The sequence below is a fragment of the Opisthocomus hoazin genome, chromosome 5 (assembly GCF_030867145.1).
Source record: "Opisthocomus hoazin isolate bOpiHoa1 chromosome 5, bOpiHoa1.hap1, whole genome shotgun sequence".
Classification (NCBI taxonomy): domain Eukaryota; kingdom Metazoa; phylum Chordata; class Aves; order Opisthocomiformes; family Opisthocomidae; genus Opisthocomus; species Opisthocomus hoazin.
The window spans coordinates 87,123,659-87,175,665 of record NC_134418.1 but is presented as its reverse complement, the minus strand read 5'-3'; the positions used below and the strand labels follow the sequence as shown (position 1 = coordinate 87,175,665).

The 52,007-nt window shown below is 44.0% G+C and overlaps 2 protein-coding genes across 2 annotated transcripts; both read right to left on the bottom strand.

The window, feature by feature from the left end:
* Positions 1–1,313: 1,313 nt before the first annotated feature.
* Positions 1,314–10,200, bottom strand: EPGN (epithelial mitogen). Its single transcript, XM_009937232.2, has 5 exons — positions 9,957–10,200; positions 9,365–9,454; positions 4,159–4,279; positions 3,255–3,407; positions 1,314–2,957 (listed from the first exon to the last, which is right to left on the bottom strand). The coding sequence occupies exons 1-5, from the start codon at positions 9,991–9,993 to the stop codon at positions 2,903–2,905; spliced, it is 456 nt and encodes a 151-aa protein (XP_009935534.2). The 5' UTR covers positions 9,994–10,200; the 3' UTR covers positions 1,314–2,902.
* Positions 10,201–12,206: 2,006 nt separating this feature from the next.
* MTHFD2L (methylenetetrahydrofolate dehydrogenase (NADP+ dependent) 2 like) lies at positions 12,207–48,299 on the bottom strand. Its single transcript, XM_075422061.1, has 8 exons — positions 48,151–48,299; positions 40,965–41,149; positions 39,530–39,652; positions 34,210–34,362; positions 33,306–33,413; positions 27,558–27,650; positions 21,782–21,907; positions 12,207–13,560 (listed from the first exon to the last, which is right to left on the bottom strand). The coding sequence occupies exons 1-8, from the start codon at positions 48,297–48,299 to the stop codon at positions 13,448–13,450; spliced, it is 1,050 nt and encodes a 349-aa protein (XP_075278176.1). The 3' UTR covers positions 12,207–13,447.
* Positions 48,300–52,007: the final 3,708 nt, after the last annotated feature.

The window sequence follows — 52,007 nt, the reverse complement described above, 5'->3', positions numbered from 1 at the left end:
AGGAACCCATTTCTGGAAGCCTCGATACCACTTGGAAAAAGAAAGCTAAAACAAAGACCTCCTTTTCCTTCCTTCTTCCCATCTTCATCTTTCCATTTTATTCTCACTCTGCCCTTACACAAAGGCTAATTTTCCATGGCACAGACTCATCTGGCATTTCACTCTCCAGCTTCACTTCCACTAGCAGACAAGACTCAGCCAGCTTTCACTGGCAGCCCTTCCAAAGCTGCCTGGGACCAGAAAGCAAACTACAAAAACTATTTCATTATTTAGTCTCCTGCTAAACAGTGGCCTTGAAATAAACCTTCCTTTCCAGTTATGTTTAACCAAACATTAAAAAAAGCATGTCAGTGTGTGTTTCTATGTGTAAATCTCACTGCAGTGTGCAAATACTTTGGAAGCAGCACTTGCATACCCTGCAAGGCAGCACCTGCTTGGCCACTGGTATGTAAAGGCTGTCAAAAAAGTCAGTAAGAGGACATGCAAATGGTTAAACAGACACAGCAAAATCCATCACAAACAAAATCCACCTCTCCCCGACAGCTTTCTTTGCACAAGTGAAAGTCTAGTTGTTCAAACTCCTGCCCTCAGAACTCCTTTAACAACTGCACGTACACCCCAAGCAAGCTGTGTTACTGCGCGTGTCTGCTCCAGGACACGGCCTCTGCGATGCAGCAGGGCTGGTCCTCCACAAGCGAAGGCGATGCTCGTGACGTGCACGCCGGGAGACAGCTCGCTGCAGAGAAGGAGGTGCACCCACATGACAACAGCTTTGAGGCTTTTCATTCTTTGGCCTATCTAGCTCTGAACTTTCCTCCGAGGTGGATCAGTAACATCTCTCACCTGCGTTTTCCCGAGGACACGCATGTTTGTATTGGTACTGTCGGTCAGTCTGTCCAGCGTGTGCGAGGGGCGAAGGGTGTTTTTTGTGTGGCTGTGTGCGGATGTGCAGATTGTAATTCACATCTAAGGGCACTCGCGCTACTGCATGTGACGCAGAAAACACGAGGGCAACTACTGAAGGCTGACTTCAAAAATCGTGAAGAGCAGAAGTGTCTCTCAGCAGATACTAAGAGGAGGCCAGAAGAACTGAAAGGAGCAACAGATACAGGGGTCTGAAGATTCGACTTGAGAAAACAGAAAGGCTGAGAGCTGGAAAATCAGCCCAGTGCCTCTTACAAAATGCTCAGGTCAATGCGCAGAGGAAAGGACTGGTGTCTGTCTCCACGTAGCTCCTCGCCAGCAATCCTTTCCGTGTATGCACGTGTCGCTTGCTCCAGTCTGTCGCACGGGGACTCCAACCAAACAGTGTGTGACGTGTTGCTTTATTTATTGGTATCAAATGCAGAGCCAGGATGACTCAGCTACTGACCAAGATCCCCCCGTGCGAGAAGCCCACTGAACTTCAGACCACTCAAAGGCCAAATGTACATTTACCCTCTCAAAACCCAGTCTTTCACACACATTTCACCATTCTCACTGATGTCTCACAAATACACAGGGTTTTTTCAACAAATGACACGTTGTGAAAATTAACTCACACAACAAAGAAATTGAGCTTCCCAGCAGGGCACCAAGATTTAGCAGCCTGTACCATCCCACAGAATTGCAAAGTACCTAAATGCCTCTTTCTCATAGATGACCAAGCATAGCCGATGCATCTACAACGTCCAACAGCTGAAATGAAAATCTTAGAGCCATCTCCAGTCTCATCAGCACCGGCAAACACTCCAGCTGTCCGTGAGAAGTCACAGTTAGTGCCATCGTCTCCAGAACAAACTTTCTTCCCTTTTCCCTGAACAAAACCTTTTTTGCCTTTGTGATTCTTCGTAGACAAGATGAAGAAAAACAAGCATCTGACACGTAATCTGCTGTCTAGGGTGGATCAAAATCCCTGCGGTCATTTCTTTCTTACCCGAGTGGTGACATTATGTGCATAATGTGAGAACGGAATAAAGAGAGTCTGCTTCCTGGGCAAAGCTATACTGCAGTTCCACAACAAAACTGCAGCTTCTCCAGCGACTGGAAATCACGGTGCAGCAAGGCGACGCTGTGCCTCAAGTTCCGTGAATCTGATGAGCTGCTATACGATGTCAGGGAAGGGCAGAGTTGTCTGTCATGAGCAGCACACCCAGTAATCCATTTTGAGAAAGATGTCCGATTCCTTTGCTTATGAGAACAGTAAGAACTTGCCATTCCCAGAGATGTCATGTCCTAATTTTCCAAGAATTGTTTATTCTGTATTCCTAAGTGTAAGTCAGCTTTTGAGAACCACCTATTTTCCTCAGTCAAAATCGTTTTACGATTTTGTCCTTTACGGCAACAGAAGCCTATGCTTTGCTTAGCACGCTGAAGGTAACTGCGGTGTTGGAACGGGGGCTGTTTATCCACACACACAGGCAGCAGACACTGAAATCCGAACTCAAACGGTTTCTTGTCAGCACACGATGTTCAGAATACAACTCCATTGTGAGACAGGTTGTGCTTTTCCTCCAGGGGAGGAAAAAAGAAGAAAACAGAAAACAAAACCCAACCAACCAAATGACAGAGAAGACCAGAGCAGAACACCGTACTAGGGCTTGAAATGACTGAAAACAGCTAAAACCGATCAGTCATCCCCTCAGCAAATCCCAGCCACAGGAGGGCGTTGAGAGGGCTGCAAGTATCCTCAGCTGTCCGGACCTGCTCAGCTAGCAACCTTTACTAACGAGAGGAAGTCTGTCTTCTAAAGTGAGCGGGCCCGTCAGTTCTGCAGGAGTTCCTTTTATGTACTCGCTCTGCCATTCCCTGGATTTCACCCCTTCAGCGAGGCTGGGGTACCTGCAGATGCCGCGGGGTGGCCTTCCCAGCAGAGCTTCCTCTCTTCTACAGGCAAATTGGTAAGTGTCCCAACGCCAGATCTTCACAACGCCGTCTCACCCATGCAGACTTTGTAGGGTGATTTCAATTTCCTGCATCTAAAATGGACAACATCATGTCATTTTCATCAGACAAAATCTAAAATCACAGCAGACTGAACAGAACCTAAATCTAATTGCCCAGCCCCGATGAAACCCACGTTTCAGACAGTCACATCATTTGACCCAACTGGCAGATCGGAAAGCAGAGGTACAGCACGTCAGCTCCTTTAGGATCACATCGCAGATCGGTAACAGGCAAGAACATGCTCCCAGTGCCCTCACAACTCCGCACACTGTTTCTTCCTCCCCACTGTAATTCATGAACATAATCAGAAGGTTTCGTATCTCCCATACCTCTTTCTTACGTAGCAGTAGATGATAGCAAGTATCCCACTTGTCAGTATTCCTACACCGATTCCCACAGCAATGTAGCGTTCGTAAGAATTATGTGCGTATGAATTTAGTGTTAAATGTTCACACCTCTCTCCATTATAACCTGCAAGGCACCTACAAAATAAATACACACCAGGCAAAAATTATTCAGAACTTCATATGCTTTGTATTTCAGAAACAGGTTAGTTTTAATTAGTTTTAAACAATTTAGAGCAAGTTTAAATGAGGATGGGCTGAATCTGGTGCTCAGTCAGAACCTCTTCACCAAGACTACCAGTTGCCCCAGTCTATCTAGTTTAAAGCTAGCTCCAGTACTGCAGTCACAGCAGCAAACAGTCCAAACATACCCTCATCACGGAGGGCGTGGACGACGAGCACTGCTGATCCTTACCTGCTATAATGTCTCCAAAGGCCACAGCTGCCCACCGTTGACCCTAGAAGGTTTTTAGGACACCACAGTCCTGGTCGGTGCGTAAGCAGTTGCGGAATAAGGAGCTGCAGCTGACATCTTGGAAGATCCACTCCCTTTCATGGTGCCCAATGTGAAAATCTGCTTACTCCTACTTACTCTAGCACCAGCTGTTGATTTGAGAGGCCATCGTGGCAGCGACCGACAAAGCTGTGAATTTTCCCTCTCCCTTCCTTAGCATTACACTAGCACAGCACTATGGCCTTGTGAACAGTGCTGAGCCACCACAGTACTCAAGCCCGTGCCAAACTTTAAGCCTGCAAATAGGCGACGGGCACTTCAAAGCAGCGCTCTGCTGAAAATTAGTCACATCACATTAGTAACACGTAGCAGACAAAGAAACAATGCTACTGTTGTTATTTTCCTAGAAGGATACTTATAAGCAGTATTCTTTACTTGCATATGGGTTTCCTCAATTCGCTGTGGAACGCGCAGAGCCCATTGATACAATAGCTGTGGTGTTCTTCAAGACAGGTCTGCATAAGCTTCAAGAGCTTTGGCGGCTCTGTGTACTCTACTGCGAAAGAGGAAAAAGTCATGTTACATTTAGGAAAAAAAAAAAAAAGATTCAAACACATTTTCACAACTCAAGTTGAACAGACATTGCCTGCAAAAGACACTTAATGCATAGTTTTACTGTGATATGTCTCATGCGCAGATTCAAACACCGCTAAGCAGAACAAGCTTCTCAGATGTTTCAGCATAGCTTTACAGAAAGAACAAACTGTAAATAAATTACCTGCTCTTGAGAAGCGTGTATAAAAATGATTATGGGTGATTCATCCAGGGTAACATCAGCACTATCCAACCTGCAATCCAACCAGAAAAACCATCCCAGGAGTAGCAGGGGTTTAGGACACAATGAGAGCGTTGAATTATTCTCAGTATGCTTCCCAGTCTGAATTCAAATTACTAGTTAATTTGTTTTTTCTTTTCCCCATCACAAGACACACCATTGCACTTCTAACAGCCCCGCCTGCCAGCTCCACAGCTGAGTAAGTGATGAACAGCGGGAGTGCTCCCTCCATCTGCTCAGCACGGTCTAACGTTAGCAGAGAGTCCACTTCTGCTCATAAGCTCCCCAGACTGCCCGGATGGTCTTCCCCAGCAAAAGCACGGGCCACGACTATTGAGTTTCTGAACTTGTGCAAAATTGTATGCATCCAGGTCAGCAAGCATGCTTCTGCTTCGAAAGCACAGGCAACGACAACCTTATTCCCAACCATGGCAGCTCAAATGGGAATGAAGGAGAAGCCAAAACTGTTATTGGGGACCTTGTCCCAGTGTTACCTCCCGACAGAAGAGCGCCCGAGCCCAGGCACGAGGCGCCCTGCCATGCTGGAGGAGTGCAGAGGCCAGCGTGAATCTGTAACATGGGAGCAGGGGTGCGGCAAGTGAAGAGAAAACTCAAAAGCTTCACCATCAAAGCAAGTATCTGTTTGAACTGGTCTCTCTACCCAGTTACAGGAATCGCTGGTGGGGTGGGGTGTATAACCAATGACTTAGATTTCAGGGGACTGTTTTAGTGATGGCTGATCGTGATTTCCAAGTGTATGTCAACAGCAGCTTTCAGTTATGACCACAAGAAAAACAACACCATGCAGGAAGGTGACAAGCTCTGCTCAGACGGACCAAAGACTGGTACAGCAAGCAGAAACCTTCCCTTCTGACTAAGTGCTGAATCAAGGTCTGGAGATGCTACACTGATGGAACCATCGTCACAGATGTCAGCCTCTGGCCGTCCCGTGGGCAGCTCCCGTTGTGGAGCTGGCAGAGCTAAAGCTAGAAACACAATGCTAGCGACCATAAGCGAAATGCACAGTTTCAGCCCAGCAGCCGAGCGACAACACCTACACGCCGAAGGGCACGCCGAGACTGGGGCCCTGTCTCCGTCAGACGCTGGGACGCAGCAGGGGAGCACGCGGAGCAGGTCACAGATCAGACGTGCGTCTCAATGCCGCCCCAGCTGCGGCTGTCCCCACGCACCAACGCCAGAGCGGTATCTCTGCCGCAGAGAGCCCAGCGTGCGGCAGGCACACCGCAGCCCCGACCCACACGCGCTGCAAGGGAAGGAGCTGGCTGCCCGCGAGCTCTGGGACCAGGCTCGGGCTCTACGGCTGGGACCGGGCTCGGGCTCTACGGCTGGGACCGGGAACGCTGCCTGCAAGCTCCGGGGTTGGGCTTGTTGGCTGAGAGCATGGCCAGCACAGGACCAGGCCCTGAGGGGACAGATGTAAAGAGAAGCACAACTTAAGAAAGGACATATTTCAGGAAGACAGATTTTATGGCAAGAGATGGATGATACTATTTTCTGCACATGAGGACTGTGCGATGCTTGCTGCTGGGGAAAGCACAATGGAAAACAAAGCATGTGGCATACACAGCTGCAGGGCTGAGGGTGCCAAGCTGATCCAGGACGCAGGAGACCTGCAAAAGCCCATTTTCTCTCAGGCCTGATGTACCTGTGGACCAGCTACCAAAAATCTGCAGGGCAGAGTTTCAGAAAACCAGCAGCGGCACATTCAGGCTTCCCCCGTGCCTCTCCTCAAGCACTTTGGCACCGACGGTTTTGAATCGCCATTTCGGCACACAGGGGGCTGAGCAGCGCTCTACAAAACCGCTAAATATAACCACTCCATCCTCCAATGCGCGCTTCCTGCAGCCCAAAGCATGGCTCTTCTACGGGGCCCGGAGAAGATGCCTACTGCACAGGTTTAACATTTCACTTGCATCTCCACCACATGGGGAATAAAAACCAAACTGAGCAGGGTACAAATCTACACGTCAGAGGCATGAAATCCACAGCCAGGTCTACTCAAGCTTCCACAGCTGGACCCACACGGCCAGAGCATCCCTGCTCATCCATGGCGCTGCTGCCGAGGGGTGGCAGCCCGCCATCGACCAGCGCCTGGGAGAAACCTCCCTCCACGCAGGTACGCCAAACCTCTTCCCCCGAGTGCCGCGGAAGCCAGTGCTGCCATCAGAAGCAGGGAGAGGTCAGCCCGGAGCAGAGGCCTGCCTAGAGAGCGCCTGAGACAAACATCTTGCTGTGCAGGTGACAAACGAACAATGCGTTCCTCCCTTGTTGTCAGGAGCAAGAGCTTTGTGCGTTGTGGGTTGCAAGATCAGATCTTCAATGTCTGCACAAAAATTCTAAGGGCTAATTATTTTGACACTGCAGAAGTACAAATTACCTCTGAAAGAATGATGAGTCTTGAAAACAAAAAGAATGATTTTCTAACCCATCCCAGAGCATTATGCTAATTCATATCATATTATCCACCTAGATACTAAATAAGCTGTTGAATAAACACATCCATGTGCCCTTTCATGTCACGTGAGGGAAGAAAAGCATGCTGCGTAAGCACTTGACGGTTGCCTGCAACTGAGTCATTCAAACAGATACACTTGGCAAGATCCGACATGAAATCAAAACTACAGGCACTTGGAAGCCTGGGCATGCCAAAACTCCGGGACTGGCAACAAAGAGAGTCAGCCACTCAGACCATGACAGCTCAGCCTGCAAGTATGGTGCGTCGGGGAGGAACGGGAGAGCCAGAAAGGGGAGGGAGGGAAGGGGTCAGCCGCAGGTTCAGGGCCTCCCTTACAGCATGCACGGAAGAAGCGGCTCCTGGCAACGAAGGGATCGCTTTTTTTTCCCCAGTAAAACCAAGCCCTTCCCTATTCCTAGCTGCCCATTCTTCAGCCCCAACTGTGTCAGAAGTTCTTCGTCCCTGCCGTGCCAGCTCCCAGCCAAGCATCCTCTCCACTACCTTTTCCCCTCCGCTGATGACAGAGCCTGATGTTTCCTAGCCCCAGCACTGGTGTCAAGGAAAGCCTATGTATCATCAAACATGGAAGTAGCACATGGTCTTGTAAACAGGAGGTAAATGGACTGAGCAGAAATTAAATGTTTTCCAGAAACTGCACCTCAGTCCCCAGAGGACTTGCAATCCCACAAGAAACTGCCAGATCCTCCAGTGATACTTAACCAGGAATTTATTTTCTTACAATCTTGTATTACTGAACCTTGGCTACAAACCTTACTATAAACTTCACTTGCACAGGAACAGGAGCTACCAGGAAACCTCACAGGGATACAGCCAGTTTCTCTGGTGACTCTTCAGGGACTTCTTTTCAGTCTTTGTTCCGGAAATGCTGTTTTCTAACTTTTCAGTGGCTTTGTAAATGGTCCACTGAAATATGCTTTTAACTACCTGTGTAAATGTGTGCTTGAATGCTTGTGAATTTGCTCCTAGCTCGAGGGGAACACACTCTCAACTAAAAGCGCTGGTCTCTAGTTGACTTGCACAGCCACAGCCAGCCCGAAGCTACATGGGACAGTTACAGACACGGCTGTGTCCCTGTAAATAAGCCTCTTCCTTGTTAAAACATGACCCATCGCTCCTGCTTTCTAGAAATAATACAAACAGGGTACTTAACGAGACACAGCATATTTCTACTTCATTTTACTCCTTGCTGCTGCAAGCAACTCTGGACGAATCATGTCAGACAAATCCACGAAACCAGACCACAGTGTTGCGCTGATAAATCAAACCACTGCAGTCAAAAATCAGCTTCACCTTGACTTCACATACATATGCGTGTATGTATGTGTATACCCTATACCTTACATACATATATGAAACCCACACACAGAGTATAAGTATGTATGAAGGTGTATATATCTGTAACACTGTACCACTATGAAAAATTAGACAAAGAAGACGACAGTTTGACTTGTTGCGAGAAAAATAAAAAGCTTATGGGTCTACTAAAAAAAGCTCGTAAGACATTCTGTGATGACTTACAATTAACCGAAGATGAAATGTGTGCATGTTTATGTTCTTCTTAAAGTACAAAGACATTAATAAGTATCACAGTTAAAATTCTTTCCTCCTTTACTGACCTGCCAAAACCTCAGTTCCAGATCGCACAGTTCTCCAAAAGTAATGACATCACTAGCACCTGAAGTAACATCAAGAATGCAGCTTGCAGGATAAACACAGCACTCTGGTCTCAGATGTTGGCAGGCAAATAGCTTGAGTTCACATTTCAGTCAGAAAAGAAAAAGAAAGAAAAGAGAGAGCTAGCACTCTGAAGAGGGCTGTGGAAGCTGCGATAGCCGAAAGCAAAACTGCAGTACACAAAGAAACTACTGAGTAACAGTAATGAGAGGCATCACTTCAAGTTATGCTCGCTGCGTTCTCACTTGAGTGCATACAGATCCACACTGGAGACAGCTGGAAACCAAACACCAGTTAAAAGTAACAGAAATGGCCATTTGAAACGCAGATCATCTGACTTCAGATAAATGATGCTTTAGCTGGTCAGTGCTGAGCCTACCCCAGCTGAGCGGCAGCTATTACTTCAGAGAAGGCTTTTAAAGTTCCACGAAGAAAGCAGCTCATCTTACAAATAAAACACACACAAAATTCAACGGTGTCCAAGCGGCAGCAACATTATAGCAGCTCTCATTATAATGGCTTTTGTTGGGTTTTTTTGTTTTGGGGGGTTTGGTGGTGGTTTTTTTGTTTGTTTGTTTGTGTGTGTTTTTTTTGAAGTGACAGATTGAGAGACAAACAGAACAAAAATGAAATACCTTCAGTGTTGTTTTTTGTCCAATTAGTCCATAAGTCTGTGCTGAGGGATGAAACAGTAATAGCTGATTCTTCACTCAGTGCCCCCATTGCTGTGTAATGCAAATAGAAGCTTACTGTAACAGAAAAACTCAGTATATCTATTCAAGGTTCATTTCACCCAGAAAACATGTACCCACTCTATACAACTCTGATACGATGCAGCAATTTAATGACAATTCATTTAAAACATTCTTGCCTCAAACTTCCTTTCGCCACAGCATAATTATGATTGTGGGGTAACAAACTATTGTCTGTAAACTTCCAAAACACATAGCCATTCTGTTCTCCCTTCTATTATCTTACACAATTTACAACACAGATACCTGTAATATACTACGTTTCACCTATTTACCAGTCTAGGTAGCTCCTTTTCAAAGAATCTAAATTATACCCTATTTGTTAAAATTTCATCCAGGTTTAAAATCGCTAAAGTAATTCTGCTTCGCAACGTCTTTGCATGCTCCCCACCCCTACTGCTTATTTCAGAAGAGCGAGCTACTGTTCAAGAAAGCCTTGTATCTTACGACACTGAAAAGCCTCCTCCGAACCTACCTTTCAGTAAAATATAGATTAGCATTCCAAACGCCATGGCAAGCAGCTGCTTTAGCACCTTCTCAACTCTTCTTTCCAGATGGCTTGCCTGCTCGGCTTATCTGTGCTCCCGTGTTTTCTCTTGCACTTATATGCCACGAAGCGTCATCTGCTGTTCTCACCAATCAAAAAAAGGTGCATCTGGCAACAACCTCACCCCCCGGGGCAACCACACATTTATTTAGGAAACTGCTATTATCTAGCAATGGGATCAGGTTTTCTTTTGAAACCCTGGTTTCCTATTACCTGTGGGCATAATTGTGCATGCAAAGATTCAGTTTTAAGGAGAGACCTGGTATCTGCCAGAGCAAATCAACGAAACGCACCAGAACGGGGGTGAGCAAAATGGAAAATGATGTGCTGTGAAAAACGTGGTATTTCTTTCCCTTAGCAATGTAGGTCTTCTGTTACTTCCAGGAGGGTCCTCAGCATTCAGGAAGCTCCTCTCGAGTTCAGTCCAGCCCCTGCTTTGCTTGTGTTCCTCCCTTGGTCCTCCCGGCACCTCCGTTCCCTGCCATCCAGCAGAGGAACTGCGAGAACAGCTAGAGCCAAGATTCGGAAGTGATCAGACACAAAGATAACAGATGATGTTCTCCATCAGTGGCTGCCAGCAAGAGGCCTTTGATCACAGGCTGTGGCGAGCCCGAGGGTCATGCTAATCACTTTTCCTCCAGCCTCCCCGTGTGCACAACCCTCTGCAGCCAGGCAGCCCACCAGCCCTGCGCAAGGCCTGGGACTGCTGGCTGGAGCCGCATGCGATTGTGTGGGACAGAAGTCGAAAGCTGGCAGAGCACAGGCACCGCGAAAACACAGACTGCAGGAGCGGGTAAGCTGCTGCCTCCTGTATCGGGCGATCCCTTCATTACTCCTGCCACTACACTGCCACGAAAGCCCACCTCTACCTTGCCAAGGAAGTGGGTATGCATAACAAGCACAGTCCTACTTCTCACGTAAAGCGTCTGTAGGTCTCCAAGACATGCCCGTCGTACACACTTCTTACACTAAACCGCTCTGCACAGCCCCAGCGCTGCCCAGTGTCCTTGGTCACCGGCAGCTTGGAACAAGTAGGACTGGTCTCTCTGAAGGGAGACAAACACACCAGAGCAGATCATCAGCAAGGCCCAGTGCAGCAATGTACACACATCAACCACCCAACTCTCACCGAAGGAGAGCTACACGCTTCACCCCAGCCAACAACTCGCGCTTTCTCAACTGTGAGCTCTAAGCAACAAAAATATTTCTCAATTTTTATATTTTAAAACCATGAGTCTTCTGATAAATGCTCTAGTAACTGTGGTCAGCTCAGGTTCTCCCTCTGTGCTGCACTCTCCTCCGTGATCTGTAGGATTAAATCTAACCACTTCACATGTTAAGGGAAAAACAGAAGCTAGCTTAGGCACATTTTAATTATGTGTTCTCCTACTGGTGGACTGCATTCCAGGAGGCTTTTCCCTTCCCTCGCCATCCTGAATCGCTGCATGCCTGCACACTGATCGAGTGCAGCTTGCGCACTGCCCGGATCGGCAGGAGTGTTTCTGCCGACCTGGATAACCTCTCCTATCAGTCCCCAGCAGGGCTAAGGCTCCTGAGCCTTGCTTTCAACACACATCTACACAATGGGAGCTTAATCCGGCTTGAATCGGAGCGGTGGCTTCGTCATGAGGCAACGCAGCTGGGCGCGGTAGGCCAGTGAGAAGGCTTCGGGGGGTAAGGCCGTGCCCCTGTCCGCCACAGGGCGCTCATGCTGGGGCCGGACTTCACCAGGCCTGGCACATGAGCATGCCTTTCGGGTTGGTTAACAGGCCCTTCCCTCCGGAGGCTGCTTCTGGAGAAAAAACACAACCATCCCGTCACCAAGACTAACACAACAGCGAGCAAGTTTTACTCTTAGTCAACGATGGGCTGATTATTATCTCCACAGGCACCTTGATCCTCCTAACACCTATACCACTGCTTAAATTTAAACAGATAAGCAAGTGTCAGATTGGCACTATATCGTCACTAACGATTCTGTCAACCTCTTTTGTAAACACTGCATTAAATAAAACTTTCAGCAAGGCCATCACAAGAACAATCAGCACGGAAGTGATGCTCCATCTTGTTTCTTTTATTACAGTAAGTGCATTTTTTTGTTGAACGGTAGTAGTATTAATCCACAATTCTTTTTTCTTCCCCTTTCAAGTTATCTGTAGTCCACTGGCAAATATCTAAAGCTCTCGAAAATTAATCAATGTTATCCCGACTGAGATAAAAACATGAAAATAAAAGTCCATAATGGCTCCCACTGACTTCAGTGGGAACTGGGGTAGGCTCTTCATGTCAAGAGCGCACACACTCAGTTCAACCGGCACCTTAGCAGTAACTCCACTCTTTTACATTGCATGAGACCACTCTGGAAACTAAAATCAGTGGGAATAGAAACATACCGATCTTATTCTCCCACACAGTCCTCTCTAAGCAGCAAAACACTGTAGCCACGGACTCACAGGACTGAACCTTAGGTCATGGACTTAAAAAACACCCCTTCATACAGCTTCAGAAAGTAACAGGTAATTAAATAGCCTAAAATTCCAAAGCAAATAATTAATCAGGGATAAACTTTTGCTTTTCTCTTCTCTCCCTCCCCTTATACATAATATACATACACAGTAGTTTTAACTACATTCTACCTAATTAAAGTCCAATTCAGTCCAGTCATCTATTCAGGTTTTTTTGTGGGATGAGGGTATTATGCACCAAAACATTTTGTCAAACAAATCCAGACATGGAAATAAAATAATTCTGGCCTCAATTCTAGCTACTTCTTCATGCAGACCTCTTGCATATGTTTAAGGTCAGAATTTCACCAGCATTCAAGTTTACCTGGTTATTTTAAAAACATGTACTGAACATTTGCATTCATGTCAACATTGCTGCCTGGCAGCTGAAACAAAAATTTCAGTCTTACTCCTTTCAGGTTCAATATTTCTGCTGCTATCTCTGACTGTTTTCAAAGAAAAGTATTTCAAGACCTCAAACTACACCCAGAGTGCTTCATGATGTCAGGACCCAGACCTTATTTTTAAAAGGTATCTAGCATGTTGAAACTCAGTTTTTATACTGTTTGATCAAAACTTCGGGTCCTAAGTGGTTAAAAGATCTCAGTAATTGCACCGCACCCCCAGATACACAGGTATATTGGCAATTCATGCTCCATTCTTCATTTTCACACACATAATTGACCATCAACACCGTATTTGCATAGGCTGCATTCTCCAATTCCTTTTTGCTCACAATAAGTCAGTAGAGGTAACACAGAGTATTTAACATTTTGGAAACCATCAGGTTTAGCACACTTTACATGAAAAAATAAATACAATGTAGAAATAAATATCTTTGTAGTAAAAAATAAATGTTTTGTGTATTAATAAATAGAACAACTTGGATTCTTCTTCCAAAGTAGCCCGCTGGCTCTAGTAAATGAGCTTTTTAGCAACTATGAGTGTGTTCTTCAGAAGCATTGCAACAGTCATAGGTCCTACCCCTCCCGGCACTGGAGTGATAAAGCCAGCCTTCTTCTTCACTTCTAAGAGAAAAGAGAAAAAGGTATTGACTAAGAATGTTTCCAAACCCCTTTTTTCCTTCAGTTGCCCACATCTGCCTCACTGGCAACGAGCACAAAGGGCTGCGACTTGGCAAGCACTGGAGGACACGGGAACAGTTCAGACAGAAGTCTTATTACAGCCATGGTAGTGACAGGATGCAGTCAGGACCAGGGCTGCGAGGCAGCCTTCTCCACCTGAACACCGTCACCCAGGGGCTAGTCCTGCGGGACGCTGTCACAGCCTGCTCGAGCTGATCCCCCCGCAGCAGGCTGCCCTTTCCTCACGGGAGCACTGCGCGCTCACGCAGCCTGTGGACAGACAGATGCAAAGTTCATCCCACCAGATTTTTTTGGTAAGGGCCAGCTTCTGACTGTTTGACCTGGCTGACCAGCAGGCCCAGGAATGTCTGGGTGACACGAGGGCGTGACGACCCCAGGAGGGCAGCACGGACTTCCATCACCCCCATCTGCCCACTGTCATACGGCATTTTCAACACCCAGGAGAGCCATGGACGCAGGGTATCTCGTTCTGTAGGTAGAGAGATGACCCCCAAACCGCGTGCGCTCTGAGGAGCGGCACGTACAGTGGAGGTCTGCTGTAACGATCAAACTCGACTGCAGAGCACCGGCGTCAGCTAAGTCCCCTATCCAGCCTCTTTCCCCCACTCTGGCTTGCACCTTCCAACAAAGACATTCTGCAATCACAATAGGGAACTCAAAACCGCAGGGGCAGAAAGGACATTTTCCCGGTTGATTTTGTTTTTCTGCTTCACAATATGGACAAAGAACAAAACCGAGAGCTGTCTTCAAGGAAAAAGAGATTCTAGTGGCAAAACTCCCACTGCGCCGTCACCCATAAACACCCAGCTCCTCCAGAGACTTTTTTTCTTTCCAGCCAGTGTTACTGGGGTGCCCACATGGAACTAGGATCTGGAGGCGCAGATCTCCCCACGTCTCTTACAGAAAGGGAACTCTTACAGCTGAATTAGCTCCAACCACGAACCACGGCAGGCTATCCAAAGTCAGCATACACCTCCAGTGCTTGTGTAAAGAGGGAAAAGCGTGCAGACTGTTTATTTTAAGCACTTCAGTTAACACCTGTCAAGTTAACCTCTTTGTATAAGGAATGAATATAACGTAGCAATAAATCCTGACTTGATACTCTTATCTACTGTGCAAAACGCAATCAACTGGAATTGCAGGTTACTTGCAAAGGAATTATATGCAGCTGGCTGGGAATTCATTGCATGGCAAACTGTAATGAGCAGTTATTTGCTCATAATGATTAGTCCAAACGGCATATTACTAACCTGATTACTATACAGGTTTTTTTTCTCAAGTGCCACTGTGAGAGGTTTTTTGTTTGTTAGTTTGGGTTTTTTTGCTTGCTTAGAAATAACTTCTTGGAAACTCACACCCCACTTTTAAAAGCATTGTTTCTGAAAAGGCACACACACAGAGAGAGGAGAAAACTGAGCAAGCATAACTCTTGACACAAGCACATACGTTTCCACTGAAGTTAGCACAGAGCAGAATCTATACCTGGCTATGAGAAGAGATCAATGGATGGAAAACTAGGCACCTTGACTCTGCAACAAACAAGAGAACTTGCTTCTGCTTTAAATGTATTCATCCTGAACATATGTGGTGCTTTACTGCTGAGAATAACAAGGTCTCACACAAAGAAATATTACAAGAGAATTTGAAAGCTGGATATTGTTTCTCCTGGACAGATAATTTATTAGATTGGGGGGGGGAGGGGGGATGAAATGAAAAACCCCACTGTCTGAGCTCCCCAAGGCAGGGACCTAATGAGCATCCTCAGAAGTTAACGGCGAATACCTCACTGAACTGAAGAACAGAAGACTAAGCCTCACTGAGGACAGACGGTAATTACAACTGGGAGAGTTTTAATTACTCAGGTGACTTGTACCACCAGATATATTGTTAAAATATCTGGCAAGGTAAACAAATTGCAATGCAGGTTTTTTTTACATGTAAATTGTAACAAATGAATGAAGATCTCATATGACATTTCTTCTTAATATTCTCAAACACAAATAATTTGTCTTTTTAATAGTTATCCTATTTGGAACTACCTACCACTTGAGATTGCTGTTTATGGTTAATACAGTTACTATGAATTCCCAGATTCATGTCATAATTATTGAAATGTACCCACATCTGAAGTAAACATAGTAATTAACACAGGAAATATTTTAGGCGTTTTGAATTGAAATAAGCTTGTTTCCATGGCAATGTTACATACCTTTTTTTGTGGTATTATTCAAACGACTCCTATCTTACTTACAAAGAGGTAAAATCCACAACTGAACCATGCCTTACCTAACGAACGCCTTCAGTGAGTATCATGTACAACATTCATTGCCTCCAGTGTCAGTAACCATACTCAGCAGTAAACACGCAGTACACTGTTTTCACAAGTTGTTGGGGAATTTCTCTACCCATACTCAACCATGATGGAAATTCCTGTGGGTCAGTGTGGCAGAAGACGTACTTTGTATCAGTTAGCATAAAACCACCTGGATAGCTTATTCACAAAAGCCCATCCAGATTTTTAAATGCACAACAGGCATCTATGTTGGAGAAACTATCATCTGATAAGTTTCCATCTGTAAGAGTAAATACAGATATGGTGAACGCAATTTTCCAAGATGAATGCCAGCGACCAAAGGTGGAAAAATAACGTGACCCTCAAAAATGTATATAGATCTTCCTTTCCTCGTGAAGTGTAGTAGGCCAAAGCACAGTTCCAAGACAGCACTTCAGCGTGACTGGTCTCATGCTGGCAAGTAAGGTGCCGCACCGTCGGCTCCTTCAGAAGGTCTTGTTTCTGCTTCTCAGCAATACTATGACTTTGTCCCTAGCTCCAACTCTGCTTTCTTGAGATGTACGCTATCTCCCAGTCATTTCTCTGCCAACCTGGAGAACACTGCTATGCAAATTAGGTGCCTATGGAGGAGGAGCTGCTATTTTGCAGCTTCTGTATAACCTTAAAATCTTCCTTTGATTCTTCAGAAGAAATGAAATGTAGATTGTTTCCTTGAAAAACAGGATCCACTGCTTTGCAAACAGCCCTTCATTCCTGGGTTCCTTTAAAGCTAAGGACATCAGACACCTAATAGGGTTAATCACACAAACCAAGGGCAAGTCTCAACCTGAAGGCAGTTCTGGGTCTTGTGCATCTGCATTAAGGGATGCAGAGTAATTCCTGCCTAACCATGGTTTCCACACAGGTTTATTAGTCCCTGTAAAGCTACTCTGGATCCCTGCATCCCTGCAGCACTGCGTGAGTCACGTGCTCAGCAATCACAGTAGATATCCCACGTTCTGCTTTACACACTCTGGGATTCTTCTCACTGTGCACTGTGGGATACCAACCAGCAAGTACCTACCCCATTTCTCATAGTTCCTTCTTTTTGGTGGTATCTGTCTTTCTTACTGCAGCTATTTTAACAGCAATATGAAGGAAAACCAAGGAATTATGGCCCAGTACTGTAATTACAATAGTGCATACATCTTTCCTCCTCCAGTACCTCTAAAAGCCAAGCAAGAGAGGCATCTTGGGCAGAGAAATCCAGCATAAAGTTACACACAACTGCTTCTTTGCATTCAGCTGTTTAGCACAGACAGGTGGATGGAATATCACTGTAGCCTTGCGATGATAAGCAGTGGCAGCAGAAATGCAAGATACCAAAGATTACTCACTTAGACCCCTGCACAACACACTCCTCTGCGGAGTACCACCTAGACCTGGCCACCCAGCAGCTCACTGCCACCAGGTAGCTATCAGCCAGTCTGGCCTTCTGGCAGTCACTGCCTAGTGCTAACATTCTTATTTATTTCTTGCACTAGTGGAGCGTAACAACAGACATGCTTCCCCTTATTTTTGCAGAGCAGCAACATGGTGACAAGACTACACAGGCTGGACTTTTATTAATTACAAAATGAATGCCAGGTCTTCAAAATCAACTGAGAAATTAACTAACAAAAGCTACAGCAACAGCAGCAGGAACATCCATGTTCCATTTTCATGTCCACTCCTTGGAAAAGGTGCACAGAGAGATAATTTGGAAAGGATTCAGTTATCTGAAGAGAAGCCTACAGCCTGGAAGGTAACACAACAAACGCAAAGCGACAGCAAACAACCATCAGAAGTGACAACTGTCACAAAGCCTGGGCTTCCTGCAAACTGTAGCTCGGATACAACTGCAGGACCACCATTTCCACTAAGAAATTGGATTCGAAGGTTACTGCGGTAAATCTCTGACTACATCAACAAGTTTCAAGAAACTTGTCAAGTTGCCCAATTACTTTGTAGTCATTGGGCCTGTAGCCGATGAGGACAGGATACATCCCCACGGTTTTCATTCAGCGGATTCTTTCTTTTTGGTACAGTTGGTCTATGCAGAAGCGATATGTGAAACTGGTCCATTCTCCACCTTAATAGTATTCAGCATACCGTTTCCCTGCATTCACTATGTACAATTATCCCTCACTCAAAGGAAATTCATAACACACCCCCTCCACCCTTCACCATATCCATCATTTGTTGAGGCACTCTCTTCTGCTATTCAGTACTGAGAACCCCTCCCCGCTCCTGGTGGCACCCATTTTCCAGAGTCTCTTTTACATTGACTAGGCTGTGCAAAACAGACGAGAACAATTCTCCTTTATAAGCCTCTCCACTGATACCACAACTACATCACCTATGCAGGTCTTACATAAAAGGATTTCTTATCTATATAAGCATTCAATAAAGACTCAAAAACCAGCATTACTGTCTGCTTGTCAAAGACACGGGAGGAATCATAAAGAAATACAGGCAACATTTAAAGCAAATCCCACTTGAGTTTTGTACACTTTGGTTTCATGGGCATTTCCAGTTTCAAAGGTTAGCTACTACATCGGCATGTCACCACCCTGCTCTACCAGTTACTCCTGGAAATGGGGCTCCACCCAAAAAAGCCATTGCAGTTAAACGCTCTGTGTAAGTTGTTCCTTTATTTCATGTTCCTGGTCCTTGCAGCCCTCCTCCCCTCTCAGCATTATTGTTGTGGCAACCAAAGCCCTATAAAAAAGGGCCAAGTACACCCACACAAGTATTACCCTGTCCAGAGAAATGGGTGTCCCTTTCTGTGATGGAAACTTGCGGCCCGGAAGTAACTAAAACAGCACTGGCAATAACCTAAGGATGCCACTGCTCCTCCTCCTCCCTGTCCCTTCACCCCCCCTCTTGTGGCTCCCTACAAAACACCCCCTTCCCTGGACCATGTATGTTGGCAAATTCTTAACATAAACAGGGGTACACTGGATGTGCTGTGCTGGTTATATATGGAGAGCTGCACCCGCAGTTTAAGACACCCCAGCAACACCAGGCTAGGTACCTCCGTGCTTTGCAGCTGACCTCCACAGGCACAGCGTTTTCCTGTCATGTTCCTTTAGATACCTTGGAACTCCACAGAAAGCTATTCTGGACAAAAAAAAAAAAAAAAAAAAAAAATCCCGTTTTTGATGTGGACACAGTTTGGAGTGTCAAAATAAAGAGGACATACGGAGATGGGGGAAATCACAAATATTGTTTAAAGACATTCCGTAATATAGCCTGGGATTTTTGCCCAAAATAGATGGTTAAGGCTGGCAAGCACAGAGGTACCCTGATGCCATCACTACCAAGCCAACCATTACAGCTGCTGGAACAGACACACAAGTCTGATACTGTTGCATTTTTGCAAGTAAACCAAACAATTTTACTGCTCCTCCTCATCTATTGGAGTTTAAAGAGCGGCCAAAGTGTGTTGCTTGGCTTGAGAGTGTGTACGGACGTACACCAGCATATGGTGGTGGTCAGCCCTCAGCCCCCGTGGGAAGCGCTGTCGATGGCAAGGTCTCTGGCTGCAAGCGACTGCACACCACTCTGCTGCCTACAGTAGAAGCAGACAGGGCTCAAACAAATGCAGATTTTAGAAGAGATTTCAAAACTTCAGAACTCCTTTTTTGAGCAGCTATCAAATTGTCTTGGCCTGTGCTAGGAATTTTTTCCTCCAGGCATTTCTTATATTGAATTTAATAATGAACAACATTTAGAAAAAAAACCACTTTGAAATGGCATCCTTTTGTTGTTAAAGAGATAAAAACAAACTTTAGTGTCTAACCTACTGCCTAGAGATTAGAGGATGGCATCCACATATTGCTAGGAAATGACAACTGAATCAAAACAGTTTCCACCAATCTAATAAACTTAATTTCCACTACAGGAGATTTTCATTCAGATGACCTGGTGACGTAAACCATGTCCATCTATTTCTTACAAATCAAAGTTAACCTCTGACTGTCTGCTTAAATCTCCGCTCTCCCCACGGCCACGTTTTTCTACTTAAAGAAGTGGACGGTGAGACAATAGGCAGCGGTGGGCTACATGACGTTAAACAGGTGCCGTACGTCATGCGACGTACCCGGCCTCATCCTGCAAGAATCATTTTCACTCAGGCTTAAATATAAATTCAGTCGAGTGATCAAACGGAGGAAAAGTATAAAATTATTTGCTACATGAATACACTAGCTTGTTCCATTTCCTAACTGCCAAATCAAATACTTGGCAAAGGTGACTTACTTTGGAGTATTTAGAACTGCATAGACTGGGATGCTTTTCTATGTTGTCAGAGATTCAGTGAAACTTTCACCGATACCAATGAACCAACAACAATTTCCCTTTGGCAATGCACAGTGAAATGCTACTTGCAACTGTAGTGGCATAATCCAAGCTGAAGTTCCTCCCTCTTTTTTGGATCTTCCCTCCCCCCAGGTAAAATCCTGAGAACAACCCACAGCAGACATGACGAGACATATACGGTGCATTGCTGAAACTCTGAATCATGGCCTTGCCATTGAATCTACACCTATATTGCATTCGGAAGGTCTTGCATTTGAAGAAAAACAAACAAAAAGGATACAATTTCATGTTTCTCAAAGTTATAACTTTTTTCCTCCCATACCTGCTAAAACAAATGAAAAATCCTGAAAATTGTCAGTACTTTTGTTCAGCTCTCAAAGCAGAAAATACAGCCTTTCACTTGTGATGCTATAAGAGGATAGATAATAAAACAAAACAATTTCGAGTTTTACTCTAAAAGTATTTTTCTACTGGAGCTCTGCTGTATGCATACAGTTACACATTTCCAAACGTGTGCTGAGACAATTGCTTAGCTACACTTGTGCAGGTAATTTCATTGACTTTAACAGACAGGTATCGTGTATGATGAGTAAAAGAAGTAGCAACTAAGGGAGTGATGTAATTACAAATACGTACAGCTGGCTAGAAACATTTTGAATATAATTAAGCTTTGAGACATTATGCCAGCCAAGATGTTAATAGCCATGAAAAAAAAAACAGCTGTGGGTGATTTTCATACTTATCAAAATACGGAACTGTTGAGAACCATTAATAATGTGGGTAAATGCTGTCTAAGCTTCCCACACTCAACTCCGCCAATAAGCTTTAATTTTCAACTGCAACAATCCTGCTATTCCAGTCTGGAGCTCCTCCAGAGCAGAGATATTTAATCAAGTTACACTGTGAACTTGCCCTGCAACACATTAAACATAAAAAGATCAATACGTAACACCAATTTTTATCTGTTAGGCTTGCCTGAACCAAGATTTTCAACAGCTTAAGTGGAACCCACACGAAACCTTAGCACAAAGGATACTTCTAAAGCAGAAGTTAACGCTTCCACAGTGTAGCATAAGAGTGTAAAAACAGGCTTGAGAAGCTGAGGTACAATACTACTCGCTATGAACAGAGGAGGCCCTATACTTGTGAAAAAGCAGAAACGTTTTTTATTGCTCACTTGAAACACTTCACAGACTCACAAAGGATTAAAGAAACCTGGAGACAAGCATCTTCTGCCACCACACTGCTGTAGGAGCTCATTGGCATCTCTTAAAGGTTGCTTGTGTGTGTAATTAAAAGTAACACTTCCTCTCTTAAGTAACATACCATTTCTTAAGAGCAGATATACGAACATATAGTTCAAATTTATTTAAGTAAATAAATTAGAAAAAATTCCTGCAAGTGTCGCTTCATTTGAGACACTGGCTATTCCAAGTATTTATCACGAATGAATCCCACAAACTTTAACATATTTACTCGACAGGTTTGCATAGAGAGTGTTTCACTGACCTTCAAAGTCCACATCCCCAACTAATTTGGTCTTTCCTGTAAGAGGATCATGGATATGGTTGATGCCTACGTCAATCACAGCTGCACCTTCTTTGACCATATCAGTTGTAATCAATTTTGGGATACCTGGAATCACCAAGATATATTTGATTAACATGGCCAGGTAGTCTTAGGTCATAAGTTTCAAATTATATCAAGGGGTGTGCATGCATGTTATGTATGCACAAAAAAGACAATTCTTTCACTTTGATTTTTTCTTGATACAACACACAGAGAAAAGAATTATTCCTCAGTTTCACACAGTTTGTAATTATGAGAAGAAAAGGTGGTATTTGTTCCTTCTGGCTAAATACTTTCAGCTAAACTTGCAGTCATAAACACAGTCAACATGATCTCAATGAAGGAAGCACTTGCTGGTTTGTGGCAGTAGACCCTCCTACAGCATTTCCAACGAAAAGCTAGACAATAAAGATGCTCTGTGAGCCACGAGAAACCAAAGTATTGTCAGAAGTCTGCTGATCCAGAAGCGTCATCAGCTGTATGCTACCTCCACAGCATTTTCTTTAATCTTTGCTTTTATAATATCTGCACTGGATTCGTGTTACTCTTGACTTCTCTGGTTTCTCTTATACTTTACCAGTTAGTTGCATGACATTTCAAGCAGCTAAATAACGAACGTGAACTACAAGAAATATCACTGCCACCAAAAAAAAAAAAAAATATGCTAGCATGGTGAGAGAATCTGATCTATCCTGCCATCTTATTTTTGAATCCTGTCATTTATAAGCAACAGATAGTCAACAAGAAAAAATAAAATGGCCAGCTCCGATTTACCCATAATGAACAGCATCAGCTCAATCTGTAGGAGAGCAGCAACTGCCTTTCAAGTAGAACTTTCCCCACCTGACCTTCTCATAAGCGAGCGAGATAAAAACGCACTGGATGGACACCCAGCAGGGTAACTGTACCCAGGTAAGAGGCTCCAATGGCACGTGATGAAACTGAAAGCGTGTGCGCAGGGAGTAGCGGAAGAGACAGATGTTTGTTTACAATGTCACTAGCAGGATGGCAAGGAACACGTATTATTTAGTAGTGGCACAAGGTACAGATGATACAAAGCTGGAAAAAAACTTTAAATAGAATACCTTAGACTTCATGTGCCACCAGAAAAAAAAAGGAGCAGAGCATAAAAAAAAAAATCACTTGACCTTCAACAGGGAGAAAGGAAAGACACCACATTTACATAGAAATAATTACCCCTCACAAGGGCAAGACAGCAAACAACTGGTTAGGCAGTAACTTTCCAGAAAAAGAATTTGGGATTAGATCAACTGAACACAGACGGACACTATCACGTTAACGTAAGACACAATAGAAGCCCTAATCTCTTCAACATATGACATCAGCTGGGATACCGGGAGACTTCCCTGCTTGACCAGAGGGCCTGGCCTCAGCACTGCACACCTTCACCATCTCTCCGTGGGCTGCATTTGTGTAGTGTCCTGGGGTACAATTTTTTTGCTATTAAGAAACTCCAGCTAAAACAGGGTGCTACAACAAGCCGCCTCAGCTCTTTCATATGCACCACATTTCTTCAGCACATTTAAATGTAAAGCATCTTGATATTCATCATGCAGATGCTCAACAGTCAGGACCCAGAAAACCTAAAAGGTCACTTCAAGTTCCAGACAAAGAGCTGAGTCAATGGCTATATGTTTCCAGTCAGCATAGTTGAGCTACCTATACACATGGCAGAAGACACCAGAAGAGTTTAGGTACTGAAACAACTGAAGTACAAAAATGACACCTGAAATACACACAAATCTGACCTGGGTCCTATTGAAGGGGGTGGCAAAACACCATTTTCTAAGGCAGTAGTCCTGGACAGTAAGTGTCTTCCACTTCGTAAAGATCACTGCTGCATGGCATTTCAAACTGCATGTAGCACCACACATTTACTTCGAGGAGATCCATCTCATCTAGCTTCCCCCATGCGCTGAAGCTAGAGGTAAGACTTCTCTGGCACGCCAACAGCCCCACTTGATGCACAGAAACGACCTCCCTTTCAAGAACAGGAGTTCTGCAGGACTCCTCTTTGCAGAGAGTAATTTTAATTACAGGAAAGACTATCTTAGAACAAATGTACTAGCACTGCTTTACAAACAGCAGCATCATGTGTTGCCAGACATCCAAAAGTTTATGCCTGGACAGTCACGACAAACGAAGCGCCTTCTGGAATGTTAAGGCAACGCAGTATCTGAGACCAAAGCCACTGCATGCTATCGGAGAGCCAAGAATATGAAGTCCTCACACATCACCTGCATTAGCCTATCATACCTTAACTTCAACAGCAGCAGTCTCTTCTCTGTATTCACTTCAAACGACCCCCTAAATTTCTTCCCTACAAAACAACCTCCAACTTTGAGCAATGGGAAATTCCGACTTTAATATTACAATTCACCTTGCTTCTTGAGCAATCCCATCAGTTCTACGTTCTGTGAAGAATGCTCACTCTAGCAGCACAGTATGTCCAAAGGGGGAGTCTAAGCTCCCCTCTCCCCACCAAAGCAGCTTTCTCTCAGGTGGAGAGAAGAAAAAAACAAAAAGAAAGCAAATCTGTATGGTTTGAGACTGTAGTTTTATGGGAGGCAAGCGCTGATGTGCAAGGGCTCTGGCTTCATTTGAAGTGCTGGATCGCAGCCAGTTAGTCTAATTTAGATACAGGCAATACAAGAACCTTCTTTGCTCTCCATTTCTCACTCCCCCGTAGGACACAAGCTTGAAACTCTGCTTCTAATCTTGAGCAAGCCAAGAACTCAAATTCCTTCCTATGCCATTTGATAGCATCTGGCTGCGTCTCCTTCATCGCACTCTTACGCAATCAGTTGCGAGCTGGCTGGTAACTGGATAATGCCTCAGCCTTATGGGGTAAATGATCTGTGTGTGATAGGGATGGAAGCATATTAACGGAAGCTGCACAGTTACACCCTTTGTAAAATGGTTTGATAATAGGCCAAATACTTAATAGCAACAAATAAACTAACCCCCAAACCAAATGAGCAGATCTATGTACTTAAGCCTACTTTACATACCAAGCAGGGAGAGATAAGCATTAGAGCAGCTATTCCTAAAACGCACTGATTGAAGAACGTAGGAAAAATCTTTCATTGGCAATTTTTTGTAGAAAATGATAAATCATGTTTTAAATGAGACAAAGCCCTACCTAATCCCAGCTTAGGTAGAAGAACTGTAAAGTAGTCAACACCTGAGAAAGCCAGTGACTATCTGAATAAAAGGGTCTGCCAAATCAGCAACTCCTATACGCGAGGACCAGAGATCACATCCTGAGGGACAGAGCCAAGTAGTCCCAGCAGAATTTCAACTGGCATTAGGCACCCCTGTTCCTTCTCCTCTTTACCCCCTCTCAGAACCCAGCAGGCAGACGAGTCTCCTCTCTCAAGGCAGACTGGAAAGCCAAGAGAACAGAAGCAGCAGGCTGACTAGTCAAAGACTGCCTGCTGCCTCCATCACCGCCCTGGAAGCACTGTGGTGGCTACGCAAGCACCACAGGTAAAGCTGCACTTGCTCTTCCATTACGGGTCTGGGCTGATGGCAAAAAGAACAGACTCTGGGGGATGTCTGTGTAGGCAGGGATAGCAGGCAAAGACAGGAAAGGCTACAGTGGGATGCAAAGTGCCGGGGGTGCTTAGGCTTAGGAAACATGATGCTTTGGCTAGAAATGCAAAAGCTGCATGGTACTGAAAGAGTTTAGGAAGCTCCACCTGGAAGCAGAGACACAGAATTGAGGGAGGAGTAGGCTGGACAAGAGCAGCATTGTTAGAACTTATGATGCAAGGAGTTGGGAGGGAACGAGAGGGAAGGAATAAACTGCATGGATAGTTACAATCCAAGCAGGAAAACCGGGGTCTCAAGGCAGGGGGCGAATGGGAGACAATATATGAAGATAGGTGTTCTCAAACTCAAGAGTAAAAACAGAAGCACCTGATTCGAAGTGCTACAAAAGCCATGAATGCAAGTGAACAGAAAATTCCTCAGAAATAGAGTACCACAGCAGAATGAACAGACCCACTGCAACAAGTCACCAAACCGGGAGCCAGAATGCAGATGGCTATTCTAAAAGTATGAGATGGGAAGAGAATGAGAACAGGCATCTTGCTCTTATACGCAGGCACACACAGAAAGCTCTTTTCTGTTTCCACATCTTGCACAGTGGCCAATGACAGCAGTTGTTACTCTCTGGCAGGGCAGAAGGTACCTTTTTTACAACACTCACTGAACAGGTCACACATTCCCGGGGAATGCGTACAATTTGCAGAGTTCTCAAGTAACAAGAGGAACCTTGGAGGGATTCCACCTTTCTAAATTCTGATATTCCCCAGAGCATCCACTGCGGCAGGGCTGCATACTGTTTGCACAATCTATCCCTAGGTTTTTTCATCATTCCAAGTATTGTGTAATGAGTGTTCTCTCACGCTCCTGTTACAAATGACACAAGGAAAATAAAGTGAAGGACAAACACGGCAGAATTGCTACTGAACCGTTTAACTAAAAGCACAACTGATGGCAAACCATGTTTCAGCATAAAAATCAGAGGCGATGATTAAACTGGAAGCAGTGAATTTGGATGAAAATTTGCTAGTTTATTTCCAGTTAGCACACACATTATTATCTTTCATTCGCAGTGTGAGAATTCCGGTCAGGCCCGCAGCTGAGTCATCACACCTGGGACAACTGAGCTGCTTCTTGCTCCTGACCTGGCATGAGAAAGAGACGGTGCAGTTAAGCCCTGAAGCAAAGGACATCTCACTTCAACAGGAAGTGATGAGCTTCAGTCAGGTAACTATCTATCTTCATCTAAGTAAGCAAGACTTTAGTTTTGAGGATGATGAAGAGGGAGGAAGGGAGGAGAAAACAGGAAAACACAATCCTCTCGTAGTCCTCCAAAATGGTACGAGAGAAGGAGGATATCCTGAGCTGCAAGGGGACACAGAATTTTACCAAGGTTTTTAGTAAATTGGATTGTTTAAGGTTTGTTTTTTTTAAATTAATTTATATTTCTATTTACAATACCCATAAAAAACAGAGGTTGCTCCGAAGCAGAGTTTGTTTCTTTGTTCTCAAGTAGTCAAACTGCAACTATTTCACGCCCCATGCTTTAAGAATACAGACACTAATCTTTCAGACCCCTTCCTCTAGGCAATTACCATTCTCTTCCTCTTCACATGATAATTATGAAAGAAAAAAAAAATTAAATAAAAATTCAGCCATTAATAACATATGTTACCAAAGCAAGGTTGGCAAGGTTGCCCTCAATCCTAACAGCAAGGGAATGGTACCATTGTTTCATGAATGCAGCCTCCAGCTGACTTGAAGAAACCCTTGCTGTCAAAATTTAAATGACTCATGATATTTGTGCTGCACAGAGAATGTTTTAATTTACATAATTATACCTGTATAAACTATGCACCGACTGGTTCCCAATCTGGAGTTCACTCTAAAGTCTCCCTAAGGGAAAGGTGTCACATGTGATGAGAAACAGTTTATGAGTCTGCAAATGTGAAGGGCAAGAACAAAGAGCCCAATAACTTGCCCTTCTTACAACAAGAAATCCTACTTACTGCAACACCCTCAGCAAACACGAGCACCAATTACTGGTGAAATGTGACACAGCTAACAGTGCCACCAACACAGACACCAAAGTCTACTTTTTAGGTTGTAAACGTTGTGACTGGAGTATTAACAACACTAGCGTTACCTGCAGCTACTATTACAATGTCAGCGAGTTGCGTATGGATCTTGAGCTGCTCTTTTGGTGTGTATCTGTGAGTAATGGTCACTGTAGCATCACCTGAAATGCAAGAGATTATCAATTAATTGTCACGTATAAAACGCCTGTATAGCATTTACTTTCAGGTGCAAATGACTGACTTTGGTACATTAACAACAGTACAGAAGATCCTCAGATTTCTCTTGGGATGCATCATTTACTTGCACAGGCAGAACACTCAAAACACTTGCGGTTCACACATATGAAAAAAACGTTTATTCTTAAAAATTCTCACAGGATGAATTCATTTCTACACTGTAAACTAACTTCTTCCTTAATCAGTTTCGTTACATTTAGTGGAATTACACAGAGCAAACCCAGCACGGAATCCAGTGTCTACCTTATTAAGCACGATTCGTATAGCGTGCCATAAGACGCAGTTGTTTGTCACAAATTGAAGGATGACATCACCACATTCAGATCTGTCCTCAACCACGTTTGTCATTCATTGGTCCTGGAGCTCCCCCTGACATTCTGTTGTATAGACAGAAGACCACACTCTTCGCTGTACCTGTAATCTCATTTCATAACAGCCTTTCCCTTGAGTCCAAGTTTAGTCTTTGGCCTGTGTTTCTGACTGACTTTGAGTGCTCAAGGAATAATTTGTAATTCAAGTTCAGTGAAGTGGCACTATTTCTTAACAACATTCCCTCTCCCAAGAATAAACACGGCTGATAATCTGGCTAACAACAGGAGATGACAACTGAGGCTCTTTCGCAGGGCCCAACTGTGCAGTGAATGAGTCTAGCAGCTATGGCAACAAGGACACTGCTGGGCCAAGGGTCTTGGCTTAGAAACCCTGCTGACCCATAACTGCATGCAAGGGTCAGACAGCAAAATCCCTCTCTCGACAGCAACACCACCAGAATTCATCAAGGAGAGCCACTCTTGATCACACATGTGGAACACAATCAACAGCAGCATCAATACTTACAAAAATCCAACAGGATGGATCTCAGAAGGTCTGTCACCATAACCACTTAAGTAATCAATACATCCAATGCATGTATTTTTCCACACACTCCAAGCATTCCAAGTCATCACTTTATGTAGCTCAAGTGCAACAAAAGGAACGGAAAAGACTGAAAAAAAAGGTGCTTAGATTTTTGCAGGTGTCCATCCATCTCTCTCTTGTATCTCCCAATAAAACAAGAACAGCTGAACCCTTACTTCACACCAGAGTAGGAAGTGTTTGAAGTTATCACAAATAGAAGCACACATCCTTTTGGGCAAACTCAAAAGATCTGGAGCCTGCTCCTGCACGGATCTACACTTCTTGGCAAGAAGCTACAAATAAACCCTCCTAGTGAGACATGAAAAGCCTTGTGCTGAGGATACTGAGGAGAGAGCACTACACACAAAACGAATTGTCATGGGGATAGGGACTGAAGTCTCATACTGCATCCAACACCAAGCATGGTGATCCCTCAAGGACTGCCCAAGAAAACAGCAAAGACAACAGCTGTCAGAGGAGACTCCTCCCAACACTCTCCTGTCAACTACTGGTACCGCACAGTGCTCAGGTGTTCGATCCCCCCATCTCCACCTTCCACCCATCACAGACTCCTACACCACATTATTAACCATTAAACTAAATTTTTTTTTTGCCATCTCAGACGTTACCACCACATCTGCTTCCTCTGGAATGTGTCTGACTGATCTAATCTGTGCCTCTCACCTCATTAACTCTCTTTCTCAAGCATCTAATCTTCAACCCATCTGTGCTCCGACTTCTCTGCTCTTTCCCCTCACCTTTGATCCCTCTTCTTCAGTCTCTACAGTGCATATCGTCTCCTCAAAGAGAAGCAGATCAAGGCATTTTCTGATAATGAGAACAGAAAAGTACAATGTGCATAAGCAACTCCATGAAATTAGGAGAATTGCCAGAAGTTAGAAGTCTCTCACCAACTTTCTATAACTTCCCATGAATTTAAGTGCATCGAGAGCTTAGACAGCTAATTGTCTTAAAAACCTCTTCACTGTAAGCCTCCTTGTGATAGCAACATCCCAGCCAGTACATAAAGCCTGCATGTCAAGATTCCTTCAGCTTTCTTCCTTGAATACCTTTAGGATTATGAAATAACAACTCATATAGACAAAACAATCGGAACAGGACTGAACTTCTACCCATTGATACTCCTCATTTTGCTAATCTAAAGCAGCATGTCTCCAGCTGCAGATTTGTTTGTATGCAGGCCATGCACATACCCTTTTGCGGGAGCAGCATACAGGCTGTAGAGATGGTTGGAGTTCTACCTCTTTGGAGGCCTCATTCTCCAAACACATTAATAACAAATCACTTTGCCCCCTGCAGAAGACCCATGCCTATTCTTTGATGTTCCACACTTTCCTTTTCTTGGCTAATGCTCGATCAATCTCACTAAAATTTTAGGATTCTTTGAAGGGCCATCCTTCAAACATGAAAGGCAAATAGATTTATCGCTGGATTCTGGAAAGAAAGGCTTGACTGAAATAGAGGAAACTTCTGACACCTATTTGAAGCAAAAGAAGAAGGATGTCTTGCCCAAAATCTCAAGGATTACTTCCAAAACTAAATACATAATGAGATACTTTTGACCTCTTATCCTGTGCTTAGCAGAGAAGCTGAGAAAAACCAATAGATAAAATCCAAAGCTACAAAGATTCACACCTTCTGAGAAACAAAATCAGTGCTGTTTCCCTATCAAGAATTTAGTGAGGAATGTGTCTGTAGTCCGCTCCTGAAACCAAGTAATTGCTCTCACTATGAAACGGGAAAGGAAAAAAAAAAACAGGGGTGGGGGAAAGCCCCTACCTTCAGAATAGCAGTCCAGAAGCTTACAGACACCTCAGAAACGGCAGGTTTTCCATTTAGTTGTGATCATGCCAAAACAGAAAGTAAACAACTATTTTTACACTGCTACTTCTGCTGAAAGGAGGAATATATTTAGCAATTAAGAGTCTGCACGACACTGCTGAGACAATTCACTAGCTTATAAAAAAGAGACAGTCTCTTCACCTGCTTACACAAAACTACCTTCGTTTTGCAGAGGTTCAGACAGTTTTCCGACCTGGTCAGATATTGCCACCTGCAGGACATTACGGTTTCTACAGACAAAACAGCACAGATGAAGACAGACCCCAGCTTTTAGGTTTTGTTCATCATCTGTAACAAAGCAACAACTAAAACTCGTAACAAAAACAAAGAAAAAATAGTATCTCTCACACACCTGCGTCACTTCTCAATAAAAATTATTTAATCAAATCAGCCCAGTTGCTGATAAAACCCTATCCTGACTGACAACCCGAGGAAGTTCTTTTTCAGCACTTAACTGTAGGTCTTCTCTGGTCCCCATCTCCCTGAATAAAAAAAAAACAAACAAAAAAACAACAGAAAGAATAAAAAAGCTTCCAGAGGTTAAAATTGTTCAAAAAACATGCTTAAGATGAAAACCTGACTTTTTTTGGTAAAAAATAAAATTGGCAACTCTGACATGTAATTTTCAACTTCAAAATACACTTCCATCTTAGAAACATAACACACTTGTCAAAGATATCTCATCTTGTATCCTGACAGATGTCTCTGATCACAACGCACAAATTTTGCCCTGCTATTAGTTGCTAAGAAAGTGGGTGGAAAGGATTGTTCCCTTTAAGCTATTATTTTTATTACATCCACCTTTCCAATCTTTCCACTTCCTTGATCCCGTTATACTTCAGCTTTATGCATTCTCTTTCACTGTCTATCTCAGCTTTATCTCAATTGCCTTCAGTTTCTTCTCTGTCATGATACATCCAGAAATTCTGATAGCCACCAAGGCAAAGCTGAACCCACTGCCCAGCCTGCCCTCCCTTCCACACGCCGTCCAGGCTGGCCTCTTGTTGCGCAGAGCAGAAGCGGAGCAGAAAGCTAACTGCAGAAGACCAAGCAGACCTTCAAGGACAGCCCGATCTGCGAGTCAGGAATGAAAACTACACTAGACTACTGCAACTACGCAAGTATTCATCACCATGTCCATGACAAATACATACTTCACAGTGATTTATTGTGAAAGAAGTACAAATGTTCCTCTGTCTTCTCATTGCCAGCTGCTTTATACCATATACTACCACTTGGCAGGTTAGAAAACAGGAAAAATTACCTTAAAAATAAATCAATTTCTTCAGAATAAGCAAAGATAATTTCAATGAGTTAATTCTTTCTACATCTAGATTCCAGTGTCATTATCGGTAAGGGAATATGGGAATGTTTTTCTGTCCCTACGTAGAATATTTGACATACATAGCATCAACAACAATGCCAGTAAGTACGGTTGCCAGTGAAGTAATGTGTCAGGAATCAGAACGCAGGCAGACGACTGTGAGGCACAACAAAGTTCGTACATAGGCTGAACCCGTGGACTAGCCCCCCAAAACAAGTCATACTACCTGGCAGTCAAATAGGAATTACAAACCCCAGATACAAGTGAACAAATCTGAGGCATGGATCCAACTAACTCAAAAGCTGAAAGCTACAAAACAGTATTTAGTTACAGCTAAAAAACATCCATGCAACTACTATGGGTTCTGTAATGAGTTGCTGAAAGAATCATGGGTCACTAGGCCTCCTCATGCCCAACTGAGAAACATGCAAGTAGTTTGCAACTAACTCTGTGTTGTATACAGCCTATTTCAAACACTGACCTGCACTGTCAGTAATATATGGAACCCAATATTTGCAGCAAACGGCAAAAATGGTACTAATTTTCATGGGAATGGGGATGAGACCAGAACTATGCACCGATGGTAATTACAATTCAAACACCGAGAGAAGTTTCAAATAGCAACTTTCCCACAGAGGCTAAATGGAAAAACCAACTCTGTGATTAGTAAGAAGCTTTTAGTGTTTTATTATATTAATAATAGATTTCACTCTGCTCCCATTAAATATGCCCAGGATTAAACATTCATGTTTACCTCATTTGTGTACACCACCTTGGCAGTTTCTAACATCAAAATGAAGTTGCAGAAGGACAGTATTCTATTTAAATTATATTTGTTTTTCTTTCTGCAGCACAATTACAGCAGCACATGCATGCTTCTGTAATTAGAATTACTTAAAAATATTTCCATTACAACCCCCAATTTCCAAGGGCATATAAAACGCACTGCAGAAAAATGCCCCAGGCCAATGTGTAACATCACAGAGTTCACACCGAAAAAGTTACTTTGTTGGTCATTTGGGTATTTTCATAATCATCATCTAACCAACACAGCACAACACAAGAATCACGTTACATTTTTTTATATATATCTGTGCATGTATGTGTATGAAAAACTTTAAATTAATATTACATAAGCATGAGGATAAGACATATAGCTACACTACTTCGTACAAATATCACATGAACCTCTGCAGCTCTTTAAGGCCACACCGTCAGGTATTATCCCCAACGTTCCACGCTAACCATGTTTAAACAGCAGCTGTTTCAAATGGAGGACAAAACGATGACATAACACCAGAAAAAGTCGAGTCCAGAAACTGCTCTCTCCTGAGAATACATCAGGAAATAGATTAGCAAATTTATTTCCTTGCTCTGGTTACAAATACTGTACAAGAGACAAAAGGTTTCTCTTTTTATCTGAATCCTCTGGTCAGCTGTATTTTAATGATTTCACAGACGGAAACATTAAAACAACAGGAGGTTGTGGACTTACCTCCAGGCCTTTCATGCTCTCCATCAGTATGTAAAAGCATCGAAATAGGCATTCCAACATTCTTAGATCTTCCAGCTACAACAACATTTTTTCCAAATGTTTGTATTCCTTACGGGGCATGTGGGGGATGTAGGGGGGAGGTGGGGGAGAAAGAAAAAGAAAAAAAACCACCACTATCAAAAAACTGTATTTCACTGTTTTGATAGACCTAAACCCTTCTTCTCTATCCCCAATATATCATTATTTGCTGTTGTGGACTGCTGCCATCAACACGAAATCCACAAGGCTGAACTCGAGGGATGAATCCACAAAACACCTTTCAGCTTTCACCTTAGAGAAACAAAACTGGCAACTTCTTCAGGTTATCTGAATCACCCTTTGGAGGGACTTCATTTCTCTTCTCTGACCACAAAGCGAAATGGAAGCTCTTATGCCTACCATTAAGAACATATATATTATACTTACAAAATGACAACTGCTGAATACATATGATGCATTCTTTTCCCCTTCTAGTACTGAATTAAATGCCCCAATTTTTGTTCTTATTTTTTCCCCTTCCCCCACAAGAACTTTTACATTTGAATCCTCTATTTGATAAATAATCCGGAGCTCAGCAATATCACAGACAGCTCCTTGCAGCATGACAAAACGCAGAAGGTAGGCTACCACAGTATTTCGCCAAGTATGCTACGCGGACTACTGTCTGCACTTAATTATAGTTATGCTGCTGGCAAAAGATCTCATCTATTTGGCACCTCCTTATTATTTAGATTAATCCTCTAAATGTTTGTTCTTGAATCAGCCCAATACATTTAGATACCCTACGCTTTTCAACTCACACCTGACTTTATTCCTCCTTCATCTTCCGAGATAAAGAGAGTTTCAATACAGTTCAGTTTCTTACCTGTCCGTTTTATAATTTCCCACACGGCAGCAGCAGTGGCAGGTATTACAGAAGGCTGATCAAGACACAGACGTCCAATATTCATAATATGAAATCCATCCACATCCTTTTCAGGTGCGATAGCGTTACAAACTGTTCGTTCATCTATGTGATCTAGGAAAAACACTGCTTTCAAATTACAGTTCTTTCACTTGCCAGCTGCCATCAATACTACCTGAATCACTACACAGAGAAACACACAAGGCTGGTCTAGCTAGGGTAATAACTATTATTCATTATGAATAAACTCCACTCCCCCTCTAAAGGCAGCAGTTACAACTTCAACTTTTAAAGTCATCTACTGAAAATTGATGATTCAGTTTGTGACACTGTTAATACAATGGATTCAGCCGAAATAGGAGAGGCCGATACTCAGCTGAGAATGATGACCTAGTAACAATAAAAATAAAAGTTTAAGCAAGACACTTCAGAGTCATTTCTGCATTCTGAACATGTTAATTACCAAGTGGCTCACAAAAAAAAAATGTCATAGGAGAAAAGTTATTGTGCATGTTACCTGTCTCCAAGACCCCAAAGGATACATGACCTAAGTTTTAAAGAAATGTATGGAAACCCTAAGCTGAAATCACTTGGCAGGTCTAGCTTTTATTTTCCATTTTATGATGACATAACTGTTTTTAGGATTTGCTAATCAGTAGGACCAAAACATATCCCACCTCACTGGAAAACTGTGCGAACGCATAAAACTGTCTGATATTCATGAGCTCAAACCATTAAGTATGGCTTCAATGAGAATACCTGCATATAATTTACTATTCATATCTATTTGTAATGAACATATTTCATAGGCACTATTGATAGGGGATAGGTCTGCAACTGCTTAACGCTATTACTGCATAAACATTGGTACTGATGCTGGAAAAAACATGCATTAGCCACTCCTACCTCCGCAAAGCTACTTTCATACGTAAAGACACTCCAGAGGAACAGCTCTACAAAACGTCCCCATACTGACCCAGAACGCAAAGTTTGTTTAATAAGTGTCATTTACTCAGTGGTACCTCAGTCACAATTTTAGAATCATAGAACAGTTTGGGCTAGAAGGGACCTTTACAGGTCATTTAGTCCACCCCCCCTGCAACGTGCAGGAACATTTTAGCCTATTAAACAACGAAGCAATACTGCCCCAAACTGCTTCCAGGATTACACTCCCAGCTTTACTTGCATCTCAGAAAGACTGTTTTTTTCACCTGTTACATAGTGATACAACACCCATTCCAGGCTAGATCCTTAACAGAACCCTACGACTGCTCTATCCCAATGCTCAATTCAGGGAACATAATGGGATGTTTAAATAAAGCCATAAAGGGAAATGAGTGTTGGTTACAAAATACAGACATTCCCAGTAAAAATATTTTATAGACATATATAAGATGTTTGAATTTAGTAGTTAACTAGCTCTACTTCGGTATTTCATGATTTTGCATTAAATGGAGCTAGCTAATTAAAAGGTATCATGCATGTTATAAAACTTAAAATGTGGTAATCTCCTGTTAAAAGATTTGCAATTAAAAAAACCCTAGAGTTAAACCAGACTGCTATGATTTACAATTTAATTCTCCATTTTCTGATGGGAGGAAGCTTCCTTCTGAATCCTAATGAGAGCGCACTGTGGAAATTCAGATGTTTAGTACACTAATGAAACAGTCCTTTAGAAGTCAAACCAGCCTAATCCAGACTGCAGGCAACCTTGTATTATGCTAACTTGGGGAATAAAAAAAACAAAGAAGAAAGAAATTTGGAGTAACCAATTAAACAGTTTTTGCAAAAGAAAGTTTGCTAACCTTAGGCAAGTTAGTTGTTCATCAAACAAAAACCCGGCAGCCATGCTTTTCCTTGCCCCTGGGACAGGACAGAACACTGCTCTGACAAACACCTCCTCGTTCATCGCTGTCTGTCTTCAGCTTCCCAGAAACAGACAGCTAAGAGATACATCCACGTGAAAGGGAATGAAATCACGCTTTACATGGATTTTTTTCTTCCCCACTCAAAACTGATTTGCAGAGTTTCGTTAAAGGGCACATAGTACCAGGAAGGAATGCAGCTGCATCGCTGGGGACTGGCAGGGTGATGTGGGCCTGAGAAGAGAGGATGTGGACACCCTCCCTTCCTCACCAGAGACCCTTCTAAAACACTGTCTTGGGCGGACCATCCCCAAAGAAACAAAACCAATTCAAGCTGTATAGACAGTTACTATGTCACTTAATGAGTAGATTTTATTTGCCTCAAGAAATGTATTTTCCTGGTTTGTTTTCACTTGACTGCAAGTAGCCTCATTTATTTCCAGAGGAACAAAATAATTTAAGTATGTTGCTGTAAGTCTCACAGAACACGCTTAGCCTCTTCTCGGCTGATACTCACACAAACTTATTTGCTGTCATTCCAGGCTACTCTCCATGCCAAGTTCCTCTCTGCCCTCACACTTTCACTTGTTAACCAAACTTGCAAGACAACACTGGGCATCACTCACCTAGCTACTCTGACATGCACACAGAGAAACTCTTCTTTACACAATAAATAACATGCGCCTCTAATGTCGACATATGAACAATAAAGACTGGGTTTCAAAAGAGGGGGGGAAAAAAAAGATGAAAATACAAACACAGCACAAAAGGGATTCGAAAACATACTGTATGGATCAAGAAATACAGACACGGAGCAAGGAGGAAGCTGTTCAGCAGCAATGAGCTCCCTGGAAAGAATTTCACGAAGCTGCAGTGAGCCACTGCTATGATTTTAACAGTCAGTTCCACCACAGCAGGCCATGCCTACGCTGGCACAGTCTTTCACAACAGAGGGGCATCATGTGTGTACTCATTTGTCTCATACTCCTTTGCTGCTTACAACTAAGAAAATATTGAGGTTCTCATATTCTATCTCAAATGAATATCTAACATTTCATAGACATCTTCCAGGCAATTTAAAAAAGATACAGGAAACTCTCCACAAAACCACTACCACATCAGAAGTATGCACTCGAAAGGTGCAGAGAAAGGAAGTTTTCCTCAGGCGAAGATGACAATCCTCAAAGTTAGGTTGCTCCAGCTCACAAAAGTGAAAGAGAACAAAGCTATTTTCTGCTTCTATTTTTATCCCAATGTTGATCAAAAGCCACACCTGTGTGTAGCTTACTGCAAAAAAACCCAAACCCCACACAACACCCTCAACTCTGGAATAAGCAGCCTAGATTGATGAAGTTTTCACAGCTTTAAGGCTTTGCCTCCTTCCATTACAATGCAAATCAAAAGAATTTTGGAAAATGAGCTAACTAAGCTTTCTGCCCTTCCGTTTGTGAAATAACTTTGGGAGAAGAAAAAAAATCAGTAATCACACTCGTATCTGACATCTATTATGGAAAGAACTTCCTGAACATCTTCAGTTCACGATAACCTGCATATTTAACTTTACTATACAACACTGCAATACTGAAAAAGTTCTGCTATTGATTAAATTACTGTAAGATTTTCACTAAGGCAGGCAACGGCCAGGACTCCAACCAGAAAGTTTTATAGGTTAGAGGAAGGCTAACTAGTCTTCATGCAGTCACTGTGACAGACTGTAGTTTTGAGAGGGATCTTCAACCAATTATTTTAGGGCCTAAACTTTTAAGTGCACTAGTGTCAGACATTTGAACTGACACAACTACAATTACCTTAATTTTTTTTTTCTTTTCAAATGTTGAACTGGTTTCAATTCACTAAGTTTCAAGACTTCAGTCCAATGAAGGCAGACAGCTCAAGAGGAGCGTGTAATGACCTGATATCCCCCTCAAAAAAACGCATTTCTGCAATTTTACCCAGTATCCACACAAGTAAGACAAATGACACACGACAACTCCCATTTCTGGGGAACGCGACAGTGGAGTGGGAGTCGAGCGGATGAGTCCGTTTCCTTTGCTACATGCTTCAGACAGAAAGATTTGTATCCCTAGGCTGTCAGTGCCACATCTTTTGCATGAGTTCTTACCACCAAAATGAAAATTTCTTACCTGTTTCCCCTAATCTGTTCTTAGTCGGAGAGAGATTTGTTCCAACAAACTGACCACATTCCATCAGCTCCCAGGGTTCCTCACCTGGCGCCCAAGACGTCGGTCTCCTCACCTATGTTACACTTCCACCTTGTGGCCACCTTACTTCAACCGGTGGCCCATTTCAGCTCGCTTTCATATAATACGAAGCGCAAAACTTCCTAAGCACGCACGCTGATGTTAATCACAAACACAAACCAAGCATCTCTTCCTCTATAACACTCAGCACCTACCCCAATTTTTGCTGTTTTGTAGATATGAAATAAAGGCAGCGAGAACTGTCTGAAAGTGAAAACTAGGACTAAGAGTGGAAATGGAGAGCTCACCTAGAAACAAAGCTTCGACTTCGCCATCATCAGAGATACTTCTAAACAGTAACCCCTGGAGCCCCAGCTAGTGCTAGAAATCATGCCTACACATGCCAACAAGACAGCTCCTACCCGTCAGAGCACACAGTACAAACGTATGCCAAAAGACAACACTTCAAAACACAGAGACAGGGGAAGCCCGGCATGCCAGTCAATTTATTACGACTCTAGTAATCTAGGTACCTCTCCATTAGGTTTACCTAAGCTGACTTATGTAGATTTAGATGAAAACTACGTTTTATCACTGCTAAAAAAACACTTTCCCAGCTACTGCCAAGTGATATTTTAGTGAGTTTTTATTACAAATTAGGAGAAGGAAAATGAAAAACAAGAATATAGTAGAGGCTTTTAGGACCTTAGCACAAAGCTCACCTGGAACAATCCAGACAGCACAAAAAACACAGACAAATGCTTACGGCAAACTTGGAACCACTGCGAGAGAGGCCGCAGCATCATCTGCTAGACAGCACAACTTGGCATGACACAGGGGATGAAAATATGGCAAAGGTCTTGAAGTTCAAGGCAAAATCGTGTGACACGTTAAAAAAACAAAACAAAAAAACACAACAAAAAAATGGAAATCAACTGGATAAAGTGTGTGTGTGGAGGGAAATTCCTTGAAATATGAATTTAAAAAAGGCAAGGTTGAAATGAAATTATTCTCACAATTTAGTTTGCTTTTTTGTTTAAAATGAAACACAGGTTCGTATACAACGACAAATTTAACAGCTCAACTAATCCTTCATTATGCACGTCCTCTTTCAAGAGCTTCTTATGTCACTAAGATACATTTGCAACCCAACATTGTCAAACTCTTGCCTCTTACATTGACTGTATGAGGAGTGGGACAAAACATGTCACCTACCTGGGAGAGGTAGCTGCACTAGTAAACCACTAACTGTTGAATCCTTGTTGAGTTTTACCGTCATATCTAAGAGTTCTTCCTGAGAAATGTCTTTAGGCCTCAGTATGATCTCACTAGAAATGCCTGATAAAAAGCAAAAACAGAAGACACTTTTTAGTATCAGGAAATTTACGGACGGCTTAGTCATTTTGTCTAAAAAATCTGTCCGATACTTAATAGCTACCTTGAATAACCGTAACAACTGTCTTAAATAACCATTAAGGACCTGCTAAAAATTCTGCTTTCGCTGTCTGGTCTGTAAGGCTGTATTTCTATATGTCAAGTGCAATCTTACAATGAAACATACAGAAAAAAGTAAAATCAAAAAAATGCTATAGTTGGACACAGTAGCTCCAAAATTAAACCACAGTTTAGAAATATTTGGAAAATAAAGCATTTTCTACAAATGTGCTCTTGAGAATTACAACCAACACTGAACAGATAAAGGTATGCTAGCATTACTGGCATTTTATCTGCTATCTTTTCTACTTCTGTGGAACAAAACTCGAGTAGAAAAAAAAAATTTTCAAGTTATTCCAAAAGACTGCAGTTTCACTGATAGCAACAACATTGAAGTTCACTGTTTAGCCTACAATACTCTTTCATTCGCAGATGAGATGTTGTAGTGATTGGGCTTTATCCCAGGTATTCAGTCACTTAGCTTTACTGTTTGATTTCATTACGTCTGAAATTTTGCCCTTCCTCTTCAGGGCTGTGAAGCCTTGGTTTTGGATCGGCTTGCCTGGCTCTACTGTGAACCTAAAGCACTCAACAGGACAGATATTCCATGAGAGACAGCAGAAGAACACGACAATTGACATTATGAAGAAAAGAGCTCTTTTCAATATCTTCCTGTGAAACTGGTTACTTAATGACTGATCCCATCAATTGCAGGGTAGCAGGGTTTGCTACCACAGTTGAAGGTGGGCTGAAAAACCCACATAAAAAAGAAGGAATCTAACAAGTACTGAGGAGGCAAGCTCTTAAGTAATTATTTCACATTCAAAAATAATCAAAATGCCTTGCAGAAACAACTAAAAACTGACATAATTTCTCTCTGATTATCTTCATTCACCAAGCCTCTCAAAGCCAGTTATAGACTTCCCCAGTGTTGTTCTTCAGTTTCCAGTTTCTAACGGTAAGGGTTCAACCTGTTTCCTACCAACATTTTAAGATACAGAATTGAACTTACGGCTACCATCCCTGTGCGATTAAAGCTACTTTATTCACATGTCAATGCAACTTCTTTTCTTTAGGTTCATCACCGAAGATGAGGGAGAAAACAGTGCAAAATTAAATTAAGATACAAAGGGGGTTCCCTCCATTTTTTTTTTAATTTTTCAAATAGCAGTACCTTGTGCTTACCAAAGGAACATTTATATTACATAACACATACCTACAGCTGCAGCTGCTTTTATCTTGTTTCTGACATAGATATGACTAGCTGGATTGTCTCCTACTAATACAACAGTAAGATGAGGTCTCTTGTTTCCAAAGGATATCCACGATTCTACATCCCTTTGAACTTCTTTCAAAACTTGTTTAGCAAGCTTTGTCCCTGAGATAATGGTTGCTTCATCACTACAAAGACAAAAAGATACATAATATTTAGGTCTAAAATTTGATAAACAAGACACTTTGTGTGATCTACCGTGTTAAATATTTGCAAATGCTTTGATTAGTTTATTTGCCAGTTTTTCAAATAATATTGGAAAAACAATAACACACTATTCCAGATCACTTATAGTGACACCAACAAGGTGCCTAGTATTAAAAAAAAAGCCAAACACACTCTGCTGAGAACAATTTATCCAACTGTTTGTCAGGAAAGCAAAGTATTAGAAACATACTTAGCATACAAAAAACACAAATACCTTGTTTCCTTCAATTTTACACCAGCCTCAGCTACTTCCTAAACACAAGTTTCTGTGGTGTTTAACTTAAATATATATATAAAGGAAAAATAATTAAGCCAACAGATGTGGCTTTATTCTTTTCCTGTATGGTCTGCTCCGTATGTGCTCATTTTCATAGATGTCTCTCTCTCATCTTCATTATTTATATTTTAACTATACCTGCCCTTGGTACAAGACACTTCTTCCATGTACTCATTATGCCAAATAAATAATTAACGCCCACCTGTGTGCACTGGCATATACATTTAAGAATACAAGGACTTAACAATATTTTGGTGCCAAAAAATATTTTCAATCCGTATGAAAGTGTATTGCATTTCTACGCTATTTTTACTCTAAATGCATTACCAAAGGATGTTTTCCTAATCTTTAAGCAAGCATTTTTAAGTCCATGCCTCTTCCTTGAAATCTAGCCACAGACTCATTGAGTTTTAAAGATCTGTCCCCACTTAAATCTAACCATTGTCACCCCATCACGCTCAATCTTCTCAGTCATACATGTATTAAAAACAAAGCAAATGAACAGAAAACCAGTGCTAAAACCACAAAATCATACACACCCAAATACAAAAGGAAAAACCCCCTCACACAGACATTATAAGCTAGGACAAAACGCATGTGATATATGCTAGCCAGGAGGCACGGCATCAAAGGCTCTTCACAAACTGCCAGTTCTACAAGCCGCAGCCAGAGTCAATAGTACCAGATAAAAACTTGCCTGAAAATAGAAATGTTTCAAGTTAAGCCCACTCTGATAAATTAATACTCTGGGGAAGCCCAAGTACAGAAGATCAAAATGATCCCGGGTTAGTTCACATCTGCAGAAGAAAACCAGTACAATTATTCCTCAGCAAGAAGTTATGGGACAGCCTTACTTTAAAAGAGCTACCCTCTTCCGGTATTCCAACAGCTAAATGAATACTTTGGGGAAATTAAGAAAGGTATCAATGCAAACTGTAGTTCTATTTTTCATATTCGTAACTTAAAGGTGCTGGGAAGGGAGAAGCTAAATAGCACGTACATTTACGGCAAACGTTTATGAAAGTGACTCCAGGTCTCAAAGAGAATCTCACTAAAGACTAAGTACAGGGAAAAGAAATATTTCGATAAAACTTTCAGCCTTTGCTTTGGAGACTTACCATTAACCACAGAGCAGCTCAAATTACCAAATAATCGGAAAATGGAGTGTGAAAGGTCAGCTTTGTATCTTACAGAGTTACAGATCAAGAGCCTGCCAAGTTACAGACACTGTTCTATCTTTTAAGGAAGGAAAGTCAATTTTGCTACTTGTTTACGGCAAGCAAGCTTCCCCCTCCCCGCCCGCGCTCACAGCTGATGATCATACACCTGTCTTGAGCCGCCGGGGCTCAGCCACCCATAGCTTACCCATATCAGTGCAATGTCACTAACGCAAGTCTTTTCTGGGACACAGGTAACAAGGCTTACAATGGTTCAGAAACCGAGTGCCCCAGTTGTCAGGAGTCCCAAGCTCATAAGAGCACTCCCCATATCCAGGAGGTTAACTCTGCACTGAAAAATGCCATCACTGTAACCACGCTGTAAATACCGCTACTGCGAGAACCACCGCTTAGGTCAAACTGTTCATCGTTTCTTCTATGTTTCCTAGCAGAAGTTTTCAAACAGATTTGAAAGTTTACGTCACCTCCATATAATATATAGCAAATAGTTTTGTCCTGAACCAGCCAGCACCTAAGTTTTTACAAGTCCAAGGCCAAAACCAAGGTCAAAACAAATATTACACTACTTAGAATAAAAAGATTTACATGGCTAGATACTCCACAATTAGCAGCTACTCATGCATTACCATTCTGCTGGTCTAGTTTATTAAAAAAATAAATAAAAAAGAATATGAGTACTTAGTGTTTACACTTAACCACACACATTTCAGTTACACAAATTGAAACCATAACACTTCAACAGGTTGTACACATGACAACTACCTAGAAAGATCCTAAAACAAATTATTTCAGTCTTGATGATGATTTATCTCAGCTGGTCATCATTACAGCAAGACAACATACTGTTCTTCCTATGAAAGATTTTTAAAAAAATAAACTGAATCATCATAATTAATGACTTTATTCTTACACCTCATGTTTGGCTACTTCGACTTCCGCTGCTTGAACTTTGCTTGGCACATAAAATAAGCAAAGTATCTGATAGTATTTTACCTCTATTTTCTAGGAAGACAGCACCATTTATTACTTCTCTTGACCATTATTAGTTCTAGTGGGTTTACAATTTCACCGAGAATTTTAAGACAAGGGTACAAATTCAGTATATCATGGAAACATGCATTACCTATTGTGTAACAGAAATGTGGTTTTAGTCCCAAAGAAAAACCTCCTTGTTAAGGTAAAAAAAAAAAAAAAAAGCCCTAGTAGATTATAAAAAGTTTGATTAGGTATTAAGAGAATAAAGGCTTGACATCCTTCAGCAGTAATCTTTTCCTTTGCCTGACTACCCTGAACATCCAGAAATAAAACATTTCAACACTCGGCAAATATGCATGTTTGAAGCTTTATGTATGTCTGTGCACAAATGTGTTTAAAATTGATGTTTAATATATGTTGAGTTAGCTTGCTATGCTGAAAGTAGTCCAAAGTCATTTACAAAAACAACAAAGCATTCTGGTTCTATGTGAAAACTGGACTGGTTTTCAAAGCGCTGCAACTCTGATCAGCTGGGGTTTTTCCTGTACCGAATGCTGGGGGATGAACAAGTGCACACCTAGAGCAACATTCAGACGAAAAAAACCCTACCGTGCTTCCCGAGATGGTCTAAAACTAGTTTTGCACTCTACTACAAGAAACCATGCAACTGGAGTAAAATATCATATGACTAATGTTTTGTTATAAGATGCATATTTGTTTATCAGCGTACTCAAATGTGAGAAACGTTTAACAATTCAACACACAGGGAGAACATCTAAAAACCATCAGACACCGATTTAGAGGCACTTGTTTAAACTCCTAGGCACATGGATGGTAGAACATTAAGGATTCCAAAATATTAGCATATGGAAGAAATGCACAGTGGTGAGCTCTGAAACAACTTCTTTGCTCTGCTAGTCTCCAAGAGAGGGGGAAAAAAAAATTTCCTAGAAGCACGAACCAACTGCCAGAAGCACCATCCCACCCATAACATAGTTCTTTTCAAGAAATGATCTCTTCGCTTAAATAAGATCATCTTTGGAAACAGACAGTTGCTGCCAGCACTTCCGGGAAAAAAAACAACCAACTGTTCACACATTTTAACGGCACCCGAAACAACACCTCAGTCTTCCTGCTACTACCTACCAAGCTACTGAAAGAAACTTGTTTAAATGCCAGCGGCTAAAAAGCAGAAGTCATTCCTGGGTTTAGATGCAAATAATAAAAAAGAAACAAATCAGGTGGCAATGCATTGCCATTTACCATTCCAAATGGAGAGGTTTTAGTGCCCCTCCTTCCAAGATTATTCTCCACCTTCCCAAAAGTAAGAAAACAGTGGCACTAACATCACTTTTCCGGTAACATAGCTGATTTATTTTCATGAAGTATATTGCATCAAGAACCTACTTTCTGCTACATAATCACAATCTATTCATACCACATTTTTAAAGTCTCTGGATTTACTCAACCACCATTACAGCTTTGAGCGCTTCTCCAGATGTGATGCATAAGGTGCTGAGAGTTTATCAGGGAAAGCTGAAGCCGCAGCATACACATACACACCTGCTGCACAAAATACACTTAAATTCAGCTCACCTGGCAATTCCAGCAACCTCCTGAGCAACCAGTTTAAGTAAAACAAAGGTCACCCTGAAAACATCTGAAATCAGCTGTCTTCCTGAAGTCAACTGCTTTTGTGAATTGTTTACGCTTTTGTCAATTTTGCTTACACATCAACTAGTATTTTCATACGCAAAATAAACATCAAGAAGAATGTTTCACTACAACTCAGTAAATACTGTCACTTTCGTTACCTGGACCTTCAGAACTCTTGTCTCACCAGACCACCCAGTTATAAAATTAACTCTCACAGGAGGGAAAAAAAAAAGCACAAGATTTAAATACACAGCTAAGGAGAAACTTCCAATACCTTGGCATTTTCCTTAGTTGCACCGTAGTGCTCTTCAAAGTCTTCTATTTATTTGTTAGAAAGACAGTGTATACAACTTTCCCAAGTAAACAAAATTTTTCACAACTGTCAAATACAAAAATAGCAAGTATAACATGTTGATGCTCCTCAGGTTTAGAATCTGGATAGTTTAAGTCCTGTGACTGAAATACTGTACAAGAACTATAGGCAAAAGGAACGCATCAGCTGCACAGGAAGGCCATGCTGCAGCAAGCTATTCAAGACACTGAAATCAATATGCGAATTATTAGTTTAAATTTTATCCACATGAAAAACTTAACCAGGTGTAATGACAGATTTAGTAAGCATTCCTATGCCATCCTGTCCCACCATCACCATACCCACTCATGGATGCTCTTCTGAGCCCTGTGTGAGTTTACAACAATTCACGTACTGAATCTTTCTTGCTGGTGCATCAAGTGACTTGCAGGACATTACAGAAAGTTCAACCTGTGCCAGTTCATCAGTGACCTGGATAAAGGGACAGAGCGTACCCTCAGCAAGTCTGCTGATGACACAAAGCTGGGAGGTGTGGTGGATACACCGGCAGGCTGTGCTGCCATCCAGCGAGACCTGGACAGGCTGGAGAGTTGGGCAGAGAGGAACCTAATGAAGTTCAACCAGGGCAAGTACAGGGTCCTGCACCTGAGAAGGAACAACCCCATGCACCAGTACAGGCTTGGGGCTGACCTGCTGGAGAGCAGCTCTGCGGAGAGAGACCTGGGTGCCCTGGGGGATAAGTTGACCATGAGCCAGCAGTGTGCCCTGGGTGCCAAGAAGGCCAATGGGATCCTGGGGTGCATTACGAGGAGTGTGGGCAGCAGGTCGAGGGAGGTTCTCCTGCCCCTCTGCTCTGCCCTGGGGAGGCCCCATCTGCAGTGCTGTGTCCAGTGCTGGGCTCCCCAGTTCAAGAAAGATGAGGAGCTACTGGAGAGAGCCCAGCGCAGGGCTACGAGGATGATGAGGGGACTGGAACATCTCTCCTACGAGGAGAGGCTGAGGGAGCTGGGCTTGTTCAGCCTGGAGAAGAGAAGGCTGAGAGGGGACCTTCGAAATGCCTCTAAATATCTGCAGGGTGGGGGTCAGGAGGACGGGGCCAGACTCTTTCCAGTGGTGCCCAGCGACAGGACAAGGGGCAACGGGCACAAACTGAAGCCAAGGAAGTTCTGTCTGAACATGAGGAAGAACTTCTTCCCTCTGAGGGTGACAGAGCCCTGGCCCAGGCTGCCCAGGGAGGTTGTGGAGTCTCCTTCTCTGGAGATATTCAAACCCTGCCTGGACGCGGTCCTGTGCAGCCTGCTCTGGGTGACCCTGCTTTGGCAGGGGGTTGGGCTGGGTGATCCACAGAGGGCCCTTCCAAACCTGACCATTCTGTGACGGAAAGATGTCAGCTACTATTTTAGATCAGCCTGTACACTAGAAGCCCAAAATCACATGGGGCATCACAATGAGATCTCAGTCCCATGACACCATATCAAAACCTCTCTAAAGTCATTATTACAGAACCACCTACTTCTTGCAGAACTGGAAAAAAACAGTTATGAGCAGCAAAGAGCAGTAGTAGTCACGCATTGTTCCAGAAACACAGCTCTTTGTGTCAAAACCAGCAGAACTGAATCGTCTGTCGTAGAGGATGTACAGAATACCTACAAGGCCAGACGCCGACTGCAGTTGTCACAGCACAGCGTACCAATCCTTTCACGTCTGAAAACACAAAGCAATGGCGATGCGTACAGTGCAGGCTACTCATGGCCCGCTGAACTGAGCGAACTCTCCGGTCAGTATTTCAGACAACGTCAGTATAAACGAAAAGGCCGACGACTGAGAGCTCAGCTGAGCCCCCGCTCCCACATGCTGACACACACCGCAACACGGACACGAGAGGCTCAGCCCAGCCAGCACAGTGAAGCCAACCCGCAGGGTCCCAGCGCCGGAGGCCGGTGCTCACCCAAGGGAACGCAGGCTTTTGGCAAACACTGGCAGACCCCCGCCCGCCGCAGTGCTACAGCAGACAACGCCGGACCACCTGGGGTTTGTCTACCTGTTTATTTAGAGTTTGTATTTATTTGTTGTTTCAAGAGCAAAGGAGCACCACGGCATCGCACCACCCGCCTTGCTGAGGAGAGCGTGCTGCAGCAGGGCGGGCTGTCCCCATCGCGCGCCCCGTCACACCGACAGGAACATTCCGTGTGATGAGGTTACAGGACTCGCCTACAAGCCCTCAGCGGACGCCACAGAACGCACACAGACAGCAGCTGTGCGTGAGCCGGCCGAGAGGCTCCGAGGTGCCGGCAGCAGGCGCCTAACGGCCAGACTCCCCGTGGGGAGGGGGCGGCGGGAAGGCGAGGCGGGCTCCCCGCCTCAGCGCGCCCTCCAAATCCCCGCAGGACCGGCACGCAGCCCCCGTTCCCTCCCTCCCGGCCGGTACCTCTGCCCGCAGGCCGCCGAGCGGCCGTTACGCGGCGGCGGGAGGAGGCGGAGGAGCAGGAGGAAGAGGAGGGAGCGCGGAGGATGAAGGCGTACCTGGCGGCGCTGCGAGGGGAGCTGCCGGTGCTGCAGGCGGGCCGGCGCGCCGGGCGCGGCAGCGCTCGCCATCGCCTCAGCGGAGCCCAGCCCGGGCGCAGCGCGGAGGAGCGGGAGAAGGAGCACAAGGCGGTGGCCGCCGCCGCCATGTCGGTCCCGACGGACGCGAGCGCCGCGGGGAGGAGCCAGGGCGAGCAGCGGGGCCGGGGCGGGGCTGCCGGTGGCCGTGACGGAGCGGCGCGGCCGAGGGGTGGGAGGGACGCGGCGCCCGGCGAGGCTGAGGGCGGCGGCGGCGCCTCAGGTGAGGGCGCGCCTGCGGGCGGGCACCGCCCGTGAGGCGGCCTGGGGCTGGCAACGCCTGCGGGCTGGCGTGCTGAGGGGCAGCGATGGCGGCAGGCACCCCGCTCCTGCTGTGCCCGCCGAAACGCGGCACCGGCAGGGCCGGCAGCCACCGAGCGGGAGCTGCACGGACGCGCAGCGATGCGCTTCGTGATTCTCAGCTGCACCGCCTGCTCGCCCAGGGCAGGTCTGGTGAACAACTTTCGGGCACAAACTGAAGCAGAGGAAGCTCCAGCTGAACCCGAGGAAGAACTTCTTCCCTCTGAGGGTGACGGAGCCCTGGCCCAGGCTGCCCAGGGAGGCTGTGGAGTCTCCTTCTCTGGAGATATTCCAGCCCCGCCTGGCCGCGGTGCTGTGCCCCCTGCTCTGGGTGACCCTGCTTGGGCAGGGGGTTGGGCTGGGTGACCCACAGAGGTCCCTGCCTACCCCCACCATGCTGGGATTCTGTAACTGCCTTGCTATTTGCCTATTAGTGCTTTCTGCCATGTTTTCTGGCGGATTTTCCACTGAGAAGTGTGGAAAAGCTCTTCTGTGTGGAGGGGAAAAAGAAAACAAACTGAGATCTGAAATAGCATGTAAACAGCACGCCAGAATAACAACCTTACCTGCAATGCTGAGCCCGCTGACAGTTGGCAAATGCCTTCGTGAAGCTTTGGAAAGCCGCAGCGGGTGGCCGAGGCTGCAGTTTGTGCTGCGGCGCTGGCCAAGTTTCCGATCGGTTAGTTCGGTGTTTGCTGAGGGAACGCGGCTCCGGTGCTCCGTGACGACCTGTCCTCCTGGCATCTCCTTCTCTTCCAGCGCTGCGGATGTTGTGTCAGTCCTCCCCTTGAGGACGCCGTCTCTTGTTCTATGAACAGCAGCGGCACCAAACTTTGCACAGCATCCAGCATGTACGTACTGCATTAATTATAAAGGTTTTTTTTAAAAAAAGGCACTTATCCAAGATTCGGTGACACAGTTACGTACACTGTCCCTTACTCCCATGATTATTTCTCGTTTCTGTTCTGTTTGGAGAAAAATGATCTCCAAATGCTAATCTATCATCTGGAACTTTTGGACAGTGAGTGAGAAGTGAGAGTCACGGCTGTTGCTGGAGCCGGAGAGACACTAAACACAAAAGATGCGTTGCCGATTTGTTTCACAGATGGCATTTTGCACCCTGGCCCACCGTCCCTCAGGCTGTGCTCAGAAGCGCCGGTTCCCAGGGGGAAGAGCAGGCCGTACGGGGCATCGCTCGAAGCCTGGAGGGATTTCCTTCCTCAGCGCCTTCTGGGGTCGTGTCTGGGTGTGCCTATGTGGGTCATCGTGTGCCGTGACTGTCACTGGGTGCCGTGACGGTCCCCAGCTCCCCGGGCTGCGCCTCAGCTCCCCGGGCTGCTCCTCAGCTCCCTGGGCTGTGCCTCAGCACCGCGGGCTGCTCCTCATCTCCCCGGGCTGCGCCTCAGCTCCCTGGGCTGTGCCTCAGCACCGCGGGCTGCTCCTCAGCTCCCCGGGCTGTGCCTCAGCACCGCGGGCTGCTCCTCAGCTCCCCAGGCTGCGCCTCAGCTCCCCGGGCTGTGCCTCAGCACCGCGGGCTGCTCCTCAGCTCCCCAGGCTGCTCCTCAGCTCATCACGGCGGGCTGTGCCTCAGCTCCCCCACCAGGGGGCGCGTCCCCGCCGCGGGCGGCGCGCGCCGTGCGCGGGAAGGCGAGGCGCGGGAAGGCGGCGCGGGGGGGCAGCGCGGGGCGGCGGGCTCAGCCCCTGCGGTGCTCGGCGGGCGGGTCCGGGTGTCCGGCTTTCCCTCAGGGCCTACTGCGGGGAAGCAGGCCAACGGGAGCGCGGGTTCTGTTCACCGCCGCGGTGAGCTGGCGTAGGGAAGAGAGCGAACTGCCCTGGAGGGAATGAAAGAGCCGGGTTCGGGATGGAGATTCCCGTGTAGGGTCTTGAGGCGCAGGCGAGCCTTTAAAACCCCTTTTTCTGTGCTTCCCATGCAGCTGTGAGGAGTCTTCAGGCTACAAGTCAGCACTGTACATTCAGAGAAATCCTGGCTCAAATGTGCAGTTTCAAGGCATGAAGTGAAGAAATAAAATACCCAGCCGAGGCTGTTTTAATGTGAGCTTTTAATCTCCGTTGTTTTGGCACCCCTGTCTCCGGGGGTGAAGGCAGTAACTCAGCGTGTCAGCGTGCGAAAGCCGATGGACGGGTGCGTTTTTGGTCACTCGCTAGCGTTTGGCGTGGTCTCGCTCTGAAAGGGGCACGGTGTTGGGAGCGCTCGGGCGAGTTAGGTAGTTGTGTCATTCGGGGAGAGAGCACTGCGTGTCTGCAGAGGCCCCAGATGTTGGACGTGGGCTTTTTCTAGCACAATTAAAATAAACGAAGGTTTTACTTTTCCCTGTGCCCTGTCTTACTGTTGCGCTCTGCAGAACCTGTCAGTAGAAACAATGGGAAGGGCCTTTTTACGTGACAAAGGAAAATTTGGTGTGGGACTGAATTTGGAGCAAAGGTTCTGGTATGATTTTTAAAACGTAAATAAAATAGGAGTCATTAACCACAGCAATAAATATTTATAATGCCTTTGACAAATATTATTGGCTCCTTTAAATCCGTGGTTTCGTGGAGAAACAAGGAAATTGTTTTTATTTGATTTTCAATGAAACAACAGTTTGTGTGATTACAAAATCATGGGTAGACAGTAATGGCTATTACTAATATTAATAATAACAGCTTCTCCTAAATAGTAACAAGCTCCAAATTCTGTAATATGTTTCCATAAGTATGTAATATTTTGACTTTTTCATTGTTTTTTTATTATTCATGAAACAAACCAAGTAGCCCATTTGAATTGCAAGGAATGTAAAATGTGCTGTAAGTTTAATCAGATGCTACTCAAACTGCATCATTTCCCAGTCCAGTTTAGACCAGTTAAATTTGTAATAGCCAGGTATGTTTGCTCTGCCACGACTCTTTTTGAATGCTGTGACTCATTATAGACCTCTGCGCAATTGAAAATGAGGTATCTAGTTGGTGCTTGAGAGCTCTTTGCTGTGAGTACAGAACAGTAGGGAAGATGGATTTTCAGCCTTGGGAAGCTTCTTTTAAGCTTGATTGACATATCTTAATTGTATTTATGTTATTTTTTAGGTTCTTCTAAAATGATCATTAAGAATTATAAACGTTGCCAAGGCTTTTAGCATGTAGTTTAACCACACATTACAAATTATGTCAGATAAAGGTATCTTCCCCTGGATCTTACGTTAACACTTATTCTATTAAAAAAAGAAAACCACAAATGAAGATTATTTTTCTGATAACATACATCAGCAAAACATAAAACCAGCATTTTTTGTTACTTTTACTATGGTATGCAGATGCAATTAGCACGGCTACTGAGGTCAACAGAAGATGCCTTTCTCAGTTAAAAACAAAGTAAATCCACACTGAAGTTCCCAGCAAGCCCATACTAGTTACTTTCATTCTTGTTGCTTGCCAAACCGTACTTCAGCTGTCTTTGGTTTTGGTAAATCTACTCACTCGATGAC

What these genes read in the sequence shown, in the direction of transcription:
- MTHFD2L (XM_075422061.1), bottom strand. Translation starts at nt 48,299, where the DNA reads ATGGCGGCGGCGGCCACCGCCTTGTGCTCCTTCTCCCGCTCCTCCGCG. An exon ending in TCCCCTCGCAGCGCCGCCAG is followed by an intron (nt 41,150 to 48,150) that starts GTACGCCTTCAT and finishes TTGTCTTTGTAG; the next exon opens with TGATGAAGCAACCATTATCT. An exon ending in TGGGGATGTGGACTTTGAAG is followed by an intron (nt 13,561 to 21,781) that starts GTCAGTGAAACA and finishes CTTTTCTCTTAG; the next exon opens with AAGTGAAGAAGAAGGCTGGC.
- EPGN (XM_009937232.2), bottom strand. Translation starts at nt 9,993, where the DNA reads ATGGCGTTTGGAATGCTAATCTATATTTTACTGAAAG. An exon ending in AATCTATATTTTACTGAAAG is followed by an intron (nt 9,455 to 9,956) that starts GTAGGTTCGGAG and finishes TGCATTACACAG; the next exon opens with CAATGGGGGCACTGAGTGAA. An exon ending in GACAAAAAACAACACTGAAG is followed by an intron (nt 4,280 to 9,364) that starts GTATTTCATTTT and finishes CCTCTTTCGCAG; the next exon opens with TAGAGTACACAGAGCCGCCA.